The 71,578-nt window shown below is 48.8% G+C and overlaps 2 protein-coding genes across 2 annotated transcripts; one reads left to right on the top strand and one right to left on the bottom strand.

Annotated features, from left to right (window-relative positions):
- Positions 1 to 37,361: 37,361 nt before the first annotated feature.
- On the bottom strand, positions 37,362 to 39,930 carry LOC140422772 (probable alpha-ketoglutarate-dependent hypophosphite dioxygenase). The gene is made up of 6 exons (XM_072507700.1): positions 39,741 to 39,930; positions 39,347 to 39,563; positions 39,151 to 39,242; positions 38,279 to 38,418; positions 38,069 to 38,173; positions 37,362 to 37,696 (listed from the first exon to the last, which is right to left on the bottom strand). The coding sequence occupies exons 1-6, from the start codon at positions 39,868 to 39,870 to the stop codon at positions 37,589 to 37,591; spliced, it is 792 nt and encodes a 263-aa protein (XP_072363801.1). The 5' UTR covers positions 39,871 to 39,930; the 3' UTR covers positions 37,362 to 37,588.
- Positions 39,931 to 43,018: 3,088 nt separating this feature from the next.
- glod5 (glyoxalase domain containing 5) lies at positions 43,019 to 63,193 on the top strand. Its single transcript, XM_072505355.1, has 4 exons — positions 43,019 to 43,173; positions 45,697 to 45,840; positions 60,447 to 60,602; positions 62,309 to 63,193. The coding sequence occupies exons 1-4, from the start codon at positions 43,114 to 43,116 to the stop codon at positions 62,435 to 62,437; spliced, it is 489 nt and encodes a 162-aa protein (XP_072361456.1). The 5' UTR covers positions 43,019 to 43,113; the 3' UTR covers positions 62,438 to 63,193.
- The last annotated feature ends 8,385 nt before the right edge of the window (positions 63,194 to 71,578 follow it).

Here is a 71,578-nt window from a genome sequence, read left to right as displayed (position 1 = left end):
CATGAGGCAGCAGTCCTAACTACTGCACCAGCTTGCCGCCCCATCATGGCTGAACATCGAACTCAATAGTCTGATCCTGCCTTCTCCCTATATTCTTTGATTCCCTTCACCTCAAGGGTGCTATGTCTAACTCCTTCTTGAAAGCGACATGGCGCAGTTTTGCTAGTGTAGTGGTTTTGATGGATCATAATGCGTCAGTAGCCTGAAGGATAATAGCTGACACTTTACTCCAGCAAATGCTCTTCTTGTGGTGCAGTCCATGCCCATTTTTGGTGCTACATTAGAAGCGCATGCAGAGGTGCCAGTATGGTTGCCAGATTCGTATTACATTTTCCTTAATAATTAATGAGCCCTGGGAACAACCTTCGCTCTATCGTGTTCTCGGGCATCGGGGCTCGCTTAATGGCTCAGACCTTCTCTTCTACCAGGTGCAACCCATCTTTGCAATTCCTAGATCCCAGGTTTATAACGTCTTTAGCCTGGAAAACATGCTTTCTTATTTTCAGGCAGACACCTACTTCTGAGAATCAGCGGAGGACTTCTTCTAGGTTGTCCAGATGTTCCTTTTCAGGGGCTCCTGTGATAGCACATCATCCAGGTAGACAGCAACCTTGGGGAATCCTTGAAGAATGCCTTCCATTAACAGCTGGAAAATTGTGCATGTGGAGGACACCCTAAATGAGTCTGGTGCACTCATACAATCCCCTGTGGGTGGTAATGGAAATATATTTTCTGGATGCCATGTTCAACTCCAACTAGAGGTCGCCTGGCTCATACCCGCAGCCAACTTCGCATAAAGGTTTTCCACACCTCGCATGGCGTACCAGTCCAAATGGGAGACCTTGTTGACTGTCATTTTACAGTCGCCTCACAAGGAAACGGACGGCTCCAGCACTGGGACCACTCTGCAAATTAGACCGATTGTATAATCCCCAAGTTCCACAGCCAGCTCAGCATGCCGTCCACCTTTGACAGCAGGTCGTTTGGCACTGGGTGAGTTCTGAAATATTTGGGTTGGCCATCCGGGTTGACACATAATCTTAGCCATGGCCTTCATCTTCCCAAAGCCTTCCTGGAAAACTTCTGGGTATTTTCCCAGAACATCATAGAATCCGCCTATATTAATCCTGAAGATCTGTTGCCAATTTCGGCAGAGTCTCTGTAACCAGTTGCAATTCAGAAGACTGGGTCCGGGTCATGCACCATTACCAGTGGCAGACGAACTGATTGTTGTCCGTGGGTAACCAGAGTCATTGTTGTCCCAGTAACTGTTAATGGTTCCACAGTGTACATCACTGCTGTCTGAGACAGCAGCCCCGTATTGATTTCTACATCCAAGGGGTGGCCATTTACTTGGATGGTTAACTTAATTAGGGTACTTTAGTTGCATACAATCATGCAATCATCATCATCAGGTTGGGCAACATGTAGAGTCTGGCTCGGGGTAGTTGTGGCACTAGACCAGGGAGATGCGTTCGTTGTCTATTCTGGCTTCCGAGATAGTTTCCTGCAGCAAGATGTTCTGGATGCAACAAGGGGGCAAGCAATAGTAGATTTAGTCATGAGTAATGAGGCAAATTCAATTAATAATAATCTTTAATAATAATGTCACAAGTAGATTTGCATCAACACTGCAATGAAGTTACTGTGAAAATCCCCTAATCGTCACACTCCAGCGCCTGTCGGGTACACAGAGGGAGAATTAAGAATGTCCAATTCACCTAACAAGCACGTCTTTCGGGAGTTCGGGAGTTGTGGGAGGAAACCGGAGCACCCAGAGGAAACCACGCAGACACAGGGAGAATGTGCAGACTCTACACAGACAGTGACCCAAGCCGGGAATCAAACATGTGATCCTCGCGCTGTGAAGCAACAGTGCTAACCACTGTGCTACCATGCCACCCCAGCTCTAGTAGTGTAACTGTGTGAGAACATTTATCAAATATTGATCACAACATGTTTGAATTCAGTGTCACATTTGAAAGTGAAAAGCACGTTTCAGACATGAGAATTTTAGACTTGGGTAAGGCAGACTTTAAGGATAAGACCGAGACTGTCCACAGTAAACTGGGAAGATCTGTTGGTGGGTTAGTGGAGAATATTTAAAGAAACATTTAATGAGATTCAGAGCAAATATATCCCTTTGAGAGGAAAAGGCTCCACTTCACACACTAAAAACAGCCATGGACAACTAAACAGGTTAGGAACAACATAAAACTAAAAGAAAGGACTTACAAAAATGCAAGAAATAGCACAGATCCGGATGAATGGGATACGTACAAAGACCAGCAAAGAGTCACAAAGCAACTTATAAGAGCTATTACATGGGATTATGAAAGGAAACTTGCAAGAGCATCAAAATCAATAAGAAGAAATTTTATAACTATATAAAAGGAAAGCGGGTGGTGAAGAGCAATCTAGGCCCACTAACAGCTGAAAATTAGATATCGTCATTGATAATAGGAAAATAATTGACATGTTGAACAATTACTTTGCCTCAGTACTAGTAGTTACAGTTGAAAAGGAGGATAACGTGTGGGAAGTCCCGAAAAATGTAATAGTCAATGGAGGACAGGGACTTAATACAATTAACGTAAGCACAACATCAGTAACTTGGAAATTAATGGAACTAAAGTGTGACAAATCCCCAGCACCTGTCAATTTAAAGGATGTAGGGGAGCACATTGTAGATGCCCGAACTATAAATCTTCCAGGATTCCCTAGATACAGGAGAAGTAGTCCCTCTGTATAAGACGAGTCAGTATTCAGGAGGAAGAGAGAGAACCTAGTGGAGTGGTGTAACAACAACAATATCTCCCTCAATGGCAGCAAAACTAAAGAGCTGGTCATTGACTTCAGGAAGCAAAGTATTGTGCATTCCCCTGTCTGCATCAATGGGGCCGAGGTGGAGATGGTTGACAGCTTCAAATTCTTAGGTGAACACATCACCAAACATCTGTCCTGGTCCACCCACGTCGGCGCTACGACCAAGAAAGCATAACAGCGCCAATACTTTCTCAGGAAAATTCGGCATGTCCTCATTGGCTCTTACCAACGTTTGCAGGTGCACCATAAAAAACATCCTAACTGGCTGCATCACAGCCTAGTATGGCAATTGCTTGGCCCAAGACCGCAAGAAACTTCAGAGAGTCATGAACACAGCCCAGTCCATCACACGAACCTGCCTCCCATCCATTGACTCTGTCTACACCTCCTGCTGCCTTGGGAAAGCGGGCAGCATACTCAAAGACCCCTCCCACCCGGCTTACTCACTCTTCCAACTTCTTCCATCAGGCAGGAGATACTGAAGTCTGAGAACAGATTCAAAAAATAGCTTCTTCCCCGCTGTTACCAGACTCCTAAACGACCCTCTTACAGACTAATCTGATTAATACTACACTCCTGTATGCTTCACCCGATGCCTGTGTCTATGAATTTACATTGTGTACCTTGTGTTGCTCTTTCACATATTTTCTTTTCATGTACTAAATTATCTGTTTCAGCTGCACGCAGAAAAATACTTTTCACTGTACCTCGGTACACGTGACAATAAACAAATCCAATCCAATCCAATTTGATAAAGTCCCACATAAGAGACTGTAATCTAAAGTGGAAGCCCACGGAGTTGAGGTCAAATTATTGACATGGTTAGGAAATTGGTAGAGTGGCAGGCGACAGAGAGTGAGGATAATGGGTAAATACTCTAATTGGCAAGAGCTGACCTGTGGTGTACCACAGGTATCTGTGTTGGGGCCTCAATTATTCACATTATTCATTAATAACTTGGATGAGGCATAGAAAGTCACATATCCAAATTTGCTGATGATACACTGTTAGGTGGCATTGTAGGCAGCCTAGACAATAGCATAAAGTTGCAAGGAGATATTGACAGACTTGGTGATTGGGCAAAACTATGGTCGATGGATTTAATGTTAGACAAGTGTGAGTTAAAACAAGTGTGATTTGAAGGTTCAGGCATATAAATCCTGAAAATGCCAGGAATAAGTGCAGAAAAATAATTAAAAAGGCTAATGGAATGCTAGTTTTTATATCTGGAGAACTGGAATATAAAGACACAGGAGCTATTCTGCAGCTATACAAAACCCTGGTTAAACTCCAGTACTGGACACCATGGGCGCGATTCTCTGAAATGGAGACAGAGTGTTCGCGCTGTCGTGAACGCCGTCGAGGTTCACGACGGCGCGAAACGGCCCCTGTCCCAAACGATTCAGGGCCCGGCGTTGCGGGAAAATTTGGCGACCCAGGCGATTCTCTGAAACGGCACGGGAGCAGAGAATCGCGCGCCATATCTTTGGAGGAATATTTTGGCCTGGGAGGGTGTGGAACGTAGGTTTGCAAAAATGATACCCGGATTACAGAGGTTGGGTTACGAGGAGAGATTACGTAAATGAGACCTGTTTTTGCTAGAATTTAGAAGGTTATGGATGATCTGATCGGAGTCTTCAAGGTATTAACAGGGAAAGAAGGGTAGATAAAGATAAACTATTTCCACTGGTTGGGGATTCTAAAACTAGGAGCATAGCCTGAAAATTAGGGCTAAACCATTCAGGAGAGATGTTAGGAAGAACTTTACTCAAAGGGTGGTATGGATTTGGAACTCTCTCCCACAACCAGCAGCTGATGCTAGATCAGTTAATTTTAAATCTGAGATAGATAGATTTTTATTAAGTGAAGATATTAAAGGATATGGGCCAAAGGCAGGTATATGGAGTTAGGTCACAGGTCAGCCATGATCTCATTGAATAGTGGGACAGGCTCGGAGGCTGAATGGAACAAAGGACGTTCTTCCGTCCTGTCAAGGTTAGGATATTATACCAGTAGCTCAATATTGAAGAAGGTAAGTGATTTTCCCGAGCTGTCCATGCCAACATTTATCGAAGAAGAATCATAGAATCCCTACAGTATAGAAGGAGACCATTTGGTCCATCGAATCTGCACTTACAATCTGAAAGAGCACCCTAACCAGCCTCCTAACCTATCCCTTCAACCCCATAGCCCCACTTAACTCGCACATCCCTGGACACTAAGGGGCAATTTAGCATGACCAATCCAACTAACCTGCACATCATTGGGCAGTGGGAGGAAACCAGGGCACCCGGAGGAAACCTATGCAGACACGGGGAGAAAGTGCAAACTCTACATAGACAGTCACCTGAGGCCAGAATTGAACCCGGATCCCTGTTGTTGTGAGGCAGGTGTGCTAACCACTGTGCCACCGTGCAGCCTGATCTATTTCTCAAATTTTAAAATTTGGCTGTTACCTATTCAGCCAGCTGCATATCGTTACCTCTGGCTATGCTTAGCCTCTCTTTAAAAAAAAGTATTAAGATGCAGGAAGCTGAGCAGTAAGGTGAATATCACAGCCAAGACTTTTTCAATCAGGACGTAGCGACGTTCCACATCTGCCGGAGTTCTGGAAGTGAATACGATGGGACGTTCAATGCCGTTGTCCCATCTATGGGATGGCAATGCCCCGTATGGGGAGGTATCGCAGGTGAGAATAAGTGGCCGGGATGGATCATAGTGGGCCAGCAGCTGGATGGTTTTCAATCGTCTCTTCATTCCTGCGAATGCTTCCTCCCAGGGAGCACCCGAAGCCCACTTCTGGTTTTTTTTCAAACAAGACATGAAGAAGTTCCAACATGGTGGCCAAGTTTGTAATAAACTTCCCGTAACAATTTACCAGAAATGATCGCAATTCCCTTGAATTTTGTGGAGCAGGGTCCCTTTTATGGCCTGAACTTTCTCCTCCAAATGGTTTGAGCTGCCCTTATCCACTCTATAACCCAAGTATGTCACTGCCTTTGCTTGGAAGATGCACTAGCCTCTCTTCAGGCAGACGCCTACTTGGGAAAAGCATCTAGATTGTCCTTGCGTTCTTTTTCAGTGGTCCCTGTGATGAGTACCTCGTTTAAATATATGGCCACTTTGCTCGCCCCTGGGGCAGGCATTTTCAAAGTCAGGGTTGCAACCCGCGGGTGGGTTGTAGGCGGGTGTCGGGAGGGTCGCGGAGCCGTCATTTTGACGGGAGCACCGATGAGTGGGCACGCATGCGCAGTGCGCACGCATTTTAAAAAATTCTCGCGGATGTCATTTTGAAGAGCACTCGCAGCCGGCATTGTTAAAAGCCAGCTGCTGCGGCTGTTGCACACAAATTTGCGCAATCTGAGGAGCAGGAGAAGATTTTTATTTCAATGCCATATAATCCTCCTGCCAGAGAGCAGATGTCACGCCCCAGAACGTTGACATCACGTGCGTTGGGCATGATTGCGATTCCTCCATTTTGTCAGCAGCAAACAAGGTAAGACAAAATAGTGGGTAACGAAAGTCGGCCGGTGTGGGTCGCGAAGGTCGGCCGGCGTGGGTTGCGAAGGTTGGCCGGCGTGCGTCCCGGCCGGTTGGTAAAAATGGGTCCCCGGAAAAAAAAGTTTGAAAAACAGTTCCCTGGATGATGCCTTCCATCACCCTTTGAAAAATTGCACAGGCGGAAGAGACCCCAAAAGATGGCGAGTGTATTCGAACAGCCCACTGTGGGTATTTTGGTCTCATACTTAGGCGATTCGGTGTCCAATTCTAACTGAAGGTATGTGTGGCTCATATCCAATTTGATGAACAAGCATCCCTCAGACAGTTGCACACACAAATCCTCCATGCGAGGCATTGAGTAATTGTCCAGGCAGGCTGCCCTGTTTACAGTCAGTTTACAATCCTCGCAGAAATGAACAGACTTGTCTGGCTTTGTCACTGGGACCACAGGTGTGGCCCATTCCACAAATCACCCGGCCTCTGATGCCCAAACGTTACAGGTTGCAACTCAACATTTACCTTTGTGAGCAAGGTGTATGGGACTAGTCGTGCTATGAAGTACCTTGGCTGGACCTCTGGGCCCATGTAAATGTGTGCCTTGATCCCTTATTTCTTGCCCAGACCTTCCTGGAATACCTTTGGATACTTTCCAAGGACCTCATACAGGTTCCAGTTGCTCATCTGGGAAATCTGCCGCCAATCAAAGCGGAGTACTTGCAGCGAATCATGACCAAAAAGGTTAGGTCCCGGCCTTTGCACCACGACTATAGGTAGCCAGAATATTTGTTGACCGTGGGTCATTGGTGGTTCCTATAATGCGTGGTAGATTCCCAGTGTCCATCGCCAATCTGGCTTTGGTGTCGCACAGGTTCAATGGCAGGATTTCTGAGCGAAGCTGACGGTAGGTGTGCTAACTGATGATGGAGACAGCAGCCTCTGTGTCTTTTCTCCATCACTAGGGGGTGTCAATTCACTGTAGTTTAACTTGAATGGCGCCACTTTCTGGGCCATGATGCATTTCAGTTGTAGCAAGTTATCCTCCTCAGGTGAAGCCATGTGCAAGGTCCTGGCTTGAGGTGACCTCATCGTCTGTCGGGGCGGTGTGCTCTCCGCTGATTCTGGCAGCTCTGATTGCCGCATGTTCTACACCTGGCAATGCTGCCGGAATTCCTTCTTGCCCTCAGTGGAAGTGTCTCCCTGGTCTGTGGCAGCCCCTGAACATCGTGTCTGGACGTGGTGTACCCTTGGTCGTTATTTTGGAGGTGACCAAGCCATTCGAGCACTGCTCTGGGAAACCGCTGAAATCTAGTATGGCGGTCGAGCAACACTTATGGACACTTAGTCCCTGGAATCTTGTTTGTGAGAACTTGCTGGATGCAAAAGGAGTTCCTGAACACCTTTTTCTGCGTTTTTGCAGAACAACGCTAGCTCAATGGCATTTTAAAATCCAGAATAGGCTCCGTCAACAGCTTCCTCTGTGCGGCCATGTTAATAAAACCGTACACCAGCTGATCCCTCAGCATCTCGTAAAGGGGTAGCCCAAACTTGCAATGCTGAACCAGCCATCGGAGTCAAGTCAAGAAACCTGTAACTGACTCCAGGGAGTCCAAACAGCTGTATTTAACCGGTATCGGTGCATGATTCATGATGGTTTTGAACCATAATGGTTGGACACCAGCTCTACTAATGCATCAAAACATTTTGAATTTGGAGCAGCTTTTAATTATGCCAAAGGTAGGGGCCCCACAGGCATTCAGGAGGATTACCTTCTCTTGGTCCTCTCCAGAGATGCCGTTGGCCTGGAAAAAGTACCTCATCCGCTCTGCGTACAGAGCCCAATCTTCCAGGCTTGGGAAATCCAGAATTGAAGTAAAAATCTATTTTAGCTCGTCAGCAGTATTAACATCCAGGAAGCAGAGCGGTAAGGTGAACGTTGGTGTAAACAAGATCGCAATAAGTCTGCCGACGGCAGTGACCTATTTACAGAGTGCGGTCCCATTGGAACAACGCACTATCAATCACGACGAGACGAGAGTAATCGAGGATTTATTAAGCAGAGATGTGTTGCCTCCAACAGCTGCTGCCGAAATGGCTGCAACATTTATACTCCACCTACTGGGCGGAACCAGCAGGCAGGGATCTACCCCCGTACCTGTAGTACAGGCGCCTTACCGTATTACTCCTCATATATGTCATATATACAAACAGTGGTGACTACCACATTCACCCCATGTTAAAAAAGAGTCCAGCTGGGGTGGTGGAAAAACTATTTACATGTATGTGAGCATTAAAGTGTACAGTTTGGGGAAAAGTTCACAAATTTAGCCGGTCGGGTGCCTTGATCCTCCGTTGTGAGCGCCGCAGTCCCAGTGGTGATGCAGGCGCTGGCTTGGTCGCCGGTGACTCCTGGAGCGTGTAGTCCTCATCTTCATCCTCGGGTGGAACCAATGGGAGGACGGATCTTCCTGGAGCGGGGGTGGTGGTGAGGGGCGCTGGGGAGAGGGTGGGTGGCGCCGGGGCAGTTGGGGGGGGGGGGGGGGAACCCAGCTGGTGCCAGGTCCCTGAGGGAGACTGTGTCTTGGCGGCCATCGGGGTACGCCACTTCGACATACTGTGGGATTGCATGGAGTAGCTGTACCCTCTCGACCAACTTGTGGAGCCGCACGTGCTTGCGGAGGAGAACGGGTCCTGGAGCTGCCAGCCTTCCTAGGGAAGGCAAGGATGCGTTCATGGGGGGTTGCATTAGTCGCAGTGCAAAGTAGCGATCGGATGGAATGGAGGGCGTTGGGGAGGACCTCCTGCCAGCGGGAGACCGGGAGATGTTTAGACCGTAGGGCCAGCAGGACGGCCTTCCAGACCGTTCCTTTCTCCCTCTCCACCTGCCCGTTTCCCCGGGGGTTGTAGCTGGTCCTGCTTGAGGCAATGCCCTTGCTGAGCAGGAATTGATGCAGCTCATCACTCATAAAGGAGGATCCCCGGTCGCTGTGGATGTAAGCGGGGAAACCGAACAGAGTGACAATGCTATTGAGGGCTTTTGTGGCTGTGGCAGGCGTCATATCGGGGCACGGAATGGCGAAAGGGAATCTGGAATATTCGTCGAACACGTTAAGGAAGTAGGTGTTTCAGTCGGAGGAGGGGAGGGGCCCTTTGAAATCCACGCTGAGGCGTTCAAAGGGGCGGGAGGCCTTCACCAGGTGCGCTCGGTCTGGCCGGTAGAAGTGCGGTTTGCACTCCGCGCAGAACTGGCAGTCTTTGGTGACCGCCCTGACTTCCGCAATGGAGGAGGGCAGGTTGCGGGCCTTAATGAAGTGAAAGAACCGGATGACCCCTGGGTGACAGAGACCATCGTGTAGGGCCCGGAGTCGGTCCACTTGCGCACTGGCACATGTACCTCGAGATAGGGCATTGGGGGGCTCGTTGAGCTTACCAGGGCGATGCAAAATCTCGTAATTGTAGGTGGAGAGCTCGATCCTCCACCTCAAGATTTTATCATTTTTGATCTTGCCCCGCTGTGTGTTATTGAACATGAAGGCAACCGACTGTTGGCCTGTGAGGAGAGTGAATCTCCTGCCGGCCATGTAATGCCTCCAATGTCGTACAGCTTCAACGATGGCTTGGGCCTCCTTTTCGATGGAGGAGTGCCGAATTTCGGAGGCATGGAGTGTGCAGGAAAAGAATGCCATGGGTCTGCCTGCCTGGTTGAGGGTGGCTGCCAGAGCGACGTCTTATGCATTTCTCTCGACTTGAAAGGGGAGGGTCTCGTCAAACGCGCGCATCGCAGCCTTGGTGATGTCGGCCTTGATACGGTTGAAGCCCGGTGAGCCTTGGCTGTCAGGGGGAAAACTGTGGAGTGAATGGGTGCGCGGGCCTTGTCCGCATAGTTAGGGACCCACTGGGCATATATGAGAAGAACCCCAGGCATCGTTTCAGGGCCTTGGGGCAGTGGGGGAGGGGGAGTTCCATGAGGGGTCGCTTGCGATCGGGGTCGGGCCCTAGAACTCCATTTTGCACACATAGCCGAGGATGGCTAAGCGGTTCGTGCTGAACACGCACTTCTCCTTGTTATACATTAGGTTCAGGAGTTTGGCGGTGTGGAGAAATTTGAAAAGGTTAGCGTCGTGGTCCTGCTGGTCGTGGCCGCAGATGGTGACGTTATCAAGATACAAGAAGGTGGCCTGCAGTCCGTACCGGTCAACCATTCGGTCCATTTCCCGTTGGAAGACCGAGACCCCATTAGTGACGGCGAAGGGAACCTTAAGGAAGTGGTAAAGGCGGCCGTCTGCTTGAACGCAGTGTATGGGCGGTCCGCCTTGCGGATGGGGTGCTGTTGGTAGGCAGATTTCAGGTCCACTGTAGCGAAGACCTGGTACTGGGCAATCTGATTGACCATGTCAGATATGCGTGGGAGGGGGTACGCGTCGAGCTGCATGTACCGATTGATGGTCTGACTGTAGTCAATGACCATGCTGTGTTTCTCCCCAGTCTTTACAACTACCACTTGGGCTCTCCAGGGGCTGTTGCTGGCCTCAATGATGCCTTCCCGCAGGAGCCGCTGGACCTCCGACCTGATGAAGGTCCTGTCCTGGGCACTGTACCGTCTGCTCCTGGTGGCAATGGGTTTGCAATCCGGGGTGGGGTTTGCAACAGGGAAGGTGGGTCGACCTTAAGCGTCGTGAGGCAACATACAGTAAGGGTTGGTAGTGGCCCGCCGAATTTCAGAGTTAGACTTTGGAGGTTGCACTGGAAGTCCAGGCCGAGTAACAGGGCAGCGCAGAGGTTGGGGAGGACGTAGAGCCGGAAGTTGCTGAACTCTACACCTTCGACGGTGAGGGTGGCGGTGCAGTACCCCCGGATCTCCACGGAATGGGAACTGGAGGCCAGAGAGATTCTTTGGGTGATGGGGTGCACCGCGAGGGAGCAGCGCCTTACCGTATTGGGGTGGATGAAGCTCTCCGTGCTCCCGGAATCGAGAAGGCAAGGTGTCTTGTGGCCATCGACCTTCACCATTGTTGTCGTGGTTGCGAGGTTGTGTGGCCGGGACTGGTCGAGCGTGATGGAGGTGAGCTGCGGCTGGTGTTGGTGGGCCCCGGGCTGGTCGGCGGCAGTTGCGGGTGATGAGCGGCCCGATGAGATGCCCGACGAACAGGGTGATGCGACCATCAATTCACTCGGAGACACGTGGAGAAGTCAACTGTGGTTTTAATCAGCTTAGAACTGAGCCTGCCTGTGACCGGTACAACACTGAAGGTGGCCCCGCAGGTCAGCTGCTCTTATACTTCCTGTAAATGGGGGTGGAGCCATGGGCAGAGCCCATACATGCCCCAACATATCCCCTGTGGGTGAAGCCACACAATGGCCCATAGGTGGAGCCCACAGGGCTAATAACATAACACAGTGGACTGGTGAATTATCAGTAATTATACATTCACCACATTCACCCCCTGTTTAAAAAACGAAGTCCGGCGGGGGTGACGGGCTCAGTTGGTCCGGTGCCCGGATTGTACGTTGCAACCGCCGAAGCACTGGTGTTGCAGCCGCTTCGGGTGGCTGTGGAAGTGGGTCCAGAGCGGACACTGGCATGGACTCCGGGAGCGGCTCTTCCGGAGCTTCATTCCTGTGGACCGGTGCGGCCGGTGGGAGGGAGCGCGGGAACCATATAGGGGTGAACATGGGAGGTTGGACGGGACATAGTGTGGGGGATGCAGTAGTGGGAGTGGTGTTGGCGCCTGCGGGCGCCAGGTCCTGGAGGGAGACGGTATCTTGCCGGCCATCGGGGTGTTCGACGTACGCATAGTGTGGGTTGGAGTGCAGGAGCTGGACCCTCTCTACCAGGAGGTCGGTCTTATGGCTCTGAACATGTTTTCAGAGGAGGACTGGACCCGGTGTCATCAGCCAGGGCGGAAGCGAGGCCCCTGAGGTAGCTCCCCTAGGGAAAACAAACAAACAGTCATGAGGAGTCTGGTTTGCGGCCGTGCAAAGGAGGGGCCTAATAGAGTGGAGCGCATCGGGGAGGACCTCCTGCCAATGAGAAACTGGGAGATTCCTGGACCGCAGGGTTAGTAGGACGGTCTTCCAGACCGTCTAGTTCTCCCTCTCCACCTGCCCGTTTCCCCGGGGGTTATAACTGGTAGTCCTGCTCGAGGCAATGCCCTTACTGAGCAGGTACTGAAGCAGTTCGTCACTCATGAACAACGAGCCCCTGTCGCTGTGGACATAACTGGGGAAACAGGGTGAAGACACTATGCAGGGCTTTAATGACAGTGGGGGTGGTCATATCAGGGCAGGGGATGGCAAACGGGAGAACTCATCTATGATGTTCAGGAAGTATGTGTTGCGGTTATTGGAGGGGAGGGGCCCTTTGAAATCGATACTGAGGCGTTCAAAGGGCCGGGATGCCTTTACCAGGTGGGCCTTATCCGGTCGATAGAAGTGCGTTTTACACTCCGCACAGATTTGGCAGTCTCTGGTTAAAGCTCTGACCTCCTCGGTGGAGTAGGACACGTTGCGGGCCTTGATGTAATGGGCGAGCCGGGTGACCCTGGGTGGCAGAGGACATCGTGGATAGCCTGTAGACGGTCATCTTGCGCGCGGCGCATGTGCCGTGAGACAGGGCATCGGGGGCTCGTTGAGCTTCCCAGGACGATATACTATATCGTAGTTATAGGTGGAGAACTCTCCACCTCAAGATCTTATCGTTCTTGATCTTGCCCTGCTGCGTATTGTCAAACATGAAGGCAACCGATCGTTGGTCGGTGACGAGGGTAAACCTCCTACCAGAGAGGTAGTGCCTCCAGTGCTGCACGGCTTCTACGATGGCTTGGGCTACTTTTTCGACCGAGGAGTGTCGAATTTCGGAGGTGGTGAGGGTGCGGGAAAAGAACGCTACCGGTCTGCCTGCTTGGTTGAGAGTGGCGGCGAGAGCGACCTCTGAGGCGTCGCTCTCCACCTGGAAGGGGATGGACTCATCCACCGCGCACATCGCAGCTTTGGCGATGTCCGCCTTGATGCAGTTGAAGGCTTGGCGAGCCTCGGCTGCCAGTGGAAAGAGGGTGGCCTTAAATAGTGGGCGGGCTTTGTCCGCATACTGGGGGACCCACTGGGCGTAATACGAGAAAAATCCAAGGCACCTCTTCAGGGCCTTGGGACAGTGAGGGAGAGGGAGTTGTAGGAGGGGGCGCATACGGTCAGGGTCGGGCCCTAGGACCCCGTTTTCCACAACGTAGCCGAGGATGGCTAGCCTGGTTGTGCGGAAAACGCATTTCTCCTTGTTGTAGGTGAGGTTGAGTTTTTGGGCGGTTTGGAGAAATCGGTGGAGGTTGGCGTCGTGGTCCTGCTGATCATGGCCGCAGATGGTGACGTTGTCCAAATACGGAAACGTAGTCCGCAGCCCGTACTGGTCCACCATTCGGTCCAGCACTCGTTGGAACACCGAAACCCCGTTCGTGACGCCAAAGGGGACCCGGAGGAAATGGAAAAGTCGGCCGTCTGCCTCAAATGCCGTGTAGTGGTGGTCCTCTGGGCGGATTGGGCGCTGGTGGTATGCAGACCTCAGATCCACCGTGGAGAACACGCGGTAGTGCGCGATCTGATTTACCATGTCTGCAATCCGGGGAAGGGGGTACGCATCGAGTTGCGTAAACCGGTTAATGGTCTGGCTGTAATCAACCACCATCCGGAACTTTTCCCCGGTCTTGACGACCACCACCTGAGCTCTCCAGGGGCTATTGCTGGCCTCTATGACCCCCTCCCGCAAGGGACGCTGGAACTCGGACCTAATGAACGTCCTGTGCTGCATGCTATACCGCCTGCTTCTGGTGGCTATTGGCTTGCAATCGGCGGTGAGGTTTGCGAAGAGGGGGGGCGGGGGGCGATTTTTTGGGTCGCAAGGCTGCATATGGTGAGCGGGGGCAGGGGCCCCCCGAACTAAAGAGTTAGGTTCCTGAAGTTGCGCTGGAAGTCGAGTCCCAAAAGAAGAGGAGCGCAGAGGTCTGGGAGCACATATAGTTGGAAATTAGCGTACTCAGCGCCCTGTATCGCTAGGTTTGCAGAAGTGCACCCTTGGATTTGCACCGAGTGCGACCCAGAGGCGAGGGATATGGTTTGTTGTGCCGGGAAAATTGGGAGCGAGCAGCGTCTTACCATGTCCGGGTGAACAAAGCTCTCTGTGCTCCCGGAGTCGAAAAGGCAAGCTATCTCGTACCCGTTAACCCGGACGGCCATCATGGAGCTCCGGAGGTGCTTAGGTCGCGACTGGTCCAGAGTGACCATGCTGAGGTGTGGGTAGCCGACGGCGTGATCGGAGGTGCTGGGGTGACCCCGCGATGGCTGTCCGTGTAGGTCGTACGCGTCGAGCGGCGTAGCAGCGGCGGCCAAGATGGCGGCCGCCGTTGGTCGAGCGTGGCGGGCGGTGAGGAAGATGGCGCCCAAGATGGCGGCCCCCATGGATCGCACATGGCCGGCCGCGTGGGGGAGGATGGCCATGATGGCGGCCCCCATGAGTCGCACATGTTATGCGGAGGCGGAGTCGGCAGACACGCTGCCACCTTGCGGGGTCTGCGGGCCTGTGAATCTGTGGATCGGGTCTGTGAGTTCGAGTTCTTAGACCTGGCCAGACAGACCTTGGCGAAATGTCCTTTTTGCCCGCAGCTGCTGCAGTTCGCGTTGCGGGCCGGGCAGTGCAATCGGGGGTGTTGGGACTGGCCGCAAAAGTAGCAGGGTAGCCCCCCATGATGGGCGGGCAGCCGCGCGGCACAGGCCTGGGGTAGCCTCTGGTCGGGGGCCCACGAGGGGGTCGCGTGATCGGCCGGGAACGCAGTAAGGCTCTGAAAAGCGGCCTCCAGAGAGGTAGCCAGTTTTACCGTGTCGTCCAGGTCCTGGGCCCCTTTTTCGAGCAGGCGCTGTCTCACGTAGTTCGATCGGACCCCCGCCACATAAACGTCTCGGACGGCGATCTTCATGTGCTGAGTGGCCGTAACGGCCTGGTAGTTACAGTTAAGCGCGAGGGCTATGAAACCTGGAATGACAGCACAATGCCTCAAATTGAACCAGGAAATGAAATTAACCTCCGAAGAACCCTGCAACAAGCAGTTACCTACGCCCAAACCGATGATTCCGACCTTGAATACTTCGAAACCGAGCTTTACATTTTCTCTGGACTTTGCGAGCCCAATGCCAGCTCCGATATGGTACTAGAAGACTACGACTCAGACGAAGGTTTTTTCATTAGAAATGGCGACCCACATACTGAATCCGACGCAGACGCGGATTCATTCTTCGCATTTGAGGATCTTCAGCCCAGCATCTACGACATCCCGACTCGTGAGTGCAGGATTGTGCTGCGGCCTGAAACCAAGAGACAGAGAGCGGTACAAGCCCACAGAGAGCGGCCTGCTGCCACACAGAGAGTGGTCCACGCACCACAAAGGATTCCCAACTCCACGATAGAAGACATGCAAGACTCCACACCGCAGTCCTTGCATGAACAAGAAGTGACTCCAGTGTCACAAGCCTCCACAGCGAGCTCGTGGACAGCTTCCACGATAGAAGTAACGCAAGACTCCGAGGCGCAGTCCTTGCAGGAACAAGACCATGAGGGTCTAGCAACCTCCTCTGACCAACTAGCGGCAGACGATGCAAGTCTGCCATGCTCAAATAAACAGCAAGAAGACTATGACAGTGTACCACGCTCCAGTGCACAGCAGGACGACCATGACGGTCTATAATGCTGCAGTGAAGAACAAAGTGACGATGACAATCTGAGGTACCCTCAATAATGACACTTAGAGATTAAACTGTAAAGAAGGCTTTATTAGACTAATAACTATGCTAGAGCTAGAGACGAGAGCTGACTGTTACACAGACCATGAGGCAGCCCTTTATGTATGGCTCCCAGATGGGCGGAGCCAGAGGCGGAGTCCCCAGGGTTCCAAGCCCAGTCTTAAAGGGGACATCACCTTACATGATGATAAGGCAGTAACCGTTCATCACATTCACCCCTTGTTAAAAAAGAGTCCGGCGGGGGTGAAGTGCCATCATAGGTCCATCCGTCTCGGTGGCCGGATTGTCCTCCTCGACCTCCTCAATGCGGGCGGTGGTGCGGTGGGCACAGACGTCCCGGTTGAGGGCACATCTGGGAGCACAGCGGTCGGAGCTTCGGTCCGGGTCGGGGCAGGGGAAGTAGGCAGGGCCAGGGGTAGTGGTGCCGGCGCCGGGGGTGTGTGTAAAGGGGGGGGGCGCAAGGGGGGGCGCAAGGGGGGGCGCACGGTAGGGGCTCACCAACGGGTGGTAGGGCCGGAAGGGGAAGCCTGTTGTAGGGGGCGACGGGTCCTGCAGGGGTGTGGCGCGGGAAGGGGCATCTGTGGTGGAGGATCCAGCGAATGCCAGATCCCGGAGGGAAACCATATCTTGCCTGCCGTCGGAGTACTCCACGTAGGCGTAACTGGGATTGCCGTGGAGCAGTCGGACCTTTTCAACTAGGGGGTCCGTTTTATGGCTCCTCGCGTGCCTCCGGAGAAGAACAGGTCCCGGAGCCATCAGCCAAGGTGGAAGCGAGACCCCGGAGGTAGACTTCCTGGGGAAGAGAAACAATCGGTTGTGAGGGGTCTCATTCGTGGCCATGCAGAGAAGTGACCAAATGGAGTGTAGGGCATCGGGTAGGACCTCCTGCCAGCGGGTGGTTGGAAGACTTCTCGACCGCAGGGCCAGAAGGACAGCCTTCCACACTGTCGTGTTCTCCCTCTCCACCTGCCCGTTTCCCCGCGGGTTATAACTGGTTGTTCTGCTCGAGGCAATGCCTTTGCTGAGCAGATACTGACGCAGTTCATCGCTCATGAACGATGTACCCCGGTCGCTGTGGATATAAGCGGGGAAACCGAACAGGGTGAAGATGCCGTGCAGTGCCTTAATCACCGTGGCTGAGGTCATGTCGGGGCAGGGAATGGCGAATGGGAAACGGGAGAGCTCATCGATCACGGTGAGGAAATAGGCATAACGGTTGGTGGACGGGAGGGGCCCCTTGAAGTTCACGCTCAGTCGCTCAAAGGGGCCCGAGGCCTTCACAAGCCGAACCTTGTCTGGCCGATAGAAGTGCAGTTTGTACTCCGCACAGACTTGGCAGGCCCTGACCATGGCCTTGACCTCCTTGGTTGAGTAAGGTAGGTTGCGGGACTTGATGAAATGGACGAGCCGGGTAACCCCTGGGTAGCAGAGGTCATTGTGGATGGCTTGCAGGCGGTCCTCCTGCGCGTTGGCGCATGTACCGCGTGACAGGGCATCTGGGGGCTCGTTGAGCTCCCGTGGACGATACTTGATATCGTACGAGTAGGTGGAGAGTTCGATCCTCCACCTCAAAATTTTATCGTTTTTTATTTTGCCCCGTTGCGTGTTATCGAACATATAGGCGACCGACCGTTGGTCGGTGACGAGGGTAAACCTCCTACCGGCTAGGTAGTGTCTCCAGCGCCATACAGCCTCCACAATGGCTTGTGCCTCCTTTTCGACTGCAGAGTGTCGAACCTCGGAGGCGGTGAGGGTTCGGGAGAAGAGCGCTACTGGTCTGCCTCCTTGATTGAGGGTAGCAGCCAGGGCGATGTCTGATGCATCGCTCTCTACCTGGAAAGGGATGGTTTCGTCCACCGCGTGCATGGCGGCCTTGATGATGTCGGCCTTGATGCGGTTGAAGGCCAATTGAGCCTCAGCCGAGAGGGGAAAAGTGGTGGTCTTTAGGAGTGGGCGGGCTTTGTCCGCATACTTGGGGACCCACTGGGCGTAATAGGAGAAAAGCCCCAAGCACCGTTTGAGGGCCTTAAGGCTGCTGGGGGAGAGGGAGTTCCTGAAGGGGGCGCATGCGGTCGGGGTCGGGACCTAGGACCCCGTCTTCCACAACATAGCCGAGGATGGCCAGCCGGGTGGTGTGGAAAACGCATTTGCCCTCGTTATAGGTCAGGTTAAGGGCTCAGGCGGTCTGGAAGAACTTTTTGAGGTTAACGTCATGGTCCTGCTGATCATGGCCGCAGATGGTGACATTGTCCAAGTACGGGTATGTAGCCCGCAAACCGTACTGGTTCACCATTTGGTCCATCGCCCTTTGAAAGGCGGAGACCCCATTTGTGACACCAAAGGGGACCCTGAGGAAGTGGAAGAGCCGGCCGGCTGCTTCGAAGGGAGTATAGGGGCGGTCTTTTGGTCAGATTGGGAGCTGGTGGTAGGCGGATTTGAGGTCGACCGTGGAAAAGACTCGGTATTGGGCGATCCGATTTACCATTTCCGCGATGCGAGGAAGGGGGTACGCATCAAGCTGCGTGAATCGGTTTAAGGTCTGGCTATAATCCACGACCATCCGTTTCTTCTCCCCGGACCGGACTACCACCACTTGCGCTCTCCAAGGGCTGTTGCTGGCCTCGATGACCCCCTCTCCCAGTAAACGCTGGACCTCTGACTTGATAAAAGCCACATCTTGGGCACTGTAGCGCCGGCTCCTGGTGGCGACGGACTTACAGTCAGGAGTGAGGTTCGCGAATAGCGAGTGGGGTGCGACTTTCAGTGTCGCAAAGCAGCACACCGTGAGGGGGGGCAAGGGTCCGCCAAACTTCAGTGTCAGGCTTCGGTGGCTGCACTGGAAATCCAGTCCGAGCAGCAGGGGGGCATAGAGTTGAGGGAGGATATAACATTGGAAACGGGTGTATTTAGCGCCCTGGATCGAGAGATCCACAATACAGTACCCCGTGATTTGTACCGAGTGGGACCCAGATGCGAGGGCTATGGTTTGGGATGCGGGATGGGTGCGTTGGGAGCAGCGCCTTACCGTTTCAGGGTGGATAAAGCTCTCCGTGCTCCCGGAGTCGAAGAGGCATGCAGTGTTGTGCCCATTGACCTGGACCTGCGTCATGGAGTTCTGCAGGTGTTTTGGCTGAGTTTGATCGAGGGTGATCGCACCCAGTCGCGGGTAGTCGGAATCCTCAGCCGAGTCAGGCTCGTAAAATGGCCGCCGCCGCCGGCTGCGCGTGTCGGGTCGAGACGATGGCCGCTGACAAGATGGCTGCTCCCATGATTCGCACAAGGCTGATGACTGGTCAGAAGAGGGTGTGTCGGGTCGGTGCGCAGCAGCATTGTGAGGCTTGTGGGCCCGAGAGCCTGATTTTCAGGCCGGCTGTTCTTTGTTTTTCTGGCCCCTGGGTCTGGCCAGGCAGACCCTCGCAAAGTGCCCTTTCTTCCCGCAGTCGCTGCAGATCGCAGAGCAGGCTGGGCAGCGTGGGCGTGGGTGCTGGCCCTGCCCGCAGAAGTAGCATGGTGTGCCCTCATGGTGAGCGGGTTGCCGCGTGGCGCAGGCCTGTAACTCGTCGAGCGATTTCCCCCGAGCGCTGCCGGCAGGTAGAGAGCAGATGCCGGGCGTGCACCTTATTGATGGGTTTGACAAACCGCTCGCGGAGCAACTCGATCGCTTCCTCATAAGTCGTCGTCTTTTTGAGCGTGACGGAGATTCTATGACTCACCCGGGCGTGGAGTAGACGCAGCTTGCGTGGCCCCAGGATGGGAGTCTCTGCGGAGTCCAGGTAGGCCTCGAAGCACCGCAGCCAGTATTTAAACATTTCCTTCGCCTCCGGTGTTCGTGCTTCCAGATTGAACTTCTCTGGTTTTAGGCCTGCATCCACCCTGAGTCTAGTTTAGTCTAATAAATTGAGGTACCCTCAATAATGACACTTAGAGATTAAACTGTAAAGAAGGCTTTATTAGACTAATAACTATGCTAGAGCTAGAGACGAGAGCTGACTGTTGCACAGACCATGAGGCAGCCCTTTATGTATGGCTCCCAGATGGGCGGAGCCAGAGGCGGAGTCCCCAGGGTTCCAAGCCCAGTCTTAAAGGGGACATCACCTTACATGATGATAAGGCAGTAACCGTTCATCACATTCACCCCCTGTTAAAAAAGAGTCCGGCGGGAGTGAAGTGCCATCATAGGTCCATCCGTCTCGTTGGCCGGATCGTCCTCCTCGACCTCTTCAATGCGGGCGGTGGTGCGGCGGGCACGGGCGTCCCGGTTGAGGGCACATGTGAAGGACAACAGCAAGACAATGACAGTCCACACACATTATTTGCACCACCAGATGAAGACTCTGACAATTTACTCAACCCAAGTGACAACAAGCAGCTACTGAGGCTCTACCCACGGTATGTGAGACGAGTGACGACAGCATCTCACTTCCCATGCAAGATGTGCAAAGTGACAGACCTCAGCTAGTGTGTACAGAGGCACTTGACGATTACTGTGAGACCACTGGTGACTCCGGTAACACCACGATACTTCCACCCTCATTCGCTCGAACCTCTCCACAAGTCAATGCATTCCTGCATGTTCCGACTCCAGACGTGCAGCTTCAAGAAATCTCAGCTGACTCCAGTGAACCTGCTAAGACTCCGGACGGGGAGCATCAACAAACCAACACTGACTCAGTTAAAACAGACCAGACTCCAGATGGGGAGCAACCAAACGCCGACTCTGGTTCACGTAAGCCGGACTTTACTCCAGACAGGGAGTGCCGCAACCTCAGTGATGGCACGCTCAGGTGGCAGCAGATGCCACAACGACAGGAGATGGATCACTTAACAATTACACTGGGTCAGTAATAACAAGCAGCGGCTACAGTCCAAGAGGAATATACCAATATTCACCACAGCTATATCCACACATTTATTCCACACCAGCAGTGCAGCCAATGACAGCTCATGCTGGACAAACCCAGTATTCAGACATGCAGCAGCCAGCAGTCTATGCAGCATATTCTCAAACAGGCCAGCACTACGGATTGCCCACTAATGGAATCAAGACCGAAGGAGGACTACCGCAAGCGCAATCTGCACTACAGACTGGATGCCTTAGTTACAGCCCAGGATTTGCTGCACCCCAGCCTGGCCAGGCTGTCACAAGTAGGCTTCAAATGAAGTTACTGTGAGAAGCCCCTAGTCGCCACATTCCGGCGCCTGTTCGGGGAGGCTGGTACGGGAATTGAACCGTGCTGCTGGCCACCCTTGGTCTGCTTTCAAAGCCTGCGATTTAGCCCTGTGCTAAGCCAGCTGCTGATGCTATCAGATGCAAGGTTCTCGTTTCACACCATCACCAGGTATTTATGCGAGCAGCAATTCTGTTTCCAATTCGACAAGCTTCAACGGTTCTCAGCAGGATCACCCTTCCAGCACAGCATGTGGCCAGAACCAGTATGCACAGTCTTATCCAACTTCAACATATGGCACATCCATGACCTTGAATGATACTGTTATGGTTCTTCTTCAACGTCAACACCTTATCAGCTCCAAGATGCCATCCGACAGCACCATCACAAACATCGAAAAAGAAAGGGACTCCAAATCAGACAGCAAAGTGATTTGATCACTTCTTGGTTCGAGTGGCACAGGGACGTTGATGGCGTTCATAACCAAGAGAGACATTTGACCATGATGATTGATGGTTTTTGGACTCACACGAATGATTTGGACTTATTGTTTAATCACTGTTCCCATGACCTGTATATACCTTAACTTATCTACCTGTTTTTTGTTCAATTTTCTTAAAGTTTCAGAAAATATGTAACATATAAAAAAGGGGGGATGTGGTGATGTGCATCACTGTAAATACACAAGGAGTTAATGTAAATACATGTAGGTTAGCTAGACACTAAAGGGAGCACCAGAGACATCACACACACACACTCAACCAATAGATCAGTTAGATAGGACACAACCAAGGACATTCACGATACACACAGAGGTGATGCGACCACAGGAGGGCATTACACCAACCCATATATAAAGGACACCACACACATGATTTGGCTCTTTCCAGTGGAGACAGTCAGTGAGTACAGACACATCGTTGATTCAATATCACTCCCACCACATGGATTGTGTCAGACTGGTTAGTCAGTCTGGGTAGCTATAGTAGGATTAGCAGTAGTGTTGAACCCGAGTAAGAGAAGTGTAAATAGTTTAATAAACGTGTTGAAGTTATTTCCACGTCTGAACCTTCCTTTGTCAAGTGAACCACAAGGAAGCCGCTTATGCTACACCTAGAGCATAACACATCAATATGTTTGCACCTAATCCTCTTTATGTCTCATGCACTGGAGTGGGTTAATCTTTGTGCTCTGGAGCGAGACTGCACCAGTCTGCTGTATTATTAGCATTTCAGACCGCATGAAAATTCAGAGGATGGTTCCATGACGATAAGAGCTGCAAGCCCCTTTACTCACGGTTATCAGCAACCTTGATGACCGGAATTGTCATGATATTCAGGTAAACATCATAGCACATACATACATACATACTGATGGACAGATCAACGGACCAATCAACACACACAACACGGCAGCCAATCACAGGCAAGAGCATAAACAGTATAAAACAGGGAACACAACACTTCCTGGGCACTCGAGCAGGAGACGGCTCAGGGTACAGAGCTCATTGCAGGCCACTCAGACATCCACCATGTGCTGACCATGTGCTGAGTGCCACTACAAGATAGAATTAGGAATAGGTTCACAGAATCAAGGGTCATGATCGAACCTCAGTAAACAGTTTACCAGTGGAAATAGATGTTTGGAATAAGACTGCGTTGTACAATTCAGAACCGTGTTGGTTCATCTGTGTGGCAGAGCACCCAAAACTTCAGGAATGTGAACCTGCCTGATTCCATCACTCAGGCATTGAGTGGCGTCTACTTGTGCAGCAATGGAAGATAAAACTTTTGTCATTAGACATTGCATCATAATTCTGCTCATAAGTGTTCTGATGGAGTTAGCCACCATGTATTTCCAGCAAAGTCTGCACAAGGCCCTGTTCAAGCTTGTACCAGACTCTTCAATGCTCAGTGTCAGTGACCGCAGGCTTTCTGGAAAGTCTGCCAGCTACATCAAGTATTTCTGTGCGCTTCCGATCAACCTGTTACTGCAGGAGAACTAGTGTGCAAACTCACCCACTGAGAAGCTGACACTTCTGCTATCATTTTCTCCCATCCTTTCTGCAGATCACTGATGCTGTTGCCTCACACTGTGTCGATTCTGCCCGAGCTTAGCCCCCGTATTGTGTCAGTATCCAAACTGGTGACAGCAAGTATGAGATTGAGTGATGGTGTTTCTACATTTGCGGTCACTTCTTCCTCTTCCACTTGTCCCTGCATCACTGGCTATCCACGCTGAAGATCTTGGGTATCTGAACAGAATAAAGTAACAGGGATAAAGTTGCAGTGAAGGGAGAAGTTTTGTATCTTATGAAACTGACCACAAAAGGCTGGAAAGGATGCCTGAGGCTCACCAGGGGCGAAATTCTCCCCCAACGGCGGGATGCCCGCCGACTGGAGCCAAAGCCGGCGCAAATCAGACGGGCATCGCGCCGGCAAAAAGGTGCGGAAGTCTCCGCATCTTTGGCGGCCTAGCCCCAACATTGAGGGGCTAGGCCGACGCCGGAGGGATTTCCGCCTAGCCAGCTGGCGGAAATGGCGTTTGTTGCCCCGCCAGCTGGCGCGGAAATGCGGCGCATGCGCGGGAGCGTCAGCGGCCGCTGTCAGTTTCCCCGCGCATGCGCGGGAGCGTCAGCGGCCGCCGAAAGTTTCCCGCGCATGCGCAGTGGGGAGAGTCTCTTCCGCCTCCGCCATGGTGGAGGCCGTAGCGGAGGCGGAAGGGAAAGAGTGCCCCCACGGCACAGGCCCGCCCGCGGATCGGTGGGCCCCGATCGCGGGCCAGGCCACCGTGGGGGCACCCCCCGGGGTCAGATCGCCCCGCGCCCCCCCCAGGACCCCGGAGCCCGCCCACGCTGCCTGGTCCCGCCGGTAAATACCAGGTTTGATTTACGTCGGCGGGACAGGCAATTCCTGGGCGGGACTTCGGCCCATCCGGGCCGGAGAATCCAGCGGGGGGTCCCGCCAACCGGCGCGGCTGGATTCCCGCCCCCGCCCAATCTCCGGGAGCGGAGACTTCGGCGGGGGCGGGGGCGGGATTCACGGCGGCCAACGGCCATTCTCCGACCCGGCGGGGGGTCGGAGAATGACGCCCCTGATCTCTAAGGATTGAAACCACGCCTCATTTCAACGGATCAATATCCTTTCTTGAAATTAATTCAAGAAGGGATGCCTCAAGGCGCTGAGGACTTGGGTTCAATCCCGGCCCCATGTCACTGTCCGTGTGTAGTTTGCACATTCTCCCCATGTTTGTCTGGGTCTCATCCCCACAACTCAAAAATGTGCAGGCAATGTGGATTGGCCACGCAAAATTACCCCATAATTGGGGGGGAAAAAGAATTGGGTACTCTAAGTTTATTTTTAGAAAGTTAATTCAAGAGGAATAATTTCAAATTGAATGGGTCATTGAAAAATATTAATACAGTAATACTGGCTGCCACAAACTCTCAAATAACAAGAATGTGCACTCAACGTAACCACCCAACTTATTTGGAAAAGAACTGTGGACTTGAAAAAGTGTAGTGCAGTGACGTAAGACTTAAACTCTGGTTGTTGAACTGACAAAGGTTTAACAGCACAACTGTGCCCATTACAGAGCAAAGAAACAAACAACTTGGCCGGGATCCTCCGTTTCACTGGGTGCTCACTCCGGGACAGAATCGGGTGACTTCTACGGCAGCAAAAGTGGCGCCGCTCCAGCAGCAATTCGCCAACCATTAATGGGCTCGCACCCGCGCCACGTGAAACGCCAATGAAAAATGGTGCCTCATTTGCTGGGTCAGAATTGACACTCGGGAGGCTGACAAGCTGCAGCCACATATCAGCACTCCATTCCCCACACACACTCATTCAGCCAACACGATGGCAGCACGGAGAGTGGCAGGCACGCTGGTTCGCAGACGCTGAGCTCGAGACGCCGTGGAGGAGAGGCGGGCCACCCTGTATCCTGAGGTGGGAAGGAGATTACCCCCTACCGCCGTACCCAGGCCTGGCCGCAGGTGGCAGACGCTGTGAGCGCTGTGGACCCCATCAACAGGTCAGACAATAGTGCCACATAAAAGTGCCCAACCTCATCAGGCGGCCAGGGTGAGTAGGCATCAACCCCTGTCCTATACTTCGTAAGCGCACACCCCCAGACCTGGAGGGCGACCGGACCCCATCCGCTGGTGGTGTGCGTGCTCTCCATCCTGCACCACATGCCAGCACCCATAGCAGCAGCCATGTCCGGGTGCCCTGGCCACAAAGGCAACCAGCTACCCACCCCTCTGCTGCATGTGTCTGACAGCCTAACACTGTGTGCTTTCTGCCACCCCCCACCCACCCCCATGAGAAAGCAGTTCACAATGCCAGAAGAGGGAAAAATCCGATGGAGGACCACCGGACATGCGGCCCCTCACGGCAGCGGAGCGGTGGGCATTGGACTTGGTTGGTAGGCCCGGAGAGAGGGCAGTCACAGAGGCGGATATTGGCATTGGGTGAGCAAGTAAGATCCCGCTGAGTTACAGTTCCCCTGGCACGTGTGTCAGCACAGTCCCCCACCACACCACACCACACCCACCCCCCCTCTATGACCACCACATCCCCCCCAAATTCCATCACCACCACCGCCTCACCACCAACACCATCCCCCCACACCACCCCCACACCCCCATCCACCACCTCTCCACCAACGCCATTCCCCCCACCATCCCACCCCCTGCCTCCACCACCACCCCCATGCCAGCACCCACACTCCCCTCTACCACCACCCATCCCCTCCTCCACTACCACCACCCCACACCACCCTACATCCTCCCTCCATCACCACCCACCATCCCAATCCACGATCCAATCATGCGCCATGTCTTGTGTCTTGCAGGATTACCTAGCGTTGAGACGTGCACTTCTGGTGCCCCCCCTGCCCCCGACCCCAAACACAATCCCAATCCCAAATTGTTAGCAGTGAGAAACAGGACACGGGCAGCAACGGGGGCCCTTGACCCTCAGCCCTAGACACCCTAGAGCACCAGTTCAAGGGCAACACTGACTTACCATCACAGCTGACTCCAACATCCTCCATCGGGGCAGCACGGTAGCCTTGTGGATAGCACAATTGCTTCACAACTCCAGGGTCCCAGGTTCGATTCCGGCTTGGGTCACTGTCTGTGCTGAGTCTGCACATCCTCCCCGTGTGTGCGTGGGTTTCCTCCGGGTGCTCCGGTTTCCTCCCACAGTCCAAAGATGTGCAGGTTAGGTGGATTGGCCATGATAAATTGCCCTTAGTGTCCAAAATTGCCCTTAGTGTTGGGTGGGGTTACTGGGTTATGGGGATAGGGTGGAGGTGTTGACCTTGGGTAGGGTGCTCTTTCCAAGAGCCGGTGCAGACTCGATGGGCCGAATGGCCTCCTTCTGCACTGTAAATTCTATGAAATCATCTCAGTGACACTCACCTCGGTTGGGCATGTTAATAATGAGGCCCTAGGACACTACCTGGTGCACACCACACACGTACTGCGGTACATCAGGTGGAGGTAGGAACCCCTGTGGGGGCAGATGGTTGGAGGGTGGCCCGACCCCAGGGACTGGCTGCCGTCAGGGTGGGTTTTGGGATTCTGGAAACGCAGTCCAATGGATGCTTGAGATACGCAACCTTCCAGCACCTGCAGGTGCAGTTGGAGGAGTCCAATCGCCGCAGGGGCAGGGGGCGATGCCACCCATGCAGGCCACCGAGGCCAACACAGTATGGGTGGCATACACGGTGGAGGCCTTGGGGCAAAGATATCGGCCATGGGTCCGGATGTCCAAGCCCTGCTGGTGGTGGCCGAGGCAAGGGACGGGGCTGCCCTGTCACAGGCAGTTGTGTACCAGGGCCACCTGGACATAGCAGCGGCGCTCCAGAGTGAGACCAAGTTACAGTTGGTCATGGTGAGGGTGTCGGCGGCGTTGCCCATGTGCTGGATGACCTGAGGCAGGCACCGAGGGAAGTGGCACAGTCCCAGAGGGAGGTAGCACAGTCACTGGGCGATGTGGCACAGTCCCAGAGTGAGCTGGTCCACTCCCTGTGCTCCTTGGCTGCGAGCATGGAGACCCTGGTCGAGATGGGAATGGGCCGCCAGGACTGGCAGTGCCAGTTAGTGGGGGTGCCTGAGGGGTTAGCTCTGCTCTCATTCCTGTCCCAAGGGACATCGGGCACCCCAAGGAAGGAGGAGATGATGGGGTCAGTGCCAGTGACTCCTGTAGGGGTGGTGCCTGAACACCACAGTACCTCGCACCCCCTCCTCCAGTCCCTGATGCATCTGATGGGCAGCAGGCAGAACAGGGCAGCATCGCGCCAGGTGGGATACCCGAGCAGCAGTTGGGCCCATCCAGGCCCAGTCGCCCCAGAAGATATCCGCCAAAGGGGACCCAGGTCACAGGGTGGGAATCGTAGCAGGCTGCCTCCACTCCTGATATATGCCTGTGGGTCCACCTAGGCATAGCAGCAGGGCCCGTAAGGCCAGAAAGGTAGATAGCAGTTAAGTTGGCATGGGTGCAGCATAGAGGGGCTAGGGCACAAACCTGTATATATATATGTTCACTGTTTCACAATAAACACCTGTTCACAATGTTTCAACCTGCCCAGGAACTCTGTCAGAAGCATGTGAAGGTTGGGCTGGACTGGGCTGGCTGCAGAGGGGGCGCTGGGGCGTGGAGGAGGGGGGGTGGGGGGGGGGGGGAGGTGGGTGGGCGTTGGAGGTGGGCTTGTGCCAGGGACTCCAGTTCAGCCACTGTTCACCTTTCTGGTACCCACCCCACCCCCATCCCTCTCCACTCCTAACACCCCGTGCCTCCCCTCCCCACTGTCCCCATCCCCATTACCACAAGAGTTTGGTGGGACCGTGTGATGGACTGGTCAACTCACATGCAGGGATCACCCAGGTGGACGGTGGAAAGTGGTACTGTGGGCAGGAGTCAGATATTGTCAAACAATGCGGGGCACCAGTGCTCATCAAGGAGCGGGTTGTCATCATCCTCCATCCCATGGACCAGACCCGCTGTTACTGTCAACCCAGGGCCCCCGCCTCATAATGAATAGTGAGGCAGGTAGGAATCACAGAGGAGGTCAGCCAAGGGAGGGGTGTGGGGATGGGAGGGGATGCCACTGGCCAGACCTCCAAGTCAGTGAACCTGGAGGCAATTAGAGCGGCCTGTGCACGTCGGCCTGGACGCGCACTTTGTGTGGCCTCCCGGGCCATGTCCTGCCTGTCCTCGTCCTCCCCCACAGCCTCCTCCTCCAGCACATTGCCCCTCTGCTGCACAATGTTGTGGAGGACACAGCAGGCCTATTACGATGTGGGAGAATCTCCGAGCTCTACACCAGAGGACTTCTCTGGAGCGGTCCAGACATTTGAACCACATCTTCAGGATAGGTGGCATGGTAGTACAGTGGTTCGCACAGTTGCTTCACAGTTCCAGTGTCAAAGGTTGGATTCCCAGCTTGGGTCACTGTCTGTGCGGAGTCTGCACGTTCTCCCCGTGTCTGCGTGGGTTTCCTCCGGGTGCTCCGGTTTCCTCCCACAGCCCAAAGATGTGCAGGTTAGGTGGAATGGCCATGCTAAATTGTCCTTAGTGTCCAAAAGAAAGGTTAGGTGGTGTTACTGGGTTACGGGATGGGGTGGAGTGTGGACTTAGGTGGGGTGCTCTTTCTGGAGGCCGGTGCAGACTTGATGGGCCAAATGGCCTCCTTCTGCATTGTAAATTCGATGATTCTATGATTCTATGCCGAAGCACCGCTGAATCACTCTCCTGGTTGCTGCATGAGCGTCATTGTAGCGGGTGTCATCAACCACAACTGCAGTGGATAACCCCTGTCACCTGGAAGCCAACCCCTAACCTGGGAGTGCGTCTCGAAGAGATCAGGAACTATCAAGTGTGCCAGGATGAAGGCATCGCACACACTCCTGGGTATTGGGTGCAGACGTGTATGACGTGCACCTGATGGTCACACACCAGCTGCATGTTCATCGAGTGGAACCCCTTTCGATTTGTGAAGAACGGCCTGTCATGGGCCGGTGCTCGTAGTGCATCATGCATCCCATCGATTACTCCCTGGACCTGGAGCATCTTGGTGTTGCACAGGCATCCTAGTGGGCGTGGTCCAGATTTAATTTGATGCATTGCGCTGACTGGCATATAGGGCCTCCGTGACAGCGTGGATGCTCCCACGCACAGAGATCTGAGAGATCGTGGACATGCCCCCACTCAGTGCCTGGAAGGACCCATGGCGTAAAGGTTCAAGGCAACCATTACCTTGCTGGCCACCGGGAGCGGGTGTCCTCCCCCATACCCTCACAGTGCCAGGTGCACCATGACCCAGCAGATATGTCTCACTGTTCCCCTGCTCAGCCGGGGTCTTCAGTGACATGCCCGGTCAGGCAGGTCCTCGAATGACAGGCGCTGCTAGCACACACAATGCCTCATGCGGTGCCTCCTTCCTACCTCCTCCTCAGCCTATTCGGTGGTTGGCTCTCCATCCTCACCGGCTGCCTCCTGTTCCTAGGGGGAGGCTCCACTGCTGCTAGGCCCTTCCCGAGCAGCCCCAGCTCGTAAAGCCTCGGTGCATCCTCCAGGACTGCAGAGGTCAGATGAAGGCCACCATTCCTGGTTTGATTCCGATAGCCATTGTCTGCAGGGGGTGAATGTCAGACATGTTAGCATGTTATGCACCCCCCCATGTCCCCCTCCTCCCATCTCTCATCCCATACCCAACCTCGGCCATTCCCTCGACAGCCTGACCTTTGCAACCGGGCTCCTGGCAGAAGCTGCAGTGTCTACTTCCATGCAGAGCGGAAGGCCATTGACCAACCACTCAATTGAGATGGGGGCTGATCTACACACACTTACATTATTTAACTGTAACACCATGGCCATTCTTCGGAGTCATTTTGTGAGTTGCTATATTGTATACTTGAGTTGGAGTTGTTTTAGTTTTATTCGCCCTCATCAGTTCTTCCTCTCTCTGCAACTATTGTGGATGGGGCCCTTTTGGTTGCGTTGGAAACACACTACGCTCTTAAATATACACGCTTCTTGATGTTGCTCTCTCCTGCACTGGTAATACTTTTCTCCTCTCTGAGTCGACGGACCCTGTCTTCTGTCCCTTTGTTCCCGCTATGTTCACTGCTCCTGCTTGCGTGGTCCTCCATGCCCTCATCTTTGCTGCCAAATTCACTAGGGGCTCCTCCCCCAAACCTATTCTCCTGCACACCCTGTAGTTCCATAGCACCCTTCTCAGCACTCTCTGCAGATTGTGCAGTCTCTATGGCTTTGGCTAATGTCACATTTGTTTCAGCCAGCAGTTCTTTCTGTATGGTCATATTGTTTACCCCAAAGATTAGTCTGTCTCTGAGCAAATCTTAGAGCATGCTTCCAAAATGGTACTGTTCAACCAGTTATCTCAATCTGGCCACAAACTCTGCAATAACTCTCCTGGGTTTCTGCTAGTTGAGTTAAATTTGTACCGCTGTATAATTAGAGACAGTTTGGGATTAAGGTGCTCCTTTATGCTACCAGCTGGTCATAAGGTTTATTATTGGGGACCTCCGGAGAAGTTAAGCTCCAGATCAATTTGTACTTTGGGGCTCCACATACTGATTACAGGTTAATCCACTGTTTATCCTCTTCCTCCCTCCTTCTACTTCATTGGCTGTGAAGAATAAATTAAGGTTCCCAATGTACTGACCCCAATGCTCCACATTGGGATCAAAAGGCTTGGGTTTCCCTGTCAAAGATATGCTGAACTCATGTTTTGCTGATGCAACCTAGGTCCATAGAAGCCTGGATTTGAATTGCAGCCGGCCACGGAGGTCTTCCAATTTATCCTCGTCGCCAATGTACAGTAGCGAAGTAAGGCTCAAACCTGGGGCGGTAAACTAACAAAGGTTTATGAACAGAACATCTGTGCACATCACAGAGCGAAGAAACAAAGTCTTAACTCTGACGACTGGAACAAGTCCTGGCAAGTCTCCAACTCCGCTCCCCATTGGACCAGCAGGTCACATGACCCTTTCAGGATACTGCCTCTTAAAGGGGCTAAACGCCACAAAAAGGTAACATGATGAAGTGATCATGATTTCAGTCTGCTTTCAGAGAGAAAAATTCACCCAAAGCATCAGACCAGCTGCAGGTCACCCAAGAAGCCAAAGTAATAAGTAAGCAATGCCTTAAAAGTGGGAGTTGGAGTCTCACTTACCCCCACTCTCCCAATGTGTGACAACTTCGAGTCCACCTGAGAACCAACCTCCTGGAAATTTGACGACAAGAAACCTGACAGAATCACAGAATGACATAGTGCAGAAGAGGCCCTTGGGCCCATCACGTCTGCACCAATGCATGAAAGACACTTGACCAGCCTACACAATCCCATTTGCCAGCACTTGGCCCATAGCCTTTAATGTTATGACGTTATATGTGCTCGTCCAGGTAATTTTTAGAGGATGTGAGGCAACCCACTTCTGCCACCCTCCCTGGCATTCCAGATCATCACCAACTTCTGGGTTTAAAAAATTTTCCTCAAATCCCCCCTAAACCTCCTGACCCTCACCTTGAATCTGTGTCCCCTTGTAACTGACCCTTCAACTAAGGGGAACGGCTGCTCCTTATCCACCCTGCCCATGCCCCATATAATCTTGTACACCTCGATCAGGTTGCCCCTCAGTCTTCTCTGCTCCAGCGAAAATGACCCAAGCCTATCCAACCTCTCTTCATAGCTTAAACTCTCCATCCCAGTCAATATTTTGGTGAATCGCCTCTGCACTCCCTCCAGTGCAATCACATCCTTCCTATAATGTGGTGACCAGAATTGCACACAGTACTCCAGCTGTGGCCTCACCAAAGTTCTATGCAGCTCCAACATGACCTCCCTGTTTTTGTAATCTATGCCTCGAGTGACAAAGGCAAGTTTCCCATATGCCTTTTGCACCACCCTATTAACCTGCACTTCTGTCTTCAGAGATTTGGGCAGAGCCCCTGCAATCTCCCCCCTCACCTCCCACAGCATCCTGGGACACATATCATCTGGACCTGGATATTTGTCCACTTTAAATCCTGCAAACACCTCCCAATGACAATTTGCTTAAGAACCTCATGGTCTCTCTTCCTGAGTTCCATATCTACCTCCTCAATCTCTTGGATGAAGACAGATGTGACATATTCATTCAACACCTTACCAATGTCCTCTGCCTCCACCCACAGATGTCTCCCTTGGTCCATAATGGGTCTTACTCTTTCCCTGGTTATCCTCGTCCCATTGTTATACTTACAGAATATCTTGGGATTATCCTTACCTTTGCCAGACAGAGATTTTTCGCAGCCCCTCTTTGCTCTCCTAATTGCTTTCTTAAGCTCCATCCAGCACTTTCTCTACTTCACCAATGCCTCCGTTCATTTGCTCCTCTTGTAATTGCTAAAAGCCTCTCTTTCCTTCTCATCGTATCCTGAATGTCTATGGTCATCCATGGTTCTCTGGGCTTGTTACTCCTTCCTATTATCCTAGAGGGAACTGTGCTCTCCCCATTTCCATTTTGATTGGCTCCCACTGCTCTTCTGTGAGGTTTCCTCACAAGTAACTCTTTCCAGTCGACCTTGGCCAGATCCTGCCTTATTTTATTAAAATCCACTTGCTCCAAATCCACAACACTTTTTTGCAACTTGTCCATTTCTTTGGACATAACAAACTTAAATTGAACCATGTTGTGGTCTCCATCACCAAAATGCCCCCCCCACAAACACATCAACCATTGGCCTCATTCCCCAGAAATAGGTGCAGCTCTGCACTGTCCCTTGTTGGACCCTCTGCATTTGAGCTGATACGTTCTCTTGTATATTTTCTGAGAACTGCACTCCATCTAACTCCTTAACACACTAACTATCCCAATTAATGTTGGTAAAGTTGAAATCGCCTAATGTAATTACCCTAATATTATTTTTACACACCTCTAAATTGGGCATCTATTTGATCGTCAATTTCTCACTATCTGGGGTCTATAATAAACACCTGGCAATATGGCTATATATTTTTTGTTCCTAAGCTGTACCCACAAAGCTTCATTTGATGCCCCCTCCAAAATATCATCTCTCCTTACTGCAGTACTGAACTGACACTTTAACGAATAATGCAATGCCTCCTCCTCTTTTACTCCCTCCACTGTCTCACCTGAAGATTCTATATACTGGGATGGTGAGCTGCCAATGCTGCCTCTCCCTCAATCATGACTCCGTGGTGGCTATATCACAATTCCACGAATCAATCCTCACCCTTAACACATCCATTTTACCTGTATTCCCCTGGCATTGAAGTAGAGGCCATCCAGCCTTGTCTAACTCGCATGAAATTTACTGCCACTGTATTCCCTCTGACCTGATTGTCTTTCTGTCTTACGCTGTATCCCTATTCTGCTAACCATCTGCGTCCCTCTCCTTCCCTCACAGTCCACTGAGAAGCCTTCACTTCAACTTCAAACCATTACCTCCATCGAAGTAACTACAGGCCTGCCATGAAAGAGATTGGGATAATTATAAGTTGCAACTACCGGTACTACCTTCATGTGTATCTAACCTTTGTGCATGTATGAGATGAGTGAGTGAGACTTCACATTTTAAAATCTGGGGTACGTGTGTGATAATAAATAACCATCTTTATTTTAAAACTTCACAAAAGGTTTGCTGCTAGATCTGGTAATTGGGACACACATTGAGGGTAAGAAGATAAACACCTTTTGAACACAGCAGTAAAAAAGAACACAGAAATCCTGGGCGGAATTCTCCGGCCGCCGAAATCATGGGCGCGATTCTCCACTCCCACGGCGGTTGGGAGAATCTGGGCCGCCAAAATTTCCGGGGACGCCGGTCCGACGCCCTCCCGCGATTCTCCCAAGCGGCGGGAACGGCCCGGTTGAGTTTTGCAGGCCGCAGGCCGGAGAATCGCCATTTTGGGTGTCTCCGGCGATTCTCCGGCACCCCCATGATTCTGAGGCCCGGATGGGCCGAGCGGCCAGGCCAAAACGGCGGGTTCCCCCCGGCACCGTCCACACCTGGTCGCTGCAGTCGTGGGCGGTGCGTGAACGCTGGGGGGTGGCCTGTGGGGGGGGCGAGGGGGGATCCTGCAACGGGCTCCACCTGCAATGTGGGGTGGCCTGCGATCGGTGCCCACCGATCGTCGGGCCGCCCTCTCTGAAGGAGGACCTCCTTCCTTCCGCGGCCCCGCAAGATCCATCCCCCATCTACTTGCGGGCGGATTTGGACAGGACGGCAACCACGCATGCGCGGATGACGTCCGTTATGCGGCGCCAGCCGCGTCATCTATGCGGCGCCGCTTTTACGCGGGCGAAAAGGCCTGGCGCGGGTAGATGACGCGGCCCCAATACTGGCCCATTGTCAGGGCCTGAATCGGTCGGGACCGGGGCCGTTCCGCGTCGTCGTGAACCTCGACGGCGTTCACGACGGCGCGGCCACTTTGCGTGGGAGTGAAGAATCGCGCCCCATGTTCGGCGATCGGCCGGAGAATCCCCGTTTTACCAAAACCGGGGGCTGTGCCGCTTTTGCGATGCTGCGCCCCATCAAAAACGTCCCGTCACGGCGGCCTCAGGGCGTCACCTAAGGCCCATCCCCGATGCTCCTCCCCACCCCCCCCGATGGGGCGAGTTCCTGATAGCGTGGAACGTTTATTCTTTTTTTTTGTAAACCCGGCACGGTGGCTGCGGGCTGAGTCCAGCACCGCCACAGTTGGGAGGGGGGGGGAGCCATTCCGCAGACAGGGGGGCTTTGAGGGAGGTTGGGGGGACTGGTGGGAGTAGCCCTGGGGTGGCAATGGCAGCCTGGTCCGCGTGCGGCCGGCGCCATGTTGCACAGCGCAGCTGCTGCAGGCCACCGCCGTGCGCATGCGCAGACTCAGACGTAGCAATTCTCCCCGTATCTGCAGCTAAAGCCAGGGGTTTTTACGCTGCGTGACTGCTAGCCCCCCACCAGGCGGTGGATCGGTGCAGATTTTGCGCCGTTTTTTTCTGGCGTAAAACACCACTGTTCCCAATCCAGAGTCAGCACTTAGTCTTCAAATCGGAGAATCCAGCCCCCTGTCTGTGACACTGTAATGTTAAGTATGAGTTGTAATTGTGAAAGATTATTGGTAAGGAATCAATATGGTGTGGTATTTTGAACAGTTCCTGAGGGAAGTGCCGCAATTGGTGGGTTATGGCATTTGAAAATGCATTCGCTGATCCGCATGTGTGATGTCATTGAACCCCTTTTGGCATTGTATGCAAATCCTCAAAGGGTGGAATTGACTGCAATGGTTATCTACTCCCATTACCTTAATTCACAAACTCTCTTTGAAAGGCCTTCTAGTTCCCTGCCGACCGAGGAACTCTCTTTTGTTCACCTCCTACACCAAGCACTCGAGCACTGTATCAAAGGACATTGAAGCCTGATCTCTGCCATGTTGTGCCATTCTTCCCTCAGCCAAACATTGTCCTCCACCAATTTCCCACACCTGCTCCATTCAAAATATAGCTCTTTTTTTAAGAGGTGCAGGCTGGTTTTCAGTGGCACAAGCTAACTTGAAGTCATGCTAAACTCTCATGATTTTACGTCCCTGCTCCGACAGATATCCACTCAACAATGCCTCTGGCTGCAAAGTGCCAACATGTAAAAGTGCAGACAGCACAAAGTTTGTGTGTTGCCTCCCACATCAGAAGCTATTCCCTGGATATTATTGGGCCTTGTAGCCATCTGGGATGGCCACTTCCCGATTACAAAATGGACACTTTGCAAAGATTGCAGGGAAATGGACAATACTGAGAAAACAAGCAGGTTCAGGGTTTGTCTGTTGATTATAGCCGCAGCTCCCAGACAAGACCAAAACTGCAAACCATTAGCATACTAATGGACCATCTCCAGGGACATTTAAGTAAACGATACGAAGGCAGACACCCCGGCGCCAGAGGAGACCAGAACAAAGCAGGCCAACGGCCACCTAGGACACGCCCAGCCATCGGGGCAGCCACCCCTTTATTGGAGGAAATCGTTAGGAACGATTAAGAAATGGCCCAATTAATTGGGGCCAAGTTCATTCAAGGCCCGCCCAAAAGCGCGCGAAGCCCCTTTTGGGTATAAGAAGGATCCCCCAAGAGAGAATCGTTCTCTTGACTCCGGCTCTCACTGAGGAGAGACCTGCTCAAAAGCTGCACCAGAACAAATAAGTCCAAGGTCAACGCACGCTACCAGACAGACGACCTTAGCTGTTCCCCTTCACCACTTCGATCCCAGCAGCCTCAGAACCGAACAACGGCCATTGTTCCTCTGACTGAGTGGGTGCCCGAAGCTAAGTATAGGCTTTAGCAGTAGTGATAGTTTAGTCTGTAGTATTTGTGCATGAGTATATTTAACTGTGTGTGTAAATAAATAAGCATTTGACTTTGAACTAACTAACTGGTGTATCGAGTCTTTGATCAGTATTCGGTTTGAACCTTGTGGCGGTATCGAAAGATACCTGCCGACTCTAGAGCAAAACGTAATTAGAATAAAGGAAGGTGACCATATTGGCCGCCATATTCAGAGCCAAACAGAGAGAAACACAATTAGCAACAGCCTTACTGAATTTCATGATCCTAAGGCATTTCTTCCAACTGACAATCGATCCTGCTTCTCTGACAAGAGTCTGAGGGAACTCTGCAAAATGCTGCAAATCTGATGGGCTAGGTCTTGGCTATCTGAAATTTTACTTTTACCCTTATAAAGAACAAAACCTCTGTCTGCTTCATAAGATAAATGATGACCAAGGTGTAGCCAAGAACTGGAAGACAGAAGCATTGATGTGAAATGAGCTGGGAGTTAAATATTGGCCGAATTCTCTGGTCATTGCTATTCACTTTTCCCACTGACAATGGAAAATCCCATTGACAAGCTGCGGGAAGATAGAATCCCCCCGCCAGCGAACAACGCTCCGCCGAGAAACACATGACTGGAGGACCGGAGAATCTCGCCCTTTGGTGCAGGTCCAAATAAAGAGTGACATGAAGGTTCCACCAACCCTTTGATTGGAGGATACAAGAGGCAATGAGCACCAACCACATTCATATTTCCAGAAAAATATTTATTTAAAACTTTTCATGTACAGTCATTTGCGATGCAGTGATTTCTAAATCTAAAATTTATAGAATCCAAATCTTTGTACAGAAATAACAACATTTGACTTGAATATATGAACATTTCTGATTCTTTCATCCATTAAGAAATAGCTCTTTTACAGTAAGTATATATTATAATTGTTTCCGTCTACAGTTCATCGAGGTTGCTTTAACGTCTTCAGAATATTTTGGTAAAGTTATCTGGTGCATTGTTTGTAAAGTGGTTGAACTTGTCCACTCCAGCTACCAGCACTGTCGCAGGGAAAGAGCGGGGTCTGTCTGCATCCTGAAAAAAATTGCAAACATCAGCATTAACAATCCTTCTTGCACTGTGTCTAAATCTAATTGCACCAGAAAAGTCCCAGCTCTGCCCCCAGATTGGCTTCGCAACCCAAAGCAGGCGGAATGGTATTAATCTGGAATTGAGGTGATGTACCATGAAGTAATGTTGGAATGGACCCTATATTCAAAGTATATTTCCCCTGGGTTACCCCACCTGGCAATCAGTTGTTAGCTATGGGAGGCTTGCAGGCAAATCAGGAAGATTGGCGATCCTATGCCTGACATCAATTCATGGTTGGCGGTTATAAAGAACATACAAAACATTGAGGTGTGTATACTATTAATATTTATATATGGAGAAAAGTTGAAAACTCACATCAACGGGATAAGCAGTAGTTGGGACATAACGGATCACAAAGCCACATCTACGCCTATTTGACAAGTTGGGTTCACTGAAATGTACTGTCAGGCCATCATGGATCTGAAACAATTTTATTAAATAATAGGAAATAATGTTAAAAACACAATGCTAATTTTTTTTCATATTTTCAGTCTAATTTATTTTTAATTCCAGTTGTCTACTTACGGACATTTGTCCTGCTTTGAGAGGACATCGAATAGCCTCCTCAGCTTCAACCAAATGCTTGGGAATTTCCTGATTTGATGTCAACATATTTCCGGGAATAGCACTTGTTTTATGCTCCAGTAGACCTAGTTTGTGGCTTCCTACAAGTATAATTTAGCACAGCATTATCCCTCTGGAAATACTTATAATTATTTTGGTATAAAATTATAAAACGTGACATTTGATTGGAAAGTTGCAAATATCATTAAACGTTATGACATGTTGCATAAACTTATTTTCCTTGACATCATAAAGTTGACGGATTATCTAATTGAGGTCTTTGAAATGATGAATGGATTCAATGTGATAACTCAAAAAAAATGATTTCACGAGCAGTTACAATCCAGAGCAAAGGGAACAGATTTAAAGCTTGAACTGGGTCATTTGCGAGTGAAATCAGTATTACTTTGCTCTGCTGTCCTTACAAACCTACAACTATGTAGTTGACCCTGAACAGCCTTCTGAAATGGCCAAGGAAGCCATTCAATCAGAGGTGGCTTAACGCCACCATTCTAAGGGATGGGCAATAAATGGTGACCTTGCCAGTGAAGCTCAATCCCAAGAATGAATAAAAATGTGTGGGTGAAAACCTTTGAAATTTCCACTCAAAATCCTATAGATACTGGATCAGTTGAAATTTTCAAGACCAGGAATATTTGTTGGATATCGTGGGATATGGGACAAAAGCAGGTAAATGGAGTTGAGGCCCAGATCAACCATGATCTAATTGATTGATGAAATAGGCTTGAGGGGCGAAAGGGCCTTCTCCTGTTTCAATGGGAGTTCAAAAAAAGAAAAATATCATCAAAGTCAACGCTGCCTATAATTCTAACCTGGGATAACCTGCAAGACCCCATTTTCTTCATCAACGTCATCCAAAGCCAGCCACACAGATGCTACAGGGCCCCCTTCAAAGCCCCAGTATCTATCAATAAAGAACAATGTGAAGTTATAATTGTCAAGAGGGAATCAACAGCCACATTGAGAAGCATAATTTAGTATTTTGCTGCATTGTGTTTCCTGACTCACCTGATATCCTGATGCCAGGCAACATAGGGAGCCACATTGCTTTTGTGAGGGACATCAGAGGCTGGATACTTACAGATAAACCGAGAATCAAGCAGAATAACATTAGGCCCTAAAACTGCAATAATGGCTTGGAGGACCAAAGGATTTGTAGCTAAATCCATTACCCATTTGTATTGTAAATGCACATTGTGAAGACTGTACTGGGTGTATACTTTACCTAAAAGACACAAAATAGAAATAATAAATTAGCCAAGTTAAATTAACTGTTAAAGAAGTATTTGTTATTGCCAGATGTTCAAAGTTACTGAATTAAATGTGGAGCCATATTTCCAGATCCTGCAGTTTCTACACACTGTATGTAAGGAATAACCCGGTCATACAAATCCTTACTTACCAAATTTATCTTCTAAGGCTGAAAAGTTCTGAGTCATCAGGTCAAGCTGATCTTTATCTAAGACATGGATTTCTGTAAGATAGCCATTATTTCCATAGAATGTTTTCAGCTTGTTTGCCTTGCTCTGCATTTTTAGTAACTTGTTCACCTGTCCCTGTTTGTCGAAATTGTGCTCGTTCTGATACTGGCACCCTGTTGATTCTACCTTAAATAGGTAGCTTTGAGATCTTGATTTGCATATTGTTCCTTCACTAGCTCCTTGGATTGAGGCCAAGTATCAGCAGCTCTTACACCCCGGTAATTGCTGTTGCTACATTGCGCAACCGCATCTTTCTGAAGAACAAAACGAATAAAATCTGGAAAGTTGATATTGTTGTCGGATCTATATTTCGGACCAGTATTAGTTTTAAAGTTTGACTGTTTTGTCCTTCTGGATTTGACTCTGCTCACTTCCGCGAACACAAGCCTGAATGGCTCGCACCCCCTTCAGAATGCAAGTCAGCCAGCAGCCGATGTACCAGGAAGAATCCCTTCCTGCAGCCATAACACATAACTGACGGGCTGAAGTAGTCGAGACTGGGGCTTCTGTCCCTCAGTGAGAGGAAGTCCGGTTGGCTGGTAGCTCCAGAACTCCTGGCAGTAGCTGAGCTCTGCTCTGGGCACCATCAGGAGTGCAAGAAGGAGCAGGGGAGCGAGGATTGGTTACCAGGGAATTTAAGTCCCAAGCTTCTAGTCCAGGAGGGATTCAAGTGCCTGGAAAAGAGCAGTGGGGGGAGGGGGAGGTTTTGGAGGTCAGCTGGTGAAGAGTGAAAGTGGTGGCGACATTTTGGGGGTGGGTGGAGGGCAGAAAAGGGTCACTGATGCACCTGGCACACATGAACCCTGTGGCACTCCAACAGGTTCATCTTGAAATATTTATTTTAATGTGGCAGGCAGACTGCCGATTACAGCATCCACTCAACTAGCATCATGTATGGGTCAGCTCGAGGGTGGGTGAGATTGTGGTGTGCCGCTCACCACTCAAATTTTATGTGACCTTTTGTGGAAATGTGCCTGGTTGGCAGGGCTGTAAAATCTAGTCCACAGCAAATTGTATGGGCCTTTTTTTCTCTTTTTTTAATTTGGAGTACCCAATTCATTTTTTCCAATTAAGGGTCACTTTAGCGTGGCCAATCCACCTAGCCTGCACATATTTGGGTTGTAGGGGCGAAATCCACGCAAACACAGGGAGAATGTGCAAACTCCACATGGACACAGGCATCCCCGATACAATAAGGGGTCTGAACCTGGGACCTCGGCGCCGGCGGGACTGGCCAAAAACCGACTGCTGCTCGGCCCATCAGGGCCCGGAGAACTGCGAACGGCCCCCGACCGGCACGGCATGATTCCCACCCCCGCCCGAAAACCGGCGGCGGAGAACATGGCAGCCAGCGTCGGAGCGGCAGGGCGGGATTCACACCATCTACGGGGATTCTCCGACCCGGCGGAGGGTATTTTCAGAATATGATAGATGTTTAAGTTATTGTGCTGAATGTACTGGAGACTACCAGAGTTAGGAACAAAATTAATTGATTTAGTAACTTGAGGATGCCGGTGGGCATTGAACATTAATTTACTAAACTATTTCCAGAGTTCTACTCAAAGCAGAAAATTGCTCCCAATACAGTCCTTGCTGGGAGAACTAACCTCACCAGGCACTGCTTTGGGCCAGTTTTTATATTGTTCACATCAATTCACACCTCTTTAACTTAGGGTTACCCCTATCTCTGGATCTGTAAACACTTAATTAACTGCAAATGCTCGCATTCTAAGCATTGTCTTGTATATTTGAATTTGTCTATATATATGTTTCTGGAATCCACCTCTTCATTCCCCTGAGGAAGGAGCAGTGCTCCGAAAGCTAGTGATTTGAAACAAACCTGTTGGACTTTAACCTGGTGTTGTAAGACTTCTTACTCTGCTCACCGCAGTCCAACGCCGGCATCTCCACATCACAGTTTTTATATCAGTACATAACAAGCCCCACGCTGGTGGCCTCTGCCCCCCATTTGGGAACCCCACACTCCACCGTCCCACAGGGAGATCAATGATGGTTTTCCGTGGTCTTCATGGGGGTTATGCTGGTTGCTTGCCAAAAATCACGGTGCCGGGAGGCATGCCAATTTCAAGGTGCCAATCCCGGTGTCAGCAATAATCACCAAGGTGTGGTCAAGGCTCTCACTGTCCATCCAATTGAGGCCAATTAAGATTGTTGAAAAGCTTGATAAAAGCTCATCAGGGTTTGAAGTGCAAATGTTTAAAGGGGTGTGTGAGTAACATTTGCCTTATCTGAAACAGGACCTGAGTAAATCTGATGATGTGTAGAAGCAAGAATGGTGGAAACAAGGAATACCCCTGTACAATTGTAACTACTGAAGCATTTAATTTTTATATGAGGTAAATATCATAAAATTAAATTATGTTTTCCACAGCAAAATTTCAGGATATCAAAAAAATATTTCCCAGACAGGACTAGTCCCTTATAAGGTGCAGGCACAAGAACACGAGTCCAACAGGTTTATGCACCACCTCCGCAGCCGCATCCCGGACCTACCGAAACCGCTCTGACGCCACGGATCTGGCCTCCTCCGCTCTTGCCGCTGTTGTCGGCCCAAGGAGAAGTAAAACACAAGGATCATGTTGGGTTTCTAACTTTATGGGGATGAAATTTAACCCCAAATCCACTCTGCCAATTAAAATGTTGCCTGTATCTACGACCTAGGACTCATAGCCAGAGTGCCAGAACAAGTTAAGGGATGGGCCAGGAAGTAAGAGAATTTTAAAATGTCATTAGAAATGCAAATGACTGACCACTTCATTTTCCCAGATTGCCAAAGGGCCAGCCACGGGACTCCTTATATTCAGATTTCCCTTAGTATCCAAAAAGGTTAGGTGGGGTTACTGGGATAGGGTGGAGTTGTGGGCTTAAATAGGATGTTCTTTACAGGGCCCTGTGCAGACGCGATGGGCCGAATGGCCTCCTTCTGCACTGTAAATTCTGTGATTTCTCCTGGATGTTCCCTTAATTTTATTTAAAGCCCCTTTTTGATCTGCTTCCCAATTAGCATTTATGGCTGATAGAATAAAGGGGAATCATGAAGGAGTTGACGAAACAAAGATTTGTGATTTGTGTAAGTGCAATCAAAATCGGTAACTGTAAAGTTTTCCTTGACTATCTTGCTGAGCCGTGAATTCTGGGAAATGAATAGCGCGCCTTTGGCCTTGGCACCTGTCCGAGATAGAGAGAGAGTTCAGCCGGCTCTTCCATTAGAGGAAATACGGGCAGTCACAGTTCAGGAAGTAACAGTGAACTCCAGTAGTTGAATGAAGCAAAATGGCGCTTTTAAAGAGTTTGTTTTCTACGGGATTGCGTTGTCACGGCGTTTACCGTCAGGTAATCTTACCTCACATTTATATTCAATAAAATGTTGAGCATAGAAAAGGTCTATCCTTGCCCTGGCGCCGCAACAACACAGTCCTCAGTCAGTACACCCCTATCCCGCTGCACATCCTGGGGTTGGGACCACTGCTCTGTGGAAAAGGGAAGTTTGGGGCGTGTGGTCTTGGCTGTACAAATCTTGGTTTGAGGACCATTTGTGGATTCTGTTATTTTTTGTTCCCAGGTAATAAAATCAGAAAGTGCTGGAAAAACTCAGCGGGTCTGGTGGAGGTTTGGAATCCAATGCCTCTTCAGTTGCATTGAGAAACGAGTAGTTTTCCTTCAGGCAGAGATGGTAAAAGGGAGAATGAATACAAGTGTTCAATATCGTGAAGGGTTTTTATAGAGTAAATAAGGAGAAATAGTTTCCAATGGCAGCTTAGCCAGAGAACACAGATGTAAGTGTGCAAAACAACTGGAGCAGACTGATCTGAAACGTGCCACCTGAAAGGTTGTGGAAGCAGATTCAACAGTAACTTTCGGAAGCAAATTGAATAAACCCTTGAAATTTGCAGGCATGATCTTATTGAATGGTGGAGCAGGCTCAAAGGGTCGAATGTATGTTTGTACATAATAGATAGCTCAGTGAGGTGGTAGATGCACAATGTGTGAGTGGTCTCCTGTGCAGGAAATTAGTTTGCATTGGACAAGTTAGATTATGAAATTGTTTCTTTTCAGTAATTGAGGAAAATGAAAAAATGCATTTTGAAGTGGGTTAGGATCATGATTTGAAAAGGGTTTGTGGAAGGAGCTGTGAAGGATAGGAGCAGATTGTTTCAGTTGAAAGTTGTTAGATCGAGCATCATCGGCCAAACGGTTTCAATTTGTGCTGTCATTTATTGTCAATAGCCCATGTTTGGCTTCATGCGATTGCTCAGTTAATGAGCATGAACCATTGAGATCTTGATCAAAAACCTACATACATACCGATAGTCATTTCAAGAAAGGAAGTGGAGAGCCTTGGTGGAGAATTAAGTCAGGTGATAACTATGTTGGTTGGATAGGCCTTGAGAAGAAGTTTTAAAAATGTAAACTGAGTGGAGAGGTAATTGGTGAATTAGTGTAGAGTAGGTCTGTTGTAGTTGAACCTGCCACCATCGAGGGGAAAGTGCAATATAGATACAGGAGTATGCTACTCAGCACTTGAGCCTTTTCCACTATTTGATGATCTGTATAGAATCCTTACAATGCAGAAGGAGGCCATTCAGCCCATTGGGTCTGCACCGAGCCTCTGAAAGAACACCCCACCTAAAACCACTTTCCTGCTGCTTTTTATGAGCGAATTCTACACTTCTAATTCCCTTTATGTGAAGAAATGTTTCCTAACTTCTCTCCGAAATGGCCTGACTCTTATTTTAAAGTGATATCCTAGATTCTCAATTTTGTTTTGAATCAAGGTGGGTAACCGCACCTTTACCTGCCATAAAATCCACCTGCCACAATTTTAATCTATCAATGCCTTTTTGTAATTTATGCTTCCATCTGCACTACTTACTACACCATCAATCTTTGTGTCATCAGTAAGCTTGGATGCATGGCTTTCTGTGTGTTATCTAAATCAGTCAGAAATATCGTCAATAGTGAGGCAACAGTACAGATCTTGGTTAGGCATCACGAGTCACCCCTTTCGAATTCAAGTGCACACCCATTATCCCAACTCTGATACCTTATTGGATCAAAGCAAACTATTGCGAATGCTGGAATTTGAAACCAAAAGAGAAAATGCTGGAAAATCTCAGCAGGTCTGGCAGCATCTGTAGGGTGAGAAAAGAGCTAACATTTCGAGTCTAGACGACCCTTTGTCAAAGCTCTTATTGAATCCCTTCTGAAAACCCATGGAAATGACATCCACAGGAATTTCCCTTTGTACGACCTTAGTCGTTTACAAAAAAAACAGATTTGTTGGACACTATCTCCGATTTGTAAATCTATGCTGGATGTCTCTATTCAGCTCAAATTTCTCTTAAGTGGTCAATCTCTGAAATCAATTATAGATTCCACTAACTTCCTGAAACAGATGTTAGACTAATAGATTTTAATTCCACGGTTTCTCTCACATTCTTTAAAGTTTCCTTGTTATACAATCACCTTTCTTCATGTTGACAAAAATCCCCCGGCACTTGTTAGCGCAACTTTTTATGGAAGTGTTTAACCTGATGATAGCAGCTTGATTTCACTGCTGGATAGTGAGGGTTCAAAATGGATTTCCGTTATCCACAACTGAGATTCAAAACTTGGTTCCCTGCTTCATAGTTAAATCTAGCTCTGTACATCGCTTCATTCAACCACAGTTTGGGCACAGGAACACTGAAGGTATAATAATTCCTCAAGATGCATTGTTACAAGGGAACTTAGAATAATTGAATGTAGCTAAGGTGCAGGCCATCTACTGTCCATCTCTAAGGTGAGAAATGATGTACTGAAGCACAGTCTTATCATAGTGTCTTACTTTCTTTCTAATATCCATTTATTACATAGTGTTTGATCCAGTTCAGACAGAAGAACACTGCCTCACCAATCCAGATCAAAGGATTGGATCATCTAGTTCTGACAGTAAAAAGCATTGAAGATACTGTGGCATTCTATTCTCAAACCTTAGGGATGGACGTTGTCACTTTCAAGGTAAAATCACACTTCATGTTTACTTGTTTTATTGCTGTGTAAGCAATGGACTCAACAAGTCATGATTTTTTTTCTAAAGACAAATATATCCAGAATTGAAAACATTTTCCACATTTAGGAGCTCTTCCACCAGTTCACCCTCACTGTCTTAGAAATGTTTCACATGCTAGGTGATCCTTTGCTATGATCCTGACCATGAAGCTTGGGGGATGGGGTGGGGTGTGGGGGCATGATGGGCCATGAGGTGGCATAGATGGGGCATGGGCATGTGTGGATGCTGTGGAATGGGGACTAGAGGACATTTCTATCTTTACATTAACTGGCACGAGGTCCCACAGCACCATGGTGGGCCTTTCAAACAGGCCGTACTAGCTTCCCGGGTGGCCGACTCCCATCTCTTTTCTGGGTCAACCAATCAGGATACCCTGATTGATTTCCCTGTGGAACCTGTGCAAGATGAGCTTCCCTGCTCGTGGGTGGATGCTCAAAAAGACTTGGTATAGAGCCGGCCTCGACAGGGAGGTTGTCCCAATGGGACTTTACTCTGTATATATATTTGCTGCCATGGGCAGACTTTTCATGACCATAAATAAAACAATGTTCACCCTACCATTCAGCTTCCTGGGTCTTAATACGGGGGACAAGGTAAAATAAATTTTAATTCTGATTCTGGACATCCCAGCCACTCTGGAATAATGTCATGCAGCAACATGTTGTACAGACGTTTGAAAAACACAGCTCTTTGGGAAGTTAGTGGCGTTTGACGCAGGCCTGGAAGATTGGGCTCAGTAAACTGAGTGAATGAGGTACTTTTTACAGGCTAACGGCATCAGTGGAGAGAACCGAGAGAAGGCAATCCTCCTGGCTGTCTGTGGGGCCCCAATCTTTAGCATAATTAAAAGCCTCACGTACCCGGCTACACTAGATTCAAAATCTTTTGACGAATTGGTATTTAACCATTATGACCCGAAACCATCCGTGATCATGCAAGATGCCGATTCAATACTGCTGTGCGGACTCGGGGAGAGTCACTTATGGATTTCTTGACTTGACTCCAATGGCTGGCTGAGCATTGTGAGTTTGGTCTATCCCTTTTAGAGATGTTGAGGGACCGGCTGGTGTGTGGAATTATTAACATCAGCACACAGAGGTAGGCAGAGCCTACGCTTGATTTGAAGAGAACCATTGAATTAGAGCTGTGTCGCGAGAACATGGAGAAGGGATCTCAGGAACCCCAAGGTTCCATGGACTACAGTTTCCATAGTGTTACTCGATCCCAGTACTTGAATCCTGCAGCTTCAAAGGGCACTGCTCGACTGGCCAGGTCACTGCTGAAACCACAACTAAGAGTACAACTGCATCTGGACTCAAAGATCGAGGGCCACCACTGACTATTGGGGACATTGTAACATTGTAGGGCTGCGGGCATTGGACTCGTGTCAACCAAGCCTGCCAGAATCGGCAAAGAACGCGCCGCCCTGGCAGACGATGAGGTTGCCTTGAGCCAGGGCCTTGCACATGGCCCAACCCAAAGAGGAAGACATGATACAGTTGAACTGCATCACAGTTCCCAATGTGGTGCCAATTCACGTTAAGCTATAGGTAAATGGGCACCCCCTAGTGATTGAGATAGACACAGGGGCTGCTGACTCTATCATCGATCAGCGAACCTTCCACCGGCTTCGCAGGGGATCCCTGCCACTAAACCATTTCATTTCATTTCATTTCATTTCACCTGTATGACACCAAGGCCAGATTGGTGATGTACACTGAGGAACCATTGTGCATTATTGGAACCACCGTGACCCCTGTGACTCATGGGAAACAAACAGTCAGGCTGCCTTTGATTGTGGTCCAAGGACCGGGATCCAACCTATTGGGCTGTGATTGGCTGCGAATGCTTTGCTTTGATTTGCAGCAGATTTTCCAGATGGGCACCAGTGACCAGTATGAGGTCCTGGGGAAATATCCAGAGGGTCTGGGCAAAAAAAAGGAGCCAAGGCACGCATTTATGTTTACCAAGAGATCTTGCCCAGTTACTTCAAAGCACGACTGGTCCCTTAGGCCTTGCTCACAAAGGTGGACATTAAGTTGCAGCCCTTGGAGAGTTTGGGCATGGATAGGGTGCAGCTGTCCCCCTTGGTTGAAGGGTCAGTTACGAGGGGACACCAGTTCAAAGTGAGGGGTGGAGGTTTAGGGGGGATTTTAGAAAAAAACGTTTTACCCTGGGAGGGTGGTAGAGGCGGGTTGCCTCACATCCTTTAAAAAGTACCTGGATGAGTACTTGGCACGTCTTAACATTCTGGGATATGGGTGAAGTGCTGACAAGTTGGGATCAGGTGGGCAGGTCGTGGCCTTTCATGCGTCGGTGTAGATTCGATGGGCCGAAGGGCCTCTTCTGAAATGTAATATTCTGTGATAAACCCTGTGTGATTTGCGGAGTGGGCCGCGCCAATGTTCCTGGTGATGAAGCCAGATAAGTCTGTTCTCTCTGCGGGAATTATAAACAGGGTATCCCGCCTGGACCATTACCCCATGCCGTGTGCGGAGGATTTAGATACAAAACTGGCTGGAGGGTGCTCGTTCACACATCTGGTTATGAACCACTCATATCTTCAGTTGGATTTCCCGCACCAGCCTCCCCAAACAGGCGCCAGAATGTGGCGACTAGGGGCTTTTCACAGTAACTTCATTTGAAGCCTACTTGTGACAATAAGAGATTTTCATTTTGACATCACATCGTGGACGTATGTGACCATGAAAACCCTTAGGGGTTATTCAAATCTTCTGAGCAATTTTTCAGAGGGTGTTGGAAGGCATCATCCAGGGGCTACCCAAAGTGGTGGTATAGCTGCATGACGTACTCATCACAGTAACCACTGAAAAAGAGCACCTGGACAACTTGAAAGAGGATCTCAGAAATTTTTCCAAAATGGGTGTTCGCCTGAAGAGAAGCAAATGCGCCTTTCAAGTAAAGCTGTAACGTGCTAGTGAGGCAAGGAACAGAGAGCAAGTGCAGCTGAACACGTGGCTACAGGGCTTGTGCAGGAGGAAGGCTTCAGATATGCAGATCATTGGGATACCTTCTGGAGAAGGTGGGACCTGTACATGAAGGACAGGTTGAACCTAAACTGAAGGGGCACCAATATCCTGGGAGGGAGGTTTGCTAGAGCTCCTCAGCAGGGTTTAAACTAGTTTGGCAGGGGGATGGGAACCAGAGCTACAGAGGATAGGGTAGCTGTTGAACAGGCAGAAATAGTATGCAGCGAGTTTGTGAGGAAGGATAGGCAGTTGATAGGGCAAAGTTGCACTCAGTGGGATGGGTTAAAGTGTGTCTGTTTCGATGCAAGGAGTATCAGGAATAAGGGAGATGAACTTAGATCATGGATCAGTACATGGAACTACGACATAGAACATACAGTGCAGAAGGAGGCCATTCGGCCCATCAAATCTACACCGACCCACTTAAGCCCTCACTTCCACCCTATTCCCGCAACCCAATAACCCCTCCTAACCTTTTTGGTCACTGAGAGCGATTTATCATGGCCAATCCACCTAGCCTGCACGTCTTTGGACAGTGGGAGGAAACCGGAGCACCCGGAGGAAACTCATGCAGACACAGGGAGAACGTGCAGACTCCGCACAGACAGTGACCCAGCGGGGATTCGAACCGGGGACCCTGGCGCAGTGAAGCCACAGTGCTATCCACTTGTGCTGACGTTGTCGCCATTACGGACACATGGATTTCACAGGGGCAGGAATGGTTGTTAGATGTTCTGGCGTTTAGATGTTTTAAGAAGAATAGGGAGGGAGGTAAAAGAGGAGTGGTGGTGGCACTGTTAATTAGAGAGTACATCACGGCTGTAGAAAAGGAGGTAGCCGAGGAGGATTTGTCTACTGAGTCAGTATGGGTGGAAGTCAGAAACAAGAAAGGATCAGTCACTTTATTGGGAGTTTTCTATAGCCCCCTCCAATAGCAGCAGAGAGATGGAAGAACAGATTATGTGGCAGATCTTAGAAAGGTGCAGAAGTAACAGAGTTGTTGTCATGGGTAACTTCAATGTCCCTAATATTGACTGGAACCTCCTTAGTGCAAATGGTTTGGTTGGATCAGATTTTGTCAGGTGTGTCCCCAAAGGATTCCTGACTCAATATGTAGATAGGCCGAATAGGGGGGCAGTCCATTTTGGACTTGGTGCTTGGCAACGAACCAGGCAAGCTGTCTGTGGTGAGCAAAATACTGGAAAGGATTCTGAGAGATAGGATTTATGATTATTTAGAAAAACATAGTTTGATTAAAGATAGTCCACATGTGTTGTATATGGGTTTCAGTAAACCATTTACACAGATACATACATAGAAGATAGGAGCAGGAGGAGGCCTTTTGGCCCTTCGAGCCTGCTCCGCCATTCATCACGATCATGGCTGATCATCCAACTCAATAGCCTAATCCTGCTTTCTCCCCAAAGCCTTTGACCCCATTCTCCCCAAGTGCTATATCTAGCCACCTCTTGAATATATTCAAAGTTTTAGCATCAACTACTTCCTGTGGTAATGAATTCCACAGGCTCACCACTCTTTGTGTAAAGAAATGTCTCCTTATATCTGTCCGAAATGGTTTACCCTGAATCCTCAGACTGTAACCCCTGGTTCTGGACCCACCCATCATTGGTAACATCTTCCCTGCATCTATCCTGTCTAGTCCCGTTAAAATTTTCTAAGTCTCCATGAGATCCCCCCTCATTCTTCTGAACACCAGCAAGAACAATGCCAACCTAGTCAATCTCTCCTCATATGACAGTCCCGCCATCCCTGGAATCAGTCTGGTAAACCTTCGCTGCACTCCCTCGAGAGAAAGGACATCCTTCCTCAGAGAAGGAGACCAAAACTGCACACAATACCCCAGGTGTGGCCTCACCAAGGCCCTGTATAATTGCTGCAACACATCCCTGCTTCTATACTCAAAACCTCTCGCAATGAAGGCCAACATACCATTCGCCTGCTGCACCTGCATGCTTACCTTCAGCAACGGTGCACAAGGACACCCAGATCCCACTGCACACTCCCCTTTCCCAATTTGCAATCATTCAGGTAATAATCTGCCTTCCTGTTTTTGCTTCCAAAGTGAGTAACCTCACACTTATCCAAATTATATTGCATCTGCCATTGATTTGCCCACTCGCCCAACCTGTCCAGATCATGCTGCAAGATCCCTGCATCCTCGTCACAATTCATCCTCCCGCCTAACTTGGTTTAACTGCAAACTTTGAGATGTTATATTTGATGAGGTTCCCCATGGTAGGCTCATTCAGAAAGTTAGGGAGTAACTTTGGCTGTCTGGATACAGAATTGGCTGGCCGAAAGAAGACAGCGAGTGGGTGTGGATGGAAAGTATTCCTCCTGGAGGTCGGTGACCAGTGGTGTCCTGCAGGGATCTATTCTAGGACCTCTGCTCTTCGTGGTTTTTATAAATTACTTGGATGAGGAAGTGGATGGGTGGGTAAGTAGGTTTGCCGTTGACACGAAGGTTGGTGGTGTTATAGTGTCGAGGGCAGATGCAGGTTACAACAGGACATTGACAGGATGCAAAGCTGGGCTGTGAAGTGGCAGATGGAGTTCATCCTAGATAAATGTGAAGTGATTAATTTTGGAAGGTTGAATTTGAATGCTGAATACAGGGTTAGAGGCAGGATTCTTGGAAGTGCGGAGGAACAGAGAGATCTTGGGGTCCACGTACATAGATCCTTCAATTACCAGAGTAGTTAAGAAGGTGTATGGATGTTGGCTTTCATTAACAGGGGAATTGAGTTTAAGAGCCGCAAGGTTTTGCTGCAGCTTTATAAAACCCTGATTAGACCACACTTGGAATATTGTGTCCAGTTCAGGATGCTGCCTTGACTGGAGGGCATGTCTTATGAAGAAAGGTTGAGGGAGCTAATGGTTTTCTCACTTGAGCAAAGAAGGAAGAGAGGTGACTTGATAAGAGGTATAAAAGGTGATGAGAGGCATGGATAGAATGGATAGCCAGAGACCTTTCGCCAGGGCGAAAATGGCTGTCACGAGGGGACATAATATTAAGGTGATCGGAGGAAGGTAGCGGGGAGATGTCAGAAGTAGGTTCTTTACACAGAGAGTGGTGGGTGCATGGAATGCACTGCCAGGAAAGGTGGTGGAGTCAAGAGTCATCAGGGACATTTAAGCGACTCTTAGACAGGCACATGGACAGCAGCAAATTGAAGGGGTGTAGGTTAGATTGATCTTAGTTTAGGATAAAAGGTTGGCACAACATTATGGGCCAAAGGGCCTGTACTGTGCTGTACTGTTCTATGTTCTATGTACTTGAGTTACTGGGTGGATAAAGATGGCTTTCACCCTGTGGAGGAAAATGTCCAGGCCATAAAAGGGGCCCAGACTCCACAAAATACCAGGGAATTGAGATAGTTTCTGGGAATTGAGAGAGTTTCTGGGATTTGCCAGGTCTTACGTGAAGTTTGTTCCAAATTTTGCCACTCTGCTGGCACCTCTTCACGTCTTGTTAAAAAAACTGGGGTTGGGTAGCTCCACAAGCGGAGGCATCGCAGGATTAAGAGACAGCTGTTATCCTCCAAGCTGCTGGCCCACTATGATCGTCCTGATCGCTCGTTCTCACATGTGATGCCTCTCCATATGGCATTGGGCCAGTGTTATCCCATAAATGGGATGATAGCACAGAGCGAACCATTGCATACGCTTCCAGAACCAGGATGGTGCAAACATTCAAACGGGGCATGTGGAACCAGGTCATTGGCTCCTTGGACATGTGACTAGCAAGGTTCCTTTTTCGTTACAGGAACTTGACAGGGGCAGCACCAGCAGCTGTTGGGCCATGGGTTGCTGCTGTTGTTGTCTTCTTCTTTTCCATTCCCTCTATCTTTCTGTGAGGTCGTCGACGAACGGTTGCCACCGCCTGGTGAACCCTTGAGCTGAACCCCTTAGTACGAACTTAATCCGTTCTAACTTTATAAACCCTGCCATGTTGTTTATCCAGGTCTCCACACCCGGGGGTTTGGCTTCCTTCCACATTAACAATATCCTGCGCCGGGCTACTAGGGACGCAAAGGCCAAAACATCAGCCTCTCTCGCCTCCTGCACTCCCGGCTCTTCTGCAACCCCAAATATAGCCAACCCCCAGCTTGGTTCGACCTGGACCCCCACCACCTTCGAAAAGCACCTTTGCCACCCCCACCCAAAACCCCTGTAGTGCCGGGCATGACCAGAACATGTGGGTGTGATTCGCTGGGCCTCTCGAGCATCTCGAACACCTATCCTCTACTCCAAAAAATTTACTGAGCCGTGCTCCAGTCATATGCGCCCTGTGTAACACCTTAAATTGTATCAGGCTTAGCCTGGCACACGAGGACGATGAGTTTACCCTACGTAGGGCATCAGCCCACAGCCCCTCCTCAATCTCCTCCCCCAGCTCTTCTTCCCATTTCCCTTTCAGCTCATCTACCATGATCTCCCCCTCATCCCTCATTTCCCTATATATGTCCGACACCTTACCATCCCCCACCCATGTCTCTGAGATCACTCTAAGCTGCACCCCCTGCGTCGGGAGCTGCGGGAATTCCCTCATCTGTTGCCTCGCAAAAACCCTCAGTTGCATATACCGAAATGCATTCCCTTGGGGCAACCCATATGTTTCCGTCAGCGCTCCCAGACTCGCAAACGTCCCATCTACGAACAGATCTCTCAATTGTGCTACCCCTGCTCTTTGCCATGCTCCAAATCCCCCATCCATTCTCCCTGGAACAAACCTATGGTTATTTCTTATCGGGGACCGCACCGAGGCTCCCGTCTTTCCCCCATGCCGTCTCCACTGCCCCCAAATTTTCAATGTAGCCACCACCACCGGGCTTGTGGTGTATTTCTTCGGTGAGAACGGCAACGGTGCCGTCACCATAGCTTGTAGGCTAGTCCCACTGCAGGACGCCCTCTCCAATCTCTTCCACGCCGCTCCCTCCTCTTCTCCCATCCACTTACACACCATTGAAATATTGGCGGCCCAGTAGTACTCACTTAGGCTCGGTAGTGCCAGCCCCCCCCCTGTCCCTACTACGCTGCAAAAATCCCCTCCTCACTCTCGGGGTCTTCCCGGCCCACACAAAACTCATAATACTCTTCTCGATTCTTTTGAAAAAAGCCTTCGTGACCACCACCGGGAGGCACTGAAACACAAAAAGGAATCTCGGGAGGACCACCATTTTAACCGCCTGCACCCTCCCTGCCAGTGACAGGGACACCATGTCCCATCTCTTAAAGTCCTCCTCCATCTGTTCCACCAACCGCGTTAAATTGAGCCTATGTAACGTACCCCAATTCTTGGCTATCTGGATCCCCAAGTACCGAAAGTCCCTTGTTACCTTCCTCAACGGTAAATCCTCTATTTCTCTGCTCTGCTCCCCTGGATGCACCACAAACAACTCACTTTTCCCCATGTTCAATTTATATCCTGAAAAATCCCCAAACTCCCCAAGTATCCGCATTATCTCTGGCATCCCCTCCGCCGGGTCCGCCACATATAGCAACAAATCATCCGCATATAGAGATACCCGGTGTTCTTCTCCTCCCCTGAGTACTCCCCTCCACTTCCTGGAACCCCTCAATGCTATGGCCAGGGGCTCAATCGCCAGTGCAAACAATAATGGGGACAGAGGACATCCCTGCCTCGTCCCTCTATGGAGCCGAAAATAATCAGACCCCCGTCCATTCGTGACCACGCTCGCCATCGGGGCCCTATACAGCAACTGTACCCATCTGATATACCCATCTCCAAAGCCAAATCTCCTCAGCACTTCCCACAAATAATCCCACTCCACTCTATCAAATGCTTTCTAGGCATCCATCGCCACCACTATCTCCGCTTCCCCCTCTGGTGGGGGCATCATCATTACCCCTAGCAGCCTCCGTATATTTGTATTAAGCTGTCTCCCCTTCACAAACCCAGTTTGGTCCTCATGAACCACCCCCGGGACACAATCCTCTATCCTCGTTGCCATTACCTTGGCCAGAATCTTAGCGTCCACATTCAGGAGGGAAATAGGCCTATAGGACCCGCATTGCAGCGGGTCTTTTTCCTTCTTTAGGAGGAGCGATATCGTTGCCTCTGACATAGTCGGGGGCAGCTGCCCCCTTTCCCTCGCCTCATTAAAGGTTCTCATCAGTAGCGGGGCCAGCAAGTCCATATATTTCCTATAGAATTCAACTGGAAATCCGTCTGGTCCCGGGGCCTTCCCCGCCTGCATGCTCCCAATCCCTTTCACTACTTCCTCCGTCTCAATCTGTGCTCCCAGTCTCACCCTCTCCTGCTCCTCCACCTTAGGAAATTCCAGCTGATCCAGAAAGCACATCATTCTCTCCTTCCCATCCGGGGGCTGAGCTTCATATAATCTTTCATAAAATGCCTTGAACACTCCATTCACTCTCTCCGCTCCCCGCTCCATCTCTCCCTCCTCATCTCTCACCCCCCCTATCTCCCTCGCTGCTCCCCTTTTCCTCAGTTGGTGGGCCAGCAACCTGCTCGCCTTCTCCCCATATTCGTACTGTACACTCTGTGCCTTCCTCCATTGTGCCTCTGCATTACCCGTAGTCAACAAGTCAAATTCTACATGTAGCCTTTGCCTTTCCCTGTACAGTCCCTCCTCCGGTGCCTCCGCTTTTTGTCTGTCCACCCTCAGAAGTTCTTTCAACAACCGCTCCCTTTCCCTACCCTCCTGCTTTCCTTTATGTGCCCTAATAGATATCAGCTCCCCTCTAACCACTGCCTTCAGCGCCTCCCAGACCACTCCCACCTGAACCTCCCCATTATCATTGAGTTCCAAGTACCTTTCAATACACCCTCTCACCCTTAAACACACACCCTCATCTGCCAATAATCCCATGTCCATTCTCCAGGGTGGACGCTGTTCTTTTTCCTCCCCTATCTCTAAGTCCACCCAATGTGGAGCGTGATCCGAAATAGCTATAGCCCTGTACTCCGTCCCCGTCACCTTCGGGATCAGTGCCCTTCCCAAAACAAAAAAGTCTATCCGTGAATAAACTTTGTGGACATAGGAGAAAAACGAAAACTCCTTACTCCTAGGTCTACTAAATCTCCAGGGGTCTACTCCTCCCATCTGCTCCATAAAGTCCTTAAGCACCCTAGCTGCAGCCGGCCTCCTTCCGGTCCTGGACCTCGATCTGTCCAGCCCTGGGTCCAGCACCGTATTAAAATCTCCACCCATTCCCAACTTCACCTCTATGTCCGGGATACGTCCTAACATACGCCTCATAAAGTTGGCATCATCCCAGTTCGGGGCATATACGTTCACTAAGACCACCGCCTCCCCTTGCAATTTGCCACTCACCATCACGTGTCTGCCCCCACTATCCGCCACTATGGTCTTTGCCTCAAACATTACCCGCTTCCCCACTAGTATAGCCACCCCCCTGTTTTTTGCGTCTAGCTCCGAATGAAACACCTGCCCCACCCATCCTTTGCGTAGTCTGACCTGGTCTATCAGTTTCAGATGCGTCTCCTGCAGCATAACCACATCTGCCTTAAGTTTCTTTAGGTGTGCGAGTACCCGTGCCCTCTTTATCGGCCCGTTCAGCCCTCTCACATTCCACGTGATCAGCCGGGTTGGGGGGCTCTTTACCCCCCCCCCCTTGTCGACTAGCCATCTCCTTTTTCAATCCAGCTCCTCACCCGGTTCCCACGTAGCCGTATCTCCCCCCAGCGGCGCCCTCCCGCCCCGACCACCCCACCCCATACCAGCTCCCCCTTCTCCCCAGCAGCAGCAACCCAGTTAACCCCCCCCCCCCCACCCCCCACCCCTCTCCCGCTAGATCCCTCACTAGCGTAATTGCACCCCCCATGTTGCTCCCAGAAGTCAGCAAATTCTGGCCGACCTCGGCTTCCCCCCGTGACCTCGGCTCCCACTGTGCGAGGCCCCCTCCTTCCTGCTTCCCTGTTCCCGCCATGGTTACCATAGTGCGGGAACAAAGCCCGCGCTTCCCATTTGGCCCCTACCCCAATGGCCGGCGCCCCCAGCTCCTCATCCTCATCCTCCCCCCCTGCCCCACGACATGGGGAAGAGAGAAAAGTTACAGGGTCGCAGGATTAACAACTTGGGAAATCATCTCTTCCCCCCTTTTCCCCCTCTTCACCCCACATATTCGCCCCACCACTTTGTCCCAAACGTTCTTTTTCTAGCCCGCTTATTCCAGTTTCTCCTCGACAATAAATGTCCACGCCTCTTCTGCCGTTTCAAAGTAGTGGTGTTTCTTGATGTGTGACCCACAGTCTTGCCGGCTGCAGCATTCCAAATTTAACCTTCCTTTTGTGCAGCACCGCCTTGGCCCAATTAAAGCTTGCCCTCCTTCTCGCCACCTCCGCACTCCAGTCTTGATATACGCGGATCACCGCGTTCTCCCACCTACTGCTCTGAGTTTTCTTTGCCCATCTGAGGACCATCTCTCTGTCCTTATATCGGAGAAATCTCACCACTATGGCTCGAGGAATTTCTCCAGCCCTCGGTCTTCGCGCCATAACTCGATAGGCTCCCTCCACCTCCAACGGGCCCGTCGGGGCCTCCGATCCCATTAACGAGTGCAGCATCGTGCTCACATATGCCCCGACGTCCGCCCCTTCTGCACCTTCGGGAAGACCAAGAATCCTTAAATTCTTCCTCCTCGCATTATTCTCCAGCACCTCCAGCCTTTCCACACACCTTTTGTGTTGTGCCTCGTGCATCTCTGTCTTCACCACCAGGCCCTGTATGTCGTCCTCATTCTCAGCAGCCTTTGCCTTCACGACCCGAAGCTCCTGGGTCTTTTGCTCCTCCTTTAGCCCTTCAATCGCCTGTAATATCGGGGCCAACAGCTCCTTCTTCATCTCCTTTTTAAGTTCTTCCACGCAATGCCGCAGGAACTCTTGTTGGTCAGGGCCCAATATTAAACTGCCTCCTTCCGACGCCATCTTGCTTTGTGCCTGCCTTCCTGGCCGCTGCTCTAGAGGATCCACCGCAATCCGGCCACTTTCCTCTCCTTTTTCCATCCGTGTCCAGGGGGGATTCCCTTCTGGTTTACCGCACAGTGTTTTTAGCCGTTAAAATTGCCATTGGGGCTCCTATTAAGAGCCCAAAAGTCCTTTCCACCGGGAGCTGCCGAAACGTGCGACTTAGCTGGTCATCGCCGCACCCGGAAGTCCCAGATCGACCATCTTAAGAGACGAGAGTCCACCTCAGAGGATGCCCAGCCAGTGATGTCTGTATCTCCACCACCTCATGGACCGCTCCTTAGCCAAGGTGTGCAACCAGCCATGGCCCAAGGCCTGGATCGTTCAGATGAGGACAACTTGAGCTGGGAGATGGACACAGAAGCGTCTGCACTCACAGACCACGTTGTGTCCAGAGCCAGACCCCGGCAGTATCTCTCTGGAGATCGCCTTGAAAAAGGCAGTCCACAAACCGCTATACGCTGCCTGATCCACACCCACCACTGGCAGAAACACAACTGTGTGCAAAGCAGCACAGAAAGCTCTCTGTGGGACTGGTGGAATATAAGCTTCCCTTCTAGTGGGCAGAGGTCTGCCCAATTGGGATCAAAAGAACATAATACAAAAGGCGGCCTGGACAGGGACCGGCGTATTGTTTGTCCCAAAGGGACTTTACTGTGTACAGATATTTGCTGCCATGAACAGAGCTTTCGTGACGAAAAGGAAAACAACTGTTCAGCCTACCTTTCGGCTTCCTGCGTCTTAATAGGTAGGAAAAACAGAAATGCAGAATATATCTTAAATGGTGAGAGATTGGGAAGTGTTGATGTGCAAAGGGACCTGGGTGTCCTTGCTCATGAGTCACTGAAAGCTAACATGCAGGTGCAGCAAGCAACTAGAAAGATAAATGCTTTTTGATTTTTATTACCAGAGGATTAAAGATATCAAGGGATAAAAGCATTTCTTTTACCAACTGCGCTGTAATGTTCTATGTTCTATTACTTTCTCTCTTGTCTTTCTTTATGTATATTTACCCACCCCCCCATCTTATCCACCTTTCCTTACCCTTTCTCCCCATTGCTCCCCACTTCCCCCACATCTACATCTGTCACAGTTTACCCTCTGATGTTAGTTTCTCTGCTGTTTGGCCTTTCACACCTTTTGTTCTCTCTGGGGACTGCCATTAGCACCCCACTTTCTCTATCTTTAGCTTTGACAAAGGGTCATCTAGACTCGAAACGTTTGCTCTTTTCTCTCCCGACAGATGCTGCCATACCTGCTGAGATTTTCCAGCATTTTCTCTTTGGTTAAAGATATCAAGGGATATGGGATCATGATGTTGAGGTAGATGATCAGCTATGAACTAGTTGAATGGCAGAGTGAGTTTGAGGGGCTGAATGACCAATCCCTACTTCTGAAGGGGGGCTGGTTTAGCTCAGTGGGCTAGACAGCTGGTTTGTGATGCAGAACAAGGCCCAAAAAGGCGCCGGAGTGTAGCGACTAGGGGCTTTTCACAGTAACGTCATTGCAAGGTTAATGTAAGCCTGCTTGTGACAATTTAGGTTATTTATTTACTTCTATTTCCTATATTCCTATTGTTATGACCTCAGCAGAAGTTAATTGCTGACAAACAAAATCCCAGAAAGAAATTTGGCTTACTGCGCCATACCCTTTTGCTTGTATTCTGAAAATGAGAAGAAAACATACTCTCAGTAACACAAAACCCAGGAACACTTTTGATATTTAAAAATTAAATGTGAAATGTTCATTAATAAGAAAAGAAAATGTAAGCAATCGAGATTACAGTTACACTGTTTAAAATATCCTACAAAACTCGTTACTTGGTTAGATCGACATGTAAACACCATCCAGGAAACACTCCCTTATAGATGTTTAATTATAGAAATCCAGTAATATTGCCTCAAGGTAAAGCTGCTGTTGCTTTAATAAGGCGGACCACTCAACCTCTCAAACTTATTGCCACTCTGCTATGTAAATCCAAGAGTTCAGAACAAGACTGCCTTTTGCAGCCTCAAGACTGGGATGGATGATTCAAACTGTACATCTTCCAGCCCAGAGATATTGTGGGCAGGTCTTCTTCGCACATCCAATCCCTCAACTCTCAGAATTTCACCTGAAATATCCTTCTTACTTTGTATCTAAGATTCCATTGGCCTCAGAAACTTCTTTAAACTTCTCCAAATATAAAAACCTTTCATGTTTTTCCAAGCCCACCACTTTTGGGCCAAATTAAATTTAATAACCTTCTCTTGTTTACTTATGAAATCTTTGCAAGATGTAAATGTATTTTACTCCCTTTTGAAACTTAACAGTTGACAGCAATAGGTATCTCCAAATGCAAATTTCTAAACCTAGCCTATTTACATGTAAAGCATTTGAGCAGGAAAATCACCTTACAAATGCATGCATCTAACACTTGTGGCTCTGGAGTAAAAGGTGAACCCATGCCCTTCTGATTTAGAGCTATAATTGAGCCAATGTTGTCACCTTGTTATTTGAAAAAAAAGAAAAACGTTATTTCAAGAATGCTGATAACTAAGTTTTTATGATAATGCAACTCTTACAACAGGACAACCGCAAAGCGCTCTCATTTGGGAATCAGAAATTCAACCTGCATGAAGTCGGTAAGGAATTTGAGCCAAAAGCACACAAACCTACAGCAGGATCCATAGATCTGTGTTTGATTACAGTAACGCCGATCCGTAAAGTGATGGAACATCTTAAGGTTAGTCAAACAGTATTTTATATGCGTGCAAAGTAAACTTGGAAGTTTTCAGATCTGAGAGCCTCATTACTCCAAATGCTTGGGAGATTCTGTAAAATGTTGGAGGACTGCAAGCACAGAGAAGGTTTTTGAAGCATCGTTCCCTTTACCATAAAACCCATATATCAACTCAAGAGCTTGAGTTGTTGAATGCACTGTTTGAATAGACACTCTGGAGATTTTAAAAGTTTAAACAATACAACAGAAGTTTAGTTTTTACATTGAAGGCAGTTTTCACGTATGATCTGTACGAGTTCATCACATTAGTTAGTGAGGTTTTCAATAAATTATCAGTTGGAAAACAAAAGTCAGAAATAAAGTTATAACCCCAACCTATTTGAAGCATTAAGCTGCTCTCCTTTAGTGTTGGAAAACCTAATGGGAGTAGGAATCACAGAGTAACGGGTTCACAATTTTACTATCACTGAGGAAGAGTTTCAAGATCTCTTATTGTAAATGGCATATAGGAATGAAATAATTCAAAAACTCAATATAAGCAGGAATCCTACTTTTTAAAAAAAAATTTAGAGTACCCAATTAATTTTTTTCAATTAAGGGGCAATTTAGCACGGCCAATCCACCTACCGTGCACATCTTTGTGTTGTGGGGGCAAACCCCACGCAGACATGGGGAGAAAGTGCACAAAAGTCAGTGCACGGATAGTGACCCAGAGCCGGGATCGAACCTGGGACCTCTGCGCCGTGAAGCATCAGAGCTAGCCACTGCGACTCCGTGCCCGGGAATCCTACCTAATGTTATTCCTGATATCATGAAATTTTGCTGTGGAAAACATGATTTACGTTTATGATGCTTTTAAAAATAATAATCTTTATTATTGTCACAAGTAGGCTTATATTAACACTGCAACGAGGTACTGGGAAAATCCCCTAGTCGCCACACTCCGGCGCCTGTTTGAGTACACAAAGGGAGAATTCAGAATGTCCAAATACCCTAACAAGCACGTCTGTCGGGACTTGTGAGAGGAAACGGAGCACCCAGAGGACACCCATGCAGATACGGGGAGAACGTGCAGTCTCTGCACATTCAGTGACCCGAGCGGGAATCGAACCCGGGACCCTGGTGCTGTGAAGCAACAGTGCTAACCACTGTGCTACCGTGCTTCTGATATATGCAGATGAAACTTTTCAGTAGTTACAGTTGTACAAGATTCTGCCTTGTTTGCACCATTCTCACTTCTACTAATCATTAGCGGTACAGTGACACAGTGGCTATCCTCACAACGCTAGGGACCCAGGTTCAATAACGACCTCGGGTGACTGTGTAGAGTTTGTACATTCTCCCCGTAACTGCGTGGGTTTCCTCCGGGTGCTCCGATTTCCTCCCAACAGTCCAAAGATGTGCAGGCTAGGTGTATTGGCCATGCTAAATTGCCCCTAAATGTCCAAAGGTTGGGTGGAGTTACAGGTGGGGGATTGGGCCAAAATCGGGTGCTCTTTCGAAGGGTCGGTGCAGACTCAGTGGGCCGAATGGCCTCCTTCTGCACTGTAGGGATTCTATGTATCATTACTGAATATGTGTTTACAGGGAGTGAGATGTGAATTTGCTTAATGAGCAACTTAGATAATGAAGTTTGGTCACGTTAGTCATTGTCACGGTTTCTTGTAAATGATAATAATTTCCAGTGATTCTTGATATTTTGTATACAGGTATGTGGAGTTGACATTGAAGAAGGTCCGATTGAGCGAACTGGAGCAGTGGGTCCTATCACTTCAGTCTATTTCAGAGATCCGGACAATAATCTGATCGAAGTCTCCAATTACAATTCTGACCAATAGTAAAGTCAACAGCAAGGGCTGGATTCTCCGCACACCAACGCCAAAATCGTGTTCAGCGACGGGGCGGAGAATCCGTTTTCACGCACAAAATCGGGACCGGTGCCGATTTCGCTGTTCTCTTCCCCCCCCCCCCCCGAACATCCATGCGCCGAGTATCCCCCGACTCAGGCCATTGCCTGAGGCCCGCCCCGCTATTCTCCACCCCCTACTGGCCGAATTCCCAACGACTTGGCTCTAATATGGTCCTGCCGTTTGGGAACCTCGGGTGGTGGCTGCAGACTCAGTCCGGGGGAGGGCTGATCAGAGGGCAAGAGGGGCTTCATTCGGGACTGGGGGCTATGTGTGCGGGCGGTCAGGGGCGGGCGAGCAGCCGATGCGGAGCGCTATTTCGCCGGTCCAGTTTTGCGGGCTGAGTCCGCCATGGAGCAGGGCACGGCCGCTGGAGGCCACCACCGTGCGCATGTTCAACCTCTGACCCGGAAGTGCCGAGGGTTGTATCGGCAGCTAGAGCTGCGAGCTCTACGACAGCTGCCTGCTAGCCCCCAGCAAAACAGGGAATCTGTGGCCTTTTGACACCCATTGTCCTGGCCTAAAAGACCACAGTTTTCACGATGGTGTGGGGACATAGTCCGATAAACAGAGAATCCAGCCCCTCATCTATATGAATGAAAAATATATGGCTGAGCTGATCTAGCTGTTTTTGTACATTTAATGAATGTCTACCACACTAGTGTCATAAACAATTTAAAGAAGTTACCTTTAATTGTCCGTGATTAATGTTACTTGTTTGTGTAAGTGTGGGCTTTTTTTTACTCTTGGAGTGAGTGAATCAATTTGAAATTACCCAGCAAGCAAATCTTTTGTATTTAAAAAAAAAAAGAGAAGTTTAGTTTAGTTTTTACACCTTTTCCGTGTAGGTTACTGAAGTAAACAATCGCTGGACTTCTCCGACCGTTGGGATTCTCTTTTCTTGCTGGAAGCGCACCCAGCGGTGTGGGCTGGCTTCAGTGGGAACTCCCGTTGATAAGCGGTGGGAATATAGAATCCCGCTGCCAGCAAACGGCACACCGCCAAGAGAAACGCGATTGGGGGACCGGAGATCCCACCCGATAGCTCACTCTCTCTCTCTCTCTCTCTCTCTCACTCTCTCTCACTCTCTCTCTCTCTCTCACACACACATACATATAAACCTAGGTATAGATGAAGATAACAATAAAATGGAATTGATCTCGGTCTCTGTTTGGATGTAGAGCTGTATTTCATAGTCACATTGTTACGTTGTCTGAAGTGAAGACTTTGAAATTGCGGAGATGTCTCAGCTCTTGTGATGGCTCCTCAAGATGATCTGCACAAGGTTGTTTTTTTTCAAGTAAGCTTGAAGGTGGAACCATGATAGACGGAGAGAGGGGGATCCTTATTTTTTTTAAGGAGCTGCATCGTTACCCTTAGACTAGATTACAATAATTTGATGGCTGTGCTTGTTGATCCCTCTCTCCCTGTGTGAAGGTCTGTTGTGGAGCTCTGTCTGCTTGCAGCAGTTTACTATATTTTTAACAGGTAGCAAAAATGTCCGCTGTACCATGTGACCTTGGAACACAGTATTTTTCAAACTTTATTCCCTGGGACCCACTTTTGCCAACTGGCCATACTTTGCAACCTACGCCAGCCGACCTTCGCGACACCCACCACGTTTGCTTACCTTTCATGCAAAATGAAAGCTGCTTGGTCCTCACAATCCCACTTGAACCAAGTTCATAGGAGGAGAGGGTAATGTGCATTCCAAGTGCAGACGTCAGCTAGTTCCTTTGTGATGTGATGTCTTCACCTTTATGAAAACGGAAAATCCAACCTTGCACATATTAGGTCATCGTGAAGTGCAATAGCAACAAAATGCGTGTTTTACTCCACACTGAGGATGATATGGAAATTGGTGGGGGAGTAAATAGTGAGGAGGATAGCCTTTGATTACAGGAGGATATAGACGGGTTGGTCAGATTGGCTGATCAGTGGCAAATGGAATTCAATCTGGATAAGTGGGAGGTGATACACTTGGGGCAGGACAAACAAGGCAAGGGAATACACGATGAAAGGCAGGATCCTGGGAAGCACCAAGGATCAGAGGGACCTTGGTGTGATTGTATATCAGCCCCTTAAGATAGCAGAGCAGGTAGAAACAGTGGTTAAGTCATATGGTACACTTGCCTTTATTAGCTGAGACATAGTGTTTAAGAGCATGGAAGTTATGCTGGAACTGTATAAAACGTTGGTTAGGCTACAGCAGTTCTGAGATCCACATTATAGGAGGGATGTGATAGCATTGGAAAGGGTGCAGATTAGATTTACCAGGATGTTGCCTGGGCTAGAGAGTTTTAGTAATGATGAGAGATTGAAAAGACTTGTATTGTTTTCCCTGGAGCAGAGGAGACTGAGGGGGACATGATTGAGATTTATAAAATTATGAGGGGCAGAGACAGAGCAGAGAGGAACAAACTTTTCCCCTTTGTGAAGGGGTCAATGACCAGTGGGCATAGATTTAAAGTAAGGGGCTGGAGGTATAGAGGGGATGTGAGGAAAATCATTTTTACCCAGAGGATGGTAGGAGTTTGGAATTTGCTCCTTGAAGGGGTGGTGGAGGCAGAGACCCTCATAACATTTAAGAAGTATTTGGATGTGCACTGGCGATCCCAGGGCACACAAGACTATGGACCAAATGTTGGAAAAAGAGATTAGAATAGTTAGGTATGTCATGGGAATGTCCCTTTAAGAAATGTTTTTACTTTCATTTTTGAGTTGGGAGCTGGCTGTGGCTCTGAATTTTTACTTTCGCTTTGAGTTTGACCTGGTTTTGTATTGCACAGTTTGGAAAGAAATGTCTCTCTATCTTCAGTTTAAAAACTTTTTCCAGATTATTTGATAACTTAAAAGTGATAACTGTTTTCTGGAAGGAATTCAAACCTGCTGTTTTGGAAAGGAAACAGGAGCATCCATACCAAGTCTTCTAGATAGTAAGAGTGCGTGTGTTGGACCACACCTTTGAAAAGGGGTTTCTGGATTATGGGATCTTGTTATTAAATTGGAACAGTTAAAGGGGGGAATTTATTAAGGGTGATACATAGATTACTGTAGCTGTGTAGGGTATTTATGTTTGTAGTTGATAATGCTTACTGTGTGTGTTTATAAAAATGTTAACTAAATTTGTAGAATAAAGCTTGTTTTTGATGAAAAGTGCTTAAGGCCTCTGTTGAATAACATCTGGAAGGCAGGCCCTTGTGCTCATTGTAACTGAAATCGATAAACAATTGTAGGTCAGGTGAACTCCATGATATACTTTGGAGTTTTCTAAACCCTGGCCGATAACAAATTGAGGGCTTGTGGGATAAAAGTCTATCTTCGTGATTGGGTTGGCTTGGTGAACTTAAAGACAGTGAGGGGTGAGCATATTTTCAGGTGTAGTATTCTAGTTTAAGTAGGGAGTGTGTTGTGGACAATGGCTCTTTCAGAAGCTTAGAAGTTTTTGGGTGTTGTCAATGTCACAAGCAGTACCTTACAAACAGAGACTAAAGAAAGTCTTTTAGATCTGGCAAAAACATTGCAGTTGACATTGCCTAATAAAATACGAAAAGAAGAGGTAATTACAGCGGTAGCTGAGCATTTAAAATTGCCTGAGACACAGTCAGAATCATTGGAAATGGCAAGAATTCAATGACAGACCAAGCAGCTTGAACATGAAAAAGAATTAAAGCAGCTTGAATACAAAATGAGGGAAAAAGAAAAGGAGGGAGAAGAAAGGGGGGGGGGGGGAAAGGACAGAAGAAAGGGAAAAGGAAAGAATAGCCCTAGCAGAATAAAAGAAAAAGAGAGAAGAAAGGGAAAAAGAGCGAATAGCCCTAGCAGAACAAAAAGTGAGAGAAAGGGAGGTACAGATCAGGGAAAAAGAAAAAGGGAGAGACTTTGAACTTCAGAAAATGGCCATTAAATGTGAAAGTCAGTTAAAATTGGTGAATGTAAAGCGAAACGTACAGTTTGAGGACAGTGATGAGGATAGTGAGAAAGAGTGTCACAGTCAAAGGCTTGATGGGGATCTATTTAAATATGTCCAAGCATTGCCAAGGTTTGATGAGAATGATGTAAAAGTCTTTTTCATTTCATTTGCGAAGTTAGCTAAACAAATGAAATGGGCACAGGACATGTGGTATTAGAAAGGTTTAGAAATTTAAGGAAAGTACCTGGTCAAACATACATGGAGTTTGAAAGGATCAAACAGAGTAAATTTGACAGTAGGATAAGGGCTTTGAAAATAGACCAAACATGAAGCTCTTGGAGAAATGATAATTTTGGAGAAGTTTAAAAATTCAATTCCTGCTGCAGTGAGAACTCAAGTGGAAGAGCAGAGGGTTAAAACTGCGAGATTAGCAGCAGGAATGGCAGGTGATTATGAATTAGTTCATAAATCAAAATTTGGTTTCTGACATCAGTTTCAGTCTGTGATGGATAGAAACTGGGGAAAAGAGAAATACTCAAATGGTGAAGGAAAATGGGATCTTATGGGCGATAATAAGGAGCATGTACCTCAGATTAAAAAAGAAATCCATGAGGTTGAAAGAGAAATGAAAAGTTTCAGATGTTTTTACTGTCATAAATTAGGTCATGTAAAGTCACAGTGTTGGGGGTTGAAGAAAAGCACTGGGAAGGCTAATGTGGTAAAACAGGATAAGCCAGTGGGATTTGTTAAAGTGGTAAAGGAAAGCCCAATTGAAACAAAGGAGATGCAAAAGAATGTCCAGCCTGATCAAGAGGTGATTGATAAGAAGGTGCCAGATCCCTTTAAAAAATTTACTTCTGTGGGTAAAGTTTATTTGTGTACCAGGAGGAGTAGGTGAAGAAGTCTGAATTTTAAGAGATACTCAATCTTTGATGGTAAGATATGAGGAGTTATATAGTTTGGGAGGAATATTTCCAGAAAAGGTGGTAGGATATGTGGAATTCAGGGTGAAAAGAGTAGTGTTCCATTATATAAGGTAAGGTTTGAAAGTCCAGTGAAGAGTGGTGTAGTGGTAGTACGAGTAATAGAGAAACTATCTTGTCCAGGAATACAGTTTATTTTGGGTAATGATATAGCTGGATCGCAGGTGGGAGTGATGCCTACTGTAGTTGATAAGCCAATGGAAAATCAAACAACTGAATTGTTGAGGACCACTATCCTGGGATTGTTACGGATTGTGTGCAACAAGATCGCAAAATCACACGTTAAGACGAGGAGAAATCAAAGAGTGAAGATAAAGTTGAAGTTCAATTATCAGAACGATTTTTGATCAGATGGTTGGAAAACAACAAAAATAGGTGGAGGATGAGGCTGAAAATTAGTTCAGGAAAATTGGTGGAGTTACAACAGAAAGATGGAGAAATAAAACAGATGTATCAAAAAGCATACACAAGAGAGGAATCTAGTGTATACCAGAATGTTATTCCCTTAAAAATGATGTCTTAATGAGAAAATGGAGACCTTTACATTTGCAGGCGGATGAAAAGTGGGCAGAAATTCATGAAGTAGTATTGCCGGTAGGGTATAGAAAGGAGGTGTTGCGAATAGCACATGAGGTACCAGTGGGAGGTCATTTGGGAGAAAGGAAAACTCAAGCTAAAATACAAAAACATTTTTATTGGCCTGGGCTACATAAAGATGTAGTTACATTTTGTCGATCATGTCACATGGCAAGTGATAGGAAAACCGCAAACGGCAATAAACCGGCACCCTTAATATCCATTCCAGCATTTGAGGAAGCTTTTACAAGGGTTTTAATTGATTATATAGGACCGCTTCCGAAAACGAAAAGTTGGAATCAATATCTTTTGACTATAATGGATGTGTCTACTAGGTTTCCAGAGACGGTTCCAGTACGCAATATTACAGCTAAAAAGACTATGGAGGAGTTACTTAACTTTTTTTACTAGATATGGATTAGCCACAGAAATACAATCGGATCAAGGATCAAATTTTACCTCAAGGTTATTCAAGGAAGTTACGGATAGCTCAGGAGTAAACCAATTTAAATCAACTGCGTACCATCCAGAATCGCAGAGCGTTAGAATGTGGCGTCAGACGTTAAAGACAGTGTTGAGCGCTTATTGCCAAGATTATCCAGAGGATTGGGATAAAGGAATTCCATTCGTTGTAGCCATCTGGGATGGCCACTTCCAGAACACAAAATGGACCCTCACAGAGAATATAGGGATATGTGGACAATACTAGACAACAAGCAGGCACAGAGCCTGAATGTATATTTGGGAAGCAGTTACCAGACGGAATCGAAACTCTGGGTCGATTAACATATTGATGGCCCATCTCCAAGGAACAAAGGACTAACACTCAGGTAGTTGATACTGTCGCAGACATTCTGGTGCCAATACCCCAACTGAAAGACACAAACAAAGCACCTAAGACACGCCCAGCCATCAGGGCACCCACCCCTTTAATGGTTAAGATCTATAACAATGATTGAGAAGCTGCCCAATTAATTGGGACCAAGTTTAATGCCCGCCTAAAAGCACGCGAAGCCCCTCCAAGTATAAGAAGGAACCCACACGAGAGATTCGCTCTCTTGGATTCGGCTCTCAAGCGGAGAGACCCATCCACCAGCATCACCAGAAGCAAGTAAGTTCAAGGTCATTGCTCGCTACCAGGCGGACGACCTTAGCTGTTCTCCTGTATCTTTTCGAACCCAACAGCCTCAGATCCGAAGAACGGCCATTGTTCCTCTGACTAAATGGGCACCCGAAGTTAAGTATAGGTGTTAGCGTTAGAGATTGTTTAGTTTGTAGTCCTGTTGTGCATGAGTAGATCTTTCTGTGTGTGTTAATAAATAGTATTGACTTTGAACTAACTAACTAGTGTATTGGCTCTTTGATCGTTATTCGGGTTGAACCTTGTGGTGGTATCAAGAGATACCTGGCGACTCTGCAAGTATACACATAATTAGGATTAAGAAATGCGACCATATTGACCGCCATATTTATAACCAAGTAAACAGAGCAACATCGTACTGTTGCAATTAGGGATGCACCTAATGAGTCAACCAAATTCAGTCCTTTTGAACTAATTTTTGGTCATGAGGTAAGAGGACCAGTTAAATTGATTAAGGAAAAATTGGTGAGTGAGTAGTCTGAAATTACGTTATTGGATTACGTGTCAAATTTTAGGGAACGATTAAATAGAGCAGGTGAATTGGCCAGATAACATTTAAAAGTTGCACAGCTTGTGATGAAACAGGTAGCGGACAAGAAAGCAAAAGTTCTTAATTTTGCCAGTGGAGATAAAGTTTTAGTATTATTACCAGTGGTAGGTGAACCTTTAAAAACAAGGTTTTGTGGACCTTATCAGATTGAAAGGAAATTAAGTGAGGTGAATTTTGTGGTAAGAACACCAGATGGAGGGAAAACCTACCGAATCTGTCATGTGAATATGCTTAAAATATACTTTGAAAGGAAAGCAAAAGGAGGAGGTTTCAGTGATTCTAACTCAAAGTGAAGAACCGAATCCAGATGACTCTGGATTTAACATTCCTCAAATTAAATTGGATAGCGAGGATGTTCTTAAAAAATTGAATAAATTGTTGAGTTACCTTCCAGAGGAAAAACAAACTGACCTGAAAGAGTTATTACTATCACACAGGCAAGTTTTTGGAGATAAGTTGGGAAGTACTGAAATGGCTATACATTCCGTAGATATGGGAAAATGCTGTTCCAATTAAACAACATCCATATAGACTTAACCATTTAAAATTGGCACAGGTTCGAAAAGAGATTGAAAATATGCTTTAAAATTACATAATTGAAGTGGGTTGCAGCCAATGGAGCTCACTCATATTGATGGTGCCGAAACCGGACGGTACCCAACGAATGTGTGTGGACCATAGAAAGGTTAATGCAGTTACAAGAACAGACTCTTATCCTGTCCCACACTAGGAGGACTGCATTGAGAAAGTGGGACAATCAGCTTTTATTTCCAAACTGGATTTACTTTAAGGTTACTGGAAGTACTTTTATCCGAAAGGGTGAAGGAGATTTAATCTTTTGTGACTCCAGATGGTATATAACAATTCAAAATTATGCCATTTGGCATGAAAAACATCCCTGCCACATTTCAATGGTTAACTAACAAAGTTGTTTCAGGAACACCCAATTGTGCGTTATACATAGACGATCTGGTGATTTTTAGTCTGACATGGAAAGAACATTTGAAGCATCTGGTGGAGTTATTCGATCTACTTCAGGGGGCGGGTTTGGTGGTAAACTTAGCCAAAAGTGAATTTGGAAAAGCCCAAGTCACGTTCCTTGGCCATACAATTGGAAAGGGATGAATAGTCCCATGGGATGTGAAAACAAAAGTTATTGGAGAGTTTCCAATACCCTCGACACAAAGGGAAATAATGCGATTTCTTGGCATGATTGGATTTTACCGAAAATTTGTGCCGAATTTTAGCAGTGTGATTGCTCCACTGACAGACTTGCTGAAGAAGCTTGGCAAATTTCAGTGGACGACGGAGTGTCAACCGGCATTTGACGGCCTGAAGGCTGTGTTCAACATTGCTCCTGTGTTGGGCACCCCAAATTACACAGAACCATTCAAAGTGACAGTCAATGTGAGTGATGTGGGCGTAGGTGGTATGCTCTTGCAAGAAGACGACGAAGGAATACAGCAGCCTATTGGATATTTTTCCAAGAAATTGAATGATTTGCAGAGGAAGTATTCACCAATTGAAAAGGAGACTTTGAGTTTGGTGCTGGCTTTGCAACATTTTAACATTTATGTTACCAGCTATTCATCTGAAACAATTATATATCCTTATCATAATCCATTGCTGTTTTTGGAGCGATTCAGGAATAAAAATGCTGTTTCGATGGAGTTTATTGTTACAGCCATTTCATTTAAGAATTATACGCCCTGTGGCAGGATGAGAAAATATGATAGCCGATGCTTTGTCATGAATGTGATGAAGAGAAGCAGGTTCGATGGTGGAAGAAGAAGTAAAATGGACTGTTTATTATCAATGTTTGCCTGTTTTTTTTAAAAAACATGTATATTTATTGTCAATTGTTATTAATGGGCAAGTGAAAAATGAAACCATTTTTGAAGTTGATGGT

Source organism: Scyliorhinus torazame, chromosome 5 (assembly GCF_047496885.1).
Source record: "Scyliorhinus torazame isolate Kashiwa2021f chromosome 5, sScyTor2.1, whole genome shotgun sequence".
NCBI lineage: Eukaryota > Metazoa > Chordata > Chondrichthyes > Carcharhiniformes > Scyliorhinidae > Scyliorhinus > Scyliorhinus torazame.
This window is presented reverse-complemented; position numbering and strand designations above follow the sequence as displayed.

What these genes read in the sequence shown, in the direction of transcription:
- LOC140422772 (XM_072507700.1), bottom strand. Translation starts at nt 39,870, where the DNA reads ATGCAGAGCAAGGCAAACAAGCTGAAAACATTCTATGGAAATAATGGC. An exon ending in GCCTGGCATCAGGATATCAG is followed by an intron (nt 39,243 to 39,346) that starts GTGAGTCAGGAA and finishes CTTTATTGATAG; the next exon opens with ATACTGGGGCTTTGAAGGGG. An exon ending in GGTCTTGCAGGTTATCCCAG is followed by an intron (nt 38,419 to 39,150) that starts GTTAGAATTATA and finishes TTATACTTGTAG; the next exon opens with GAAGCCACAAACTAGGTCTA.
- glod5 (XM_072505355.1), top strand. Translation starts at nt 43,114, where the DNA reads ATGGCGCTTTTAAAGAGTTTGTTTTCTACGGGATTGCGTTGTCACGGC. An exon ending in GTCACGGCGTTTACCGTCAG is followed by an intron (nt 43,174 to 45,696) that starts GTAATCTTACCT and finishes TTTATTACATAG; the next exon opens with TGTTTGATCCAGTTCAGACA. An exon ending in TGGACGTTGTCACTTTCAAG is followed by an intron (nt 45,841 to 60,446) that starts GTAAAATCACAC and finishes CTCTTACAACAG; the next exon opens with GACAACCGCAAAGCGCTCTC.